At 41.3% G+C, this 72,089-nt stretch overlaps 1 protein-coding gene across 1 annotated transcript; it reads left to right on the forward strand.

Moving 5' to 3' along the window:
- Positions 1-8,539: 8,539 nt before the first annotated feature.
- On the forward strand, positions 8,540-41,720 carry npffr2a (neuropeptide FF receptor 2a; the record flags this gene model as incomplete). Its single annotated transcript, XM_079251122.1, has 3 exons — positions 8,540-8,867; positions 37,316-37,415; positions 40,868-41,720. The coding sequence occupies 3 exons, from the start codon at positions 8,540-8,542 to the stop codon at positions 41,718-41,720; spliced, it is 1,281 nt and encodes a 426-aa protein (XP_079107248.1).
- Positions 41,721-72,089: the final 30,369 nt, after the last annotated feature.

Raw genomic sequence — 72,089 nt, forward strand, 5'->3', positions numbered from 1 at the left:
TCAGGTCCTGCCTGAAGTGGAGGAGTTTAAATATCTTGGGGTCTTGTTCACGAGTGAGGGAAGGATGGAGTGCGAGATCGACAGACGGATCGGTGCGGCGTCTGCAGTAATGCGGACTCTGCGCCGGTCTGTCGTGGTGAAGAAGGAGCTGAGCCAGAAGGCGAAGCTCTCGATTTACCAGTCGATCTACGTTCCTACGCTCACCTATGATCATGAGGTGAGGGGTCGTGACCGAAAGAACGAGAAGATACAGGTGGCTGAAATGAGTTTCCTCCGCAGGGTGGCCGGGCTCTCCCTTAGAGATAGGGTGAGGAGCTCGGTCATCCGGGAGGAGATCAGAGTAGAGCCGCTGCTCCTCCGCATCGAGAGGAACCAGTTGAGGTGGCTCGGGCATCTGGTCAGGATGCCTCCTGGACCTCCCTGGTGAGGTGTTCCAGGCACGTTCCTCTGGGAGGAGACCCCGGGGGAGACCCAGGACACGCTGGATGGATCATATCTCTTGTATCTATTATACCGACCCCGGATAAGCGGTAGAAGATGGATGGATGGATGAAGAAAGACGTTTTGGTTTATAAAGATGGCAAAAAATTTCATAATCTTCTCATGGGCACTTTAAATGTTACACCTTAATGTTATGGAAATGTTTGGTGTTTTTTTTTCTGTCTCACTGGTCATATAATACAATTCTCTGTAAGAAAGTCTATTCTCACAAATGTTCACCGAAAACAAAACTGATTTTAGAGGTTATGTTTAGAGTTGAGGTGGCTCGGGCATCTGGTCAGGATGCCTCCTGCAAACTTCCTTGGCATGGTGTTCCTGGCACGTCCCTGTGGGAGGAGACCCTCTGGAAGACCCAGGACACGCTGGAGGGATTATATTTCTTGGCTGGCCTGGGATCCTCCCCCCCTGCAGAGCTGGCAAGTGTGGCAAATAGTGGAAGTCTGGGCTTCCCTTCTTCGTCTGTCGCCTGATCCTGGATAAACAGCAGAAAATGGATGGCTGGATGAACAAAGAGTTAAAATCCTTAAATTGCTTTAAATTTTTGGTAGTTTTGAGAAGGATCGAAGGTTTACAATTAATTTCTGGCAATGAAAAGCTTGAGAAAACATTGATCTGTAAAATTTGATGGTGAAAATCTTAACCTGATGACAAAGATGGCAGTAAATGAAATCTAAACACATCTGGCCTGGGAAATATGGCAAACTTCTTCTTTGGTGGTGGCAAAGATGGTGTGTTGTCAGGTTGCCCGAATGGCCAGCAGCAGCCAGGCTCAAATTAAAACCAGTATATCCCATTAAGGGAACCATTACAACGAAACCTGTCATTACAGACATGAAAATTTAAAAAAAAAAAGCCTTTTAAATGGATCTAAGTGCGCATGCTCTGAGCTCATCTGTAGCCTCCCCTCTCACTTTCAGCTTTGACTTTTAATAGCAGACTCTTGACATTTCAGAGGTAGCAGCTGGAGGAGATCAACTGGGAATGTCATTCAACCATTAGCTCTGCCAGCTCTAATCCCACCCCTTCCGCAACGTCACGCGCGTCAAGTACGGATGGATCCGAGAGGAAATCCTTCACTTGCGCTCTGAGCTGCAGGCTGCGCGCATCGCGTGCCACATGAGGCGCTTCGCCGCGACGCAAGTGAAGCTGGACTGATACTGAACGGAGCACGCCGACCACTTCCCCCCCACTGGTGTCTTTTTTCCTCATGTTGGTTTATGTCTAATCCAAAGGAAAGTGGAGCACACCGCCTGTTGTCGTTTGACACCAACCAGGTAAGAACTTTCAGTAAATCATAAAACAAGAAAAACTCTTAAAATGGGTTAAAAAAAAAAAAAAATTCACATTTAAAATGAATAACTGAAATGAGAGCTTAGTCCCTGCAGTGAGGAGGGCTTTCGGGTCAGTCATTAGATGAAGTGGGTGTCCATCTTGTTCTCCGTCCAAGCCGCCGTGGCGCGCACATCTCCTCTTGGTCACAGACGCGTCTTTGTCCACGGGGATGCTCAGCCATGCGTGTTCTCGCGCGGGCAGCCCCCTGAAAGTCTGCAGCCAGTTGGAAAAGCAAAGTTTCCAGCAGGTCAAACCAATCCAAAGCGCGTAAGCAAAAGCGTGTGTGCGCGGCGACTGTTGCGCGTGCCTGCGGGTGGAAGGTCCGCTGTTCTTAAAACGAGTCAAAACACGCAAAATCAATCCTTACTGTCAGGTTGGAAACATCTCTGTGGTTTGCCTGATATTTGCATCATCATGCTGAAACGCATCCTCTCTCCCACCTGGAACATGAGGCACCAGGTCTAACCACCGCGCGCGCACAGAGAGGCTTGGCTCGTGGCCACACTCATGCTGTCGGTTGTGATGAAATTTTACACAAGTATTCAGGACACATATAGAGCTGGTTTTAGAGTCAGCTAATTAGACTGAAGTAGTGTAATTAATGAGAGGCGTGCTGATGATGGGGGTCTCTGCTGCGCTCAGATGATCATTATTTGCATAAATCAGAGGGGGCGCCGCTCGGGTCAGTGGTCCTTCCCTGAGTTGGAGTTTAATGACTGCTAATGATGTGAGGTGTTTGACTGTGTTGCAGTCAGTTCAGCCTTCAGGCAGGCTGTGTGTTTAACTGGAGCTCATTTTGTTCCCGATGGAGCAGCTTGCATGTTGCTCCATCCCTCCAGCTGCTGAAGACGCTGCTGATATGTGGATCTGAACAACTGATGCTATCAGCAGAGAGGGCTGAACGTGTAAACAGGCTGCTGCTAGATGATATTTGTGTGACATTTCCACAGCTTTGAGTTTAATGAGCAGGGTCAGGCATAAGAGCTGCTTTGCCTTTCTTTCCTTTTTTCTTAAAAAAAAAATCTTTTCCTTTTACATCAGAAAGCCTCTGAAACGCATTTAGACCTCTGCTCAGCACTGAAGATGGAAACTTGGTGGAGACTGCGTGAGATGTAATGAGAAGCACATAAAGGTGACTCGTGTCTGGTGAGGGAGATGCCATGAAAAATCCCCAGCACCCTGGGCTGTTGAGGGGAAAAATATCACCTGTTTTCAGTATTTTTCATTTATTTTTACATAATAGGTGTATCGTTCTGTCAGAGCTGAGAAAAACTGCAGATGTAAGAGCAGATGATTTGATGCACTTAAACCATGAGAAGCTGGAAAATAATGACCTTTTTAATTGAAAGTTGAGCGAGACCATCTCTGAGTCTGACATCTAATGCCACGGCGTGTCAGAAGGAGTGAATCAGACAAACGCTGCAGCTCTGCTGTGTCCTTTCAGCACACTAATCACTGAAAATTCGGTTTTAAACTGGCACCACCCTTCAGTTTACTGTCTGCTATGATGACTGCATGAGCTTTTGTTCTATTCTCTTTGAGTAAAGCCATGATTGGATTTGATATTTGACCTGTTTTATAGATTTGCTACTCCTGTTTGTGAAACACTGGTGTTAAATCAACATGCTGCAAACATGAAATACATGTTTTATAACATAGCTTGTGTCTTATTTATAGGGCTCATTAATATTTAGTTTAGATCCATTTCCAGTAATCAGATTTAAAGGTCATCTAACCACGAGATTCATCACCGAAGTGCTGAAACTGATGCTGACCTGGAGGGATTTGTGCTGGCAGCAAAACCAAGCGGCAACCTCTAAAGGTTAAAAGCAAAGCCGACGCAGAAGTGCATAAAACTGTAGTTCCCCATTCATCCACTAGGGGCTGCAAGACAGAGCAAATCCCCATACACTCCCATGTTAAAAAGACCAACTTCACAGCAGAAATAAACATGTTTACAGCTTGGTACAAAAATCAATTTTAGGTTTAATAGGTCAGGTTTACCTTCATGACAACTGTGGAGGGAGTGAATTTTTTGTAACTCGCCCGTTTAAAAATAATTTAATCTCGAAATTCGGCTGTCCTTTTGATTGACAGGTATCCGATATCCCGCTTCAAGTAAGAAGAACGTGGAACAACCACAGTTTTTAGCCAGTTAACAACATGACTTAGCTTTAGCCCGATTACCTCCGTTAGCTGGTTAGCTCCTGTTATCTTCGAGTTAGCTCGGTTAGCTCTTAGCTACAGAAAGCTCGGAGTTCGCTCGATGTCAATCATCCACCATGACGCTCTTCACGTAGGTCTAGAACGTCAGAAAAACGTCAGAATCTTCATAAATACCGAGGATAAAGTGGATTTCTGTGGATTTGGTTGACTAAATCAGCTTAAAATTAGCTTTTCTTGCAGAGATTGTCTTTTTAATGTGGAATGAATAATAATTTTGCCGTTTATTCATAGAAAAGCTGCAGTAAAACTTCCAAATTCATTGATAAATGTGTTTATTTATTAATGATCTGATGACCCTTTGGAATAATCTTGGGACAGGCTTTAGTCACTCAGCCCGCATGGCCTCCACGCAGGTCCTGCCGAACCACTTTGGGTGGCTGTTGGCTGTTCAGGGAGATCAGTGGCGGGGTGCACCGATGTGAACCTCCTGATGCAGCAGCAGTTACTCCAAAAATCCAAACACCATTAATATTCTGACTCAGATTCTCAGAATGAGAATCTACAGCGTCTTCCAGATCCCGAAAAACTGACAAATATTAAAGTTAGTGTCTGCTCGTGGATCGTTTTTCTAATTTAACATTTTCTAGTCTTACAGCCAGGTTTGTGTGTTTATTTTCTGATTATTTGTACTTTGATTTAATGGTTTTGAATTGTATGTGAAAAAGAACTAATGTGACTGAATTAAATAAATGTAATGTCTTAAACAGAAGGAGATCAGAAAGTTTCAGACAAATGAAGGTGAGAAAGGACACCCAGGACAACAGATGGATGTTTATCAGCTTAAACAAGTCAAGTCAGTTTCTTTTAGCCTCACAAGCAATGAGGAAGAGGAGGATTCTCAACAAACCACAATCTGGGAATCACAGGATTCTTGTTAAGCCTGGAAATCCAAACTCACCAAAAGAGAAAGCGCCTTGAAATTCTCTTGAAAGGATTATCCTCCTACTGACTCTGCAAACACATTAAGTATAAAGATTGGTCTATTTGGATTTTCACAGGAACTCACAACGCAAAGCGTGGCACAAGAAAATCCTACAAGTTCTCCAGACGGAGGTCAGAAGGATTCTCTGTTCTCTGGATCCAGATTCAGTTTTATCCGTTGTTTCAGAAGCTGGATGAAGACAAAGTTGGCAGGAAGGGTTAATCTGTCTCATAGAGGAAGCATTGGAATAACGTGAAGAAAGTGTTATCAATAAAAGTAGATTAGCTGGGGGGGGGGCCAGAGTCAAGGAAGCTTCTTGCTAGAAAGATAGCATCAGCTTTTGCCAAACACCTGTATAATAACACCTGTATAGATATGCTGTATAATAAAATCCCCCACATGACGTCTTTTCACTGTGTGTCCAAAGATGCTTCATGCATTTTGGACACACTATGCAGGGTGAGACAAATGAGATGTGGAGGCGGGGGAAAATTTTTCTGTTTTAGAGTGGCATATTTTTTCAACCTACATTTTATCTGCTTGAGGCTGAAGAGCAGCTCAGTCTGTGGCCCCTCCAGTACCGACAACTCATTTTATCTCATTATCAGTGGCAGTTCACCCTAAAATGTACATAGAAAACTGTACAGTTATGTCGTGCTTGGTCCATTTCTTTAGCTCAAAAGAAACTTGAGGGTTCGGTAGGCAGATCATCTAAATTGTGCCGGACACACAATTGGTAGGTGAGTAAGTGCCTGCTTAATCTAACACAATCAAGATTATAAGACACTTATAAAAACTTGGAAAGCTAAACAATTTACCAGCAGTTCCCAGACTATTTAACTTTGTATGTCTTTGACAGTTAGTTGTGTATGTTGTCGTTTTTCCTTAAAAGAAAGACGTGAACATTGTTTAAGCCTCTCTAGCAGGGTCATCCCTCTGGGGAGCACGTCAACCGAAGCATCAATTTACAAATTTTCTGTGCATCATGCAGCGTAGTGATCAGTCTTTTTTACCTATAGATTTTCTAAGTGGAGAATGGACTGCGCATGAGCAAACACACATCTTTCGATGATATAAGAGGAAAAGGCAGAGCAGCACTGTGTCTTCAACAGTGTGTGGCATACAGCGCAAAGTGAGTTGCAGCTTCTCTGCTTGGCCAGTAGGAGGTGCTGTGAGTTTACTATGAAATGAAAATCACTAAATGCTTCTAACTAAAGATCAGTTTCAAATCAATAGGTACTACAGTGTGCAGTAAATTATCATCTAAAAGAATATACTAAAAACAATAATGATAAAAAAGTGAACAATATATTAACTAAATAATAAAATGGAATGATTCCATTTATTTATTTTCATTCTTTTGCATCGACTTTAAATGGGTGATCTTTTGCAAAAAACAAACAATAAATAAAAAAATAAAGTTAATCAGTTTAAACATTGATTATCTTGTCTTTGTGGTGTGTTCAATTAAATCCAGATTGAAAAGGATGTGCAAATCACTGTATTCTGTTTTTATTTACACAATGTTCCAAGTTCATTGGAAATGCAGTTGTAATTAGATTCGGTATAGTGGAGGTATCGTCGGTTCTGGTCCTTGAGGGCCGGTATCCTGCAGGTATTGAATGCTTCCCTACTTCAAACACTTGTCAACGCTTGTTGACAAGTTCTGCACAAGTCTGTTAATGATCTGTTCATTTGAATAAGGTGCTGCTGTAGGGATACATCCAATCCCTGCAGGATACCGGCCCTCGAGGACCGGAGTTGGTGATCCCTGTTACAGTGTCTGAAATAGTGGTAGATCAGGGAGTTTCAGCAGGCAGGTTCGGTAAGAAACTGCGGTAGTGAAAGTGAGCAGGAACATGTTATGAGGTTTTCTTGTTTGTGAAGGCATTGGGTACTTAGATTGATGACTGCTGAGAAATAAAAGGACATTGTCAAGTAGAAAGTTGTCTTTGTGTCTGCTCGAAAAGCCGTGTTTGCTGCTAAATGGATGAAATGTTTCATCAGATCCTTGAAATGTAACAAATTTGATCCCTACACTGTGTACATTGTTGAACCCTTTTCAGCCCATTTATGAGCTGACATGCTTTGACTTGCTCATTTTTGTTTCCCTATGATTGTTTTTTGCCCTTTTGCTCTTCAGTAACTTTCCGCTACTGTAGTCTGATACACAGAAGCATGCCCCTTAGTTATTAGTCTTAATATAAGATTCACTGTTTGATTTCAACGTGAAGAAGCCAAGGACTCACAGTTGTAGCTGTGCTTGTCAACATTTTTATATTAACACAAAGGTCCCCTGGCAGCATGTGAAACAGATTTCTGTCAGCACTGTTTACAGGCAAATATTTCCCCAGAAAAGATAAAAGCTGTGGCCACCACTGGACTGTGGTCCACTTTATACAGGCTGCTACTGCGTATTGTACGGTTTGTTTGGAGTAGTGATGTGTCGTTTATGAATGAGGCATTTCTTTATTAAACCAGATGGGGCTTTATTTTGATGGGCACACCATGCAGTCAATAAAAGCAGCAACCTCTGGCGGTAAAAAGTGAAGCCTATGCGGAAGTGCCAAAAACTGCAGTTCCCTCCTCAACCACTAGGGGTTCCAAAACAGAGCAAATCCTCCTAGACTCCCATGTTAAAAAGACCAACTTCACAGCAGAAATAACCATGTTTACAGCCTGGTACAAACAACATTTCAGGTTTAATAGTTCAGGTTTACCTTCATGACAACTCCTCCGTTTAGAAAAAATAGGTGTGTAATTAGGGGCATGTTCTCTTGATTGACAGGTACCCGATATCCCGCTATCCCGCTTCAAGAAGGAGGAACAACCACGGTTTTTTAGGCAGTTAACAGCACGACTTAGCTTTAGCCCGCTTACCTCCATTAGCCTGTTAGCTGCTGTTAGCTCTAGGTTAGCTCTGACAGCTCTTAGATACAGACAGGCTAGATTTTGATAGACATCAATCATCCATCCCAATGCTCAGCCCCCCTTCAGCTCCACCTCTTTGTCCATTTTTTATATTTTCCAGGACGATCATCGCTGCCAAGATGGCGATGTAGGAACTGTCCAATGAGCTTAATTTCAGCTCTTAAGAAACCTACGAATGATGACAGACAGGCTCAGTCAATCTTTCACATACAGTCTAAGGGTCAATTATATCGTAATTATTGATATTCTTATTGAGTTTTATTAATGTTTCATATTTCCCTTTGCAACAGATATATTAATGCACACTAAAAATATCATATCGATTGGAAAAAAGTTGGTATCTCCAATCTCTTATTGAAACCCATATCTGGAGACGGATCTAGGAATGTATTTAGTCAATCTTTGTTTAGAAATGTTTATAATTAACTGAAATTTCCGCCTTGATCATATTTTTCTCAGTTTAAGTGCCAAAAAACATCCTTCTATTGAACCATTGTCTGATTCTTCATCAACTATAAAGCCGATCATATAAAATTGTTGGGATAATAAAAACTCTTCTACCATCACAATGTTCTCACATTATTTTCACATCAAATGATCTGATTTTCTTTATTTTCCAGGTTTAAAATGAACGAAGCCATTGAGAACAACTTGACTCAGCTGTATGACAACTGGACGTTGTACAACGCCTCGGTCGAGTACATCGTACCCAAGCGTAACATCACCTATGTTGGATTTTACCTGCATCAGCCATCCATCGCGGCCATCTTCATCGTGTCCTACCTGCTGATCTTCCTGGTGTGCATGGTGGGAAATGGAGTGGTGTGCTTCATCGTGCTGAGGAGTAAAAACATGTGGACCGTTACAAATTTGTTCATCTTAAACCTGGCCGTCAGTGACCTCCTGGTTGGGATTTTCTGTATGCCCACAACGCTGCTGGACAACATAATTACAGGTGAGTCTGGAGAGCAATCTGAAGCTTGGAAATGTTGGACCAAGCTGGCAGAAAGGTTGTGATGGAAGTACTAAAACACTTTGAACAGACTGAAATATATCAACAACTATGTTTGTTAGTTTAATTATACTAAAGTTTCACATTAAGGAACAAAACGACTTCAAAATGCCAGAAAATTGAGTTGATTTTTTAGATTTTAGGACAATGTAGACCATTTGTTTAATGAAGTGCAACAAACAGGCTCCACAAATACCTCAGAAGAGCAGAATTATGATCCGTTCTAAATATCTTATTAAGGTAAAAAATGAAACGAAGCAGCTAAGCAGGTCCTGGTCCTCGAGGGCTGGTGTCCTGCAGGTTTTCCAGGCTGAAACACACCTAATTCAAATCAATGTGTGTTTAGCAGACATGTGCAGTTAGTTTCGACAAACAACAGTTGTGATTTGTAGATGTTTCCATTAAACCGTGTTTAGCACATAAGCCTCAGTTCTCGTAAAATTTCATTCGATTGATGAGATTTTCTGAGGACTGCAGCTTATACAAAGGGACTACGTAGGGTTATTTTGAGGTTTTGTATTTGCTGCGTAGAATTAAAAAAAAAATTTTTTTTTTTGCTGTTTGTTCAACACCGCGCCATCTTTACCGGAAATTAACTGATCATGGCTCCTCATGTCAAATCTGGTGACACGTAAATGCAAAAAAAGTTTGTCCATGACACTTTTGCTATATATTTTTATATTAAAACATCTGAAAAATCACCTCATGAGAGCCTAAGAACTTTTTAGTGATATTTGAGACTTTTCTGGAAATCTAGCTGTTTCCATGAGCGTTTTTTTTTTTTTTAATTGCGATATTTAGTTTTTGCGTAATTTAGGTGTAATGGCTGTGTTTGAATTTCCTCAATGTTCCCTAACCCCTCAATGACTAGATACAGTACACTAAAAAAGGATTCGGACATGAACCTGTCTATTTTCTCGTCGCAGATCACATGACTACCAACTGTCACCACGACAACCACCACGCATCTTTCCAAATCCAATCCAAATCCAAACTCATGTGAAAAAAATATTATTTTCTTATATTGTATTATTTTTTGCATATTTATTCAACAAATGAGGATATAGATAAAAAAATCTATATTTTTCTGTCTCAACCTGCTTTGACGTTTGTGTCAGTCGCGCCACTTTGAGCTCCTGCCTGCATTGCATTGTGGTCTATATTGACCCGTCAAGTGACCATTGATGGTCATTATTTTTCAGTGATGAATTGTGGGTAATTTTGAGTTCACTACTTTTTTCTCCCTGGACATTCAAAAACCACTTGAAAATGACACTATGTAGGGAACAGGGTGGGCCTTCGGACACAGCCTGAGTCAGGTGTGTTGCAGCAGGGACACTTGGAAAACCTCCAGGACTCGGACCCTCTAGGACCGGGACTGAGGATCCCTGAGTGACGGTTTGTCAGGTAGAGACCTTCTCCTGATTATCAGCAGACCTGCTGGTTGGTACCTCCTTTCTAATCTGAGCTGCTCTTGGTAAACCTCTCTGATGGTGACTTATAGCGCTGACTGCGCTTGCATTTGCAGATCACTGCTGCATCGTGGCACAACTGACCTCCTGCATGACTGATGCTTTCTGGACTGCAACCTCATGTATAAATCTGGCCTCAGCAGCACCATTTTAGCCATGAAAATGTCCCCATATTATCATTACGAGTGGATGTTTAACATACATGCTCGTTTTTTCACTCGGAAGTCTGACAGTGAAATAATTCTGATAAATGATTGCAATGATTGCACCGATCCACCTAACCCAATCTAACCTAATTACACTCATCCTAATGGAAAATATTGATCCAGCATTGTTACAGAAATCATTTTGAGGCATTTTCATTTTCATAAAGAAATAGGTGGGACTTTTTCTGTTTTTGGTTCTGTCAACCAAAATCTAATCTGATGAGGAAAGTGATACAGTCAGAGGCTACATTGCTTGTTCCAAATATTTGTATTTAGACTCTAAATAGAAACAATGTTTACCATTTTGCCTAATTTAAAGTCTACAATAGAAACATATTCCTTCTGTTTCTTATTTCTGTAACGGGAACGTTTTGTAGCTGTATATACAGAAAGTTTTACTCTGTTTTTATGAAAATAGCAGATTGTTTTTCATTTAAATCTCAGGAATATATTATTTTATTTGCTTTTAGCTTCAGTGTTACCTGCACTTCCACTGTATTGGTCTTATTTTAGCTTTTCCTGTTTTTTGTACACTCCTTTGTCAATGCCAGATAAAAAAAACAGACAAGATTTCGCCTTTACATAAGGAACACCATTACTCCCAGTAAGAGCTGGGTGTGAGCCTCCTTCTGGCTTGGACTATTTGCCTGTCATGCCTGTTAGCAAGCAGCACCTTTGGATGTCGCTGAACTGTGTTCTTGGGAAAGCGCTGTAAAAAAAAACCCAAACTGATCTGATTTATTCATCATCCACCAAACTGACCTGTAAGTTTCTATTAAACCTGGCAAATTGCATTTTAACCCACACCGGTCTGGTTGGAGAGTCTTAATTTCGAGCCTGCTAGAAATCATACAGCAGATATAAAATGGACACGGCTTTGGATAGACCTCTGTGTTTACCTTGTTAAACAGTTCATGTTAAAGAGTTCAAGCTTTTTTCCAGCACAGCCTCCTGCAGGGAGAGTTTAGGCTTATGACTGGCGTTGTGTCCTTTGGTTTGCAGTCATTTACCATGAGCTGGGCTATTTATTCCCAATGGGTTTTTCATGTCTTTACTTCTATCTTTGCTTCAACATGAAGAATTTTAAATTCAATTCCCTAAATGCAGCTTAACAGGACAAGCTGAGGCTTTTCCAGTGGAAAGAAACACTCGCAGGATCCGAACATGCAACTTGTCGTGGATGAAATGGTGTCCTCTGCAAACACCAGGGATGTTTACACTTGCTGCTAATTTAACCCGACAGTCGGGTCTTGATGACACAAATCTCACATGATATCTAAAGGCTGGTTGAGTGGTTCAGATTCTTCATATTGGCTGAACATGCCTGAGCGAAGCTGCTGGGCAACTTTTACAGTTTTCACTTTGAAAACGAGGAGAAACGCTTGGTCAGATATTGTAATAATTTACAGATGACTCAGTTTATTCGAGTCTCTCAAACAGACAAAAGCTTTTATATCTAGGAAAATGCTTTGATTTTCTCTCAAGATTTTTGCTGTGACATTTATTTGGATCTAAATCATGGCAAAGAGAAGTTAAAGAAAACAAATAATTAAAAACCCCTGAAAGCATCGGGAACAAACCAAACCTGACAGAAATGCCAAAAGACGAGTCAGAACTGTCATACAGTGACTGTGGAATAAATAAACTGGCTCATTTATATTCTGTGGTTCATTTCAAAGGGAGTGCAGACACTAAATTTACCCACCGGTGTCAATAAATGTGTCCAAAAAGAACAATCCACCTAAAGTGTCTGAACAACAGCATGTATGCGGCATCAGAAACATACGAGTCGTTGGCGCCCGGATTGGGATTGGGTCTAATGCTGACATAGTTTAAGGGAATCCAGCTGGCTGGAGTGTTTTGTGTGTTTAAATCCCTGCTGTCATGATATAATCCTGAAATATGCAGGACAGCTTGCAGCTACCAGAAGTAAACAGAACAACATCTGATTAGCTTTGCAGCAGATTCTGGCGTTTTAAGGGAATTCTGCAGATTGTCACCGGAGCACAATCTGCTGCATTGAGAGGCAAATTTAAAGGGGTCCTATTGTGGTATTTGGAGTTTTCTGAGCTTTCTACAGTGTTACAGTGTTAAATCCTCATCAGACATGTGAATGACACTGTTTTAGTGTGTGTAGTGCAGTGGCGGGATGTGGGGCTTAATGCGGAAGAGTCTCAATCCACTCGTTTTGCCAACAGGCTGATCTGACAGCCTACAGAGAGGGTCGGTCTGAAGTAAATAAAGCCATTTGTGACAATAACTCGATTAATCCCAGCCCTTCTGGGCTGAGAAATAAAAGTAAATCAGCCTGAAATGCACATAATAGTTCCACTTTAAGCATTTAAATTGAAAAGGACAAAGTGAAAAATTTGCTTGTACCAAACTTGTAACAATTAAACCCCCCCCCCCCCCACCCCCTTTACGTACAAACTACTGTTTGTACGTAAAGTACAAACAGTAGTTCTTTTGCAGAATAAGAAGTAGGGAAAATGAAATCATTGTGCAGTGGGGGTGCATTTGCAGATTTTTTTATGTGTCACGGGAGTGGATCCAAATGCAAGACAGAAGCGACGGTCTCTGAGGCTGTTAATTAATCAAAGTCAGGCGTGAATGAAGGAAAACAACAGAGAATCTGGTGGGAAAAATACCCAACATGATATAATCCACCTGAAAACCTGGGACTTGCTTAGCAACAGATTTGTGCTTCTTTATTGTGTTTCTAAGTCTCTACTTACCGTTAGGACTGAATACGGACAGAATTTAGTATCTCAGCAGGCACAACATACTCGTCTTCTTTATCTCCTTATTAATGGAATATACTTTATTTATCTTAGAGGGAAACTTAAAGGGGTTTCACAATTTCTAGTTTTCTGAGCTTTCTACAGTGTTATAGTGTTGAAAACTCATCAGACATAGGAGCTGCGCTGTTTTTTTTTTTTTTTTTAATCATCTAGATAAATCACCGTAGATTTCTCAAGAACTCATTTGAAGCTTGGTGGGCGGTTCCTACCATCGCCATCTTGGCAGGGGCATGCGTGTCGTTTCGCCCGGAAAATACAAATATGGGCAAAGAGGTGGAGCTGAGAGGGGGGTTATGAGCGTCATGGCTGAGGATTGACATCGAGCGAACTCTGAGCTGCCTGTAGCTAAGAGCTAGCTGAGCTAACTTGGCGATAACAGGAGCTAACCAGCTAACGGAGGTAAGCGGGCTAAAGCTAAGTCACAGTGTTAACCAGATAAAAACCACAGTTGTTCTACGTTCTTCTGACTTGAAGCGGAGATCGAGTACCTGTCAATCAAAAGGACACGCCCCTAAATATGCCAAATTTCGAGATTAAATTATTTTTTAATGGGCGAGTTAAAAAAATTCACTCCCCCCACAGCTGTCATGAAGGTAAACCTGACCTATTAAACCTAAAATGGATTTTTGTACCAAGCTGTAAACATGTTTGTTCCTGCTGTAAACATTTTTATTTCTGCTGTAAAGTTGGTCTTTTTAACATGGGAGTCTATGGGGACTCACTCTGTTTTGCGACCCCTAGTGGATGAAGGGGGAACTGCAGTGTTATACACTTCTGAATAGGCTTCACTTTTAACTACTGGAAGCTCTGTCCATCTTTCATATAGTCTATAACCTAAACACATGTTTGAGTTTTCCAGCACTTTCTGCATTCGGTTTCCATGGAGACAGAAACAATTGGTTTTGTAGAGTTTCTACTTCGGAATTTAAGAGACATCCCGAGGGAAGGACAGAGTGATTGGTCATCTTCTCCAGGTTGTGCACGTTCACCAGAAGAAAGCCACGCCCACCTTCACTGCTCAGTATAACTACTCCTAGCAGTTGACCAATCAGACACAGCCTGCTGGCAGGACAGAGGGCGGAGCTTCCTCTGTTGGCTTGTTTCTGTCAGAGGCTGATCTGAGAGGATCAATACAACATTAATGAAGGGTTTGTGAAAAATGCTTGATTATTTCTTGCCCTTCTGGACTTGCATATTAAAATAAATTAGACTAAAAAGTGCATCATAGAGACCCTTGAAATGTTGAGCTATTGTTTAAAAACTACTGCTCTTTCTCAAATAAGGTACAGTTTTATAGAAGCGTGAATTTTTTTTCTTGTACTGTATATGTGATTGAGATAAATAAAAAAAAAAAAAAATAAAAAGCAATATGATAAGAAGATGGTGCTTGTTCCAGAGGGGGATGGCTGGAATCCTCTTCACCACCTTTCTGTCTTGCAGTGGAGTTATAGAAGCCTCTCACTGAACACACTGTTGTTTCTTCACTGTGTTCTGTAGAAGATGAGACGAATCCTTCACTATTTTCAGCAGCCAGTGCAGCATCCTCAGTTATCCCCAAACGTCATGCTCTCTGGGTGGTTTGTTACTTTGTCTTTAGTTTTGGTTTCCTGTTTTATTTTTTAGTCTCCTCTACTGAGTGTTCTGCTTTTCGTTTCCGTGCACCTGGTTTCACTCAGCTAATTCACTCCAACTGTGCCCTCAGTCTCATTGCCTTCGATTTTAGTTCCTGTTGCTAATTCATTAAGTTAAATCCTTGATATTGCAGAGGATACATGGGAGGTCTGGTACGTAAATATGTCAAAAGTAAACCAGAAGATGGAATAGAAATGGAGAAAATATAATGAGAACTTGCAGCATATTTGCTTTTGCAGTGATGAAGGCAAATGCGGTGAATGGCCCATCCTTGCAGTTTGGAGAGTTCGTGTGTCATCACAAAATCAGACAGTAGACAGACGAAGTCGGTCCGAACAGACCTCTCGTTTTTCCGCAGGTCTTCCTGAATAAGTGCAGTTGTACATGTTGTTCTGTCTTTCCTGTCCTCTCCACCCCAACCAGTCGAGGCAGATGGCTGCCCTCCCTGAGCCGGGTTCTGCTGGAGGTTTTCTTCCTGTTAAAGGGAAGTTTTTTCCTTCCCACTGTCGCCGTGTGCAGCTCAGGATGGGGGATTGGATCCAAGTCATGACTCGATGCAATCAGTTGGTTTCTATTATAGGATATGTATGAACTGGCTTGAAATGATGTGTGTGTAAAGTGCCCTGTGACAACATTGTTGTGAAGTGGCGCTGTACAAATAAAGCTGAAGAGAATTGTCCTGTTTCCTGGTCTGTTCTGGGTCAGCTTATGTTTTGTCTTGTGTTTGTCTGCAGTCCATCTGCCTCCTGAGTCTGCATTTGCACCTCGGCTGCACCAGATTACATACATTTATTTAAAAATAGAGGCATTTTTTCATCACTTTGCTTCATTTGTGCTCAGCATGAGTTCATCTGGGTGGGTTAGAGAACAGCTCCTGTCAGATTTGGGATCTGTGTGGCAGAGTTAGACCAGCAGTATAAAAGCTACTCTGATGCATGCCCATGTGGGGCTTTTTTTTGTCGCTGATGTGAAGCAGGAGACAAATTGGCCATTTCACAGCCGTGTCTGAGCAGGACTACAGCGACTGTGTTGGACGCTCACCTCTCTGGCTACAAAATGTATTCCGTTCCCTGACAGACCAACTCCAAGCTGATCTCTAATGAGAAAGAGTTGCATCTGCTGCAGTGCTGGCAACTTGTGCCCAAAGGTGGAAGTTCTGATTTCTTTTCCTCCAGTCGAAATAAACCTCGTTTTTTTTTTTTTTTTTAATTCCATCCTGTGTTGTATCCCTAATCATTGACTTCCGTCGTTCCCCTTTGGCTTTTAGTCATATTTACGTCTTTCATTAACATGTTTTTTTTTTTTTTTTTAACGTATTCTGGTTTTGTGTGAAACATGTTATGTTGCCTCATGCATGAAATGCACCATATAAATAGAAAACATGACTGGAATGGCTGAACTAACTAATGTTTGGTCGGCTTCAGCCTCAGCAGCTAAATTCCCTCTTCTTTTTGTCCCTCCTCTCTATTGTAGTCCGTCTGGTTTGTAAAGGGGGGGGGGGGGGGATGTTGTTGCTCTGCGTGGTGAACTGATAGCATCACTGAATGGAAATTACCATGAACGAGTGGAAGCATGAGGGGTTGGGACTTATCAAACGTTCATATTTATGATCGTGTGTTTGACCGGCCAATGCAAAGCTTCAGATAAAAGCAGCTGTTTATGCTTCATTAGTGTTTTAGATGCGATAACGGTGTGATTGTTGACCATGTAGAGCAGGTCTCTGCCTTTTGAGTGTTTAACATTTGGAAAATTAGGAACATCTTGTGCCGTAGTGGTGCTGACACTGATTCATGCTCGCATGTAAGATGGAGAACTGCGGCGGCGTCTTGGCTTGGAGTTCTTTAGTTCCCAAAAGATGTGAAAACAGAGAATGTGGAACCGGAGTACTGATCGCTTCTGTTGAGAGAGACCACATTCCTCCAGGTTTGGCCTCTAAACACTGGGTGTGTGAGGGTTGGAGTAGATTTTAAAACTCTTCTTATCACACACAAACAATAAATCATTTTTATTATTATTTATTAGAATCTGACTTCTTGCTTTACTGACATTTGTCTTTGATTCACAAGCTTTTTCTTGCTTAATGGATTATTTTTAAGAACACCTTTAAATTTCTTCCTTTTAAATGTTCATTTTTGTGTTTACCTCGCAGCGCTTGTCCTCATTTTAAGCTCCCTTGTCTCTGAAAGATGCTATTTACGGTAAATTGAACACCTTTGATATAAAACAGTGTAGGAGTGAAAAATCAGGCCAAAAAAAATCCTAGTAATTTAAGATATACCCATAAAGAATATAGCAGTAACATCATAAGGGTTGTTGGATTGAAGTGTTTCCATTACCCCAAGAATTCCACAAAATCTAAATATCACAAAAAAAGGTCATGGAAACCCCTTAAAAAGGAGTTCATAAATATCTAACTGTTTCTATTCATTGATTAAAAGTGACAATGAGCAGTAATTAAAATGATTAATGATGCAACACACCGCGATGCGTTGTGGAATCTGATCGGGCCGTGACACCAGTCAAGATGCGCAGCCCTACACACCATTTTGCTAAAGATAAAAAAGGGGACATTAGTGTGAATCCATCTGCTTGCTGCAGATAAAAGCTGCTGGAGTGCCTGAAATGAGTTCATGGTTTCTGTGTCAGGTCGGATCCAAGTAGCTCTGCTTTACAACGGTCCCTGAAATGCACTCTCTCCTTTCTTTCTGTTCCATCTTTCGTTCATGTGACCTGCGAGACTCCTCTGACAAGCCAAACACATGACGGTGTGCAACATTAAAACACCACTTACTAACACGGAGAAGGATTTATACTGCAGGAAACGAAGGAACTTCTGCCATTCAGTCGTTTTATGCACAAAACTGAGCAAGATTTGGATGAAATGCTTCTTTAGAATAAATGTCTGGACTGTGGTTCAGGTGACCAGGAGGGGGGCGACGAGCACACGAGGACCAACTTTCTGGGGATCATGAATTATTTACGGTATCTTATCAGGAAAGTCCAGAAAACACACTTTACATCTCCCTGATAATGATGACATGATGTGTCCCGTCAGTGACCATGACTGGCAAGGTTGGAAAAAAACAAACAAAAAAAAGAAAAAAATAGACTTGCAGCATATTTTGTCAAAACTCCAGTAAAACCCAAAGAAATGAACGTAATAATTCCCTGAAATAAAGACAGAAAAAATAAAGATTAATGCGTGTAATTATTATATGTTGATATTGTTTGGGATGACTGAGGTGGAAGGAGAAACAGAGCATGAAGACGTGTAAACATGCAGAGCGTATTTTACCCCGCAGGCTGATCGGGGGGGTCTCATAGAAAAATTGAATATCAGGATTTTTTGCTTCACAATTTAAACTTTTTTGTTTAAAAAATTGATTTTTTTAAAAAATAAATAAAAATATATCCAAAGTTTTTGTAATTTTTAAATGTTTTTATTGATCTTTTTACCCCTCATGTTGGGCGTTATAGCAGCAGAATGATGGTCTGGCTACTGGGTTGTTTTTTTCTTAACTCAAATCAAGAAAAATGACGAGCAAAAAAGTTTTGTACATTTTCTTTGTTTTTAATCTACAAAAATCAGCAATATTGAAGAACTGTGAGAATCACAATTTAAATCGAATCAGGACCCAAAAAATCAGAATCGAATCGGGACAAAAGCGTATCGCCACAGCCCTCCTGATCCACATCCAGTCGAATGACACGTTGGTCTCGTTAGTGGGTTTAAAACACACACATACTGGGAATCTCCAACATGTGACTTTCCCCCGCTGTTTTTGCAGCAGTTGTACAAAGATGAAGGATTTCTTAAAGCTGTCAGTCGGCGCATGTAAAATAAAATAAATAAATAAATAACCTGTCTTTGTGATGTTTATCTTCTTCATCTGTTGTGTTTTATTCCTTTTTGACTGTCGTTCTTCCTGTAAATGCTGTTTTATTCATGCAGCCTCACAGAAAAAAACATGAATATTTACATAAATGCTTAGAATATACAGAGAATACAGACATAGAGATAAAATCACTGTTGATGCTTTCTGGGCTCCAGCTGCTTGTTTCTTCTGCTTTTCCACTCTGATACTCTGGAAAACATGGAAAAAAAACCCACTGATTGCAGTTATTTTACACACAAATTTCACTTAAATTACAATAAGGAGCAAAATACTGAGAATAATTTGGCGACAGGGTCCTAGTTACATCGAAGCCTCCTAAAAATGCCTGTATGACATGAACCTGTTTTAAAACCCGGGGAGACCGACCATTTAGAGCCGTCGCTCCCCGTCTCTGGAATGAGCTTCCCCAGGATCTGCACTCTCTGGATTCAGGAGATGCTTTTAGAAACCTCTTAAAAACATATTTGTTCAGGCATTTTCGCTCCAAATGGACTCAGCGGTGCTGTTGGATATTTATACGGTTGTGTTTTTCTACACATCGTATGTTTTATTTTGAAGCATTTTGCGACCTTGTGTCTATGGTAAGCGCTCCATAAATAAAGTTTATCTTTATCTAAGTAGGAGAAAAAAAAGAAGCATGACATGTCATTTTCATCATTCATGCATGAGCGAGAGCCTGGATGACTTTTTGAGGAAAAAAAAAGTGTGTGAATCACCAAATATTTGCTCATCTTCATATCAGAGGAGTTAGGACCACAGTGGGGAAGTCCTTGATGTTTTCTTCTCTTAGTGTGTTGTTGCAGTGACCTCCAGGGGTCACAGCCGGGAGCCGGAGACTGTCTGCTGTTCTGGCCACATCTTTCAACCTGCTAGTATGAAGCCTGATTAACACAGAGGTGTGTAATGTGTTTAAACAAACACAAGCAGCCTCCTTTCATGTTGTTCCTCTAAAAGTCTTACAAGGACAAATCCTCTGACGGGAGGGCAGCGTGGAAATGGAAAGACCCCACATGGTTAATGGAGCGTGGATATGTATGCTGATTCATCTCCACCTGGGATGAACCCAGCAGGTTCATCCCAGGTGGACTGTACACTCATCAGGCGATGAGTGTACAGTCATGAATAAGGAAATGTGAGGGCCATGTTTGAGATGCTCCTAGTGATTTATCAAAAAGATCTTGATCCAGGTCCCAGTTACAGCTTCAGCACTCAGAGCAGATGATAGCAAAATACTTGACAGGCAGTTGTAATTATTTTTATGCCTCCATTTTCCCTCAGTTTCAGTTGGCCCACTGACATCTGGTAAGCTACCCATCCACCTTTTAGCTACAGTCTCATTCGGAGTCGTGTTTACAAAGTAAAGCCTGCTGACTGGCAGATAACACCTCTGAGATCTGGTATTGTAATTTCCCTTTCACATATTAGCACCATCTGTTCTGTTATACTTAGGTTTTAAAGAGCATGTTGCAGGTTAGAACCTCCCTTAGATCAGTATGTAGAAAAATATTGTCTGAGCCAATGTTCAATAAGAACACACTTATAAATACACTATATTTGGTTTATTGAGTAGTTTCTGTTTGAATTTTAATACTACATCTAAAACAGCGAGGTAGAAATGACGTAGAAAAAGGGAGATGGTGTTGTGCCAAAGAAACACTCCTGCCATTAAAGGCACCCAATCACAAGAAGCGCAGTAACAGCATGTCACCAGCAGATGGCGTGTGTTCATTGTTACCCTTAAAAATATTACAAACAAATTAATTTAGTTTTACTCAGAGCTTCTATTTTAGTCTATTCTAACATTTATAAGTCATTTTCTGTTAGAACGAAATTTAGATTTTTTTTTTTTTTATCATAAGAACCTTATTTTTTTCTTGTTTTTCACAAGAATAATATTTTAATTAAACATCACAAGGACAGCTGAACGCTGAACCACATAGAGTAAATAAAGGCTTCACATTATGACACTTTAAAAGAGCTCATTTCTCCATCTTTTCCAGACTTGAACTTTAAATCTTGCTTCCAGCTATCTGTGTGTACCTGGTTCTGTACTGCTACACTGTCTTCCACCCCGTCTTTCTTCATATGTAAGAGACTACATGCTGTTCCCACTCAAGTAAAGCAGATTCAGCTGTCTTAGGAATTGGTTGTTTGAGCCGGCTCTTGCATGAACAACACATCATACCGCAAACTTCAATGAACTAAAGCAAGATTTTTCATAAAAGTAATGCAATATTTCCATCCAGAGATGTGAGAGACTGATAACATCATACACAGTGACTACTGTTATGGCTGTCGAATTTGGATCTACAAAGCACTGAATCATGCCTTTTAGCATCGTTTTAATCAACAATGAGAAACCCGATCAGGTCATTTGCTGTTCAGCTGATGTTGTTGTCACTTAATTTCAAGGTCCAGGTGGTTTAATTATGTCCTGCTACATGAAACATTAGAATAGTTCACTCTGCAAGTGAAAAGGTAGCATTTTCTCTGCAGCAGAATAGCAATGTTGTAGTCTTTTAGGACATACAAGGAAACAATAATCCCCCACTTTGCATTGTCTTTTGAGGGAAAACATTTCTGTGCAGCATCATAAATGGAAAAAATACAGTGGAAATGTAGTGAAATAAACAATCCAAGAAACCCTGATAAACGCTGATAAAGGTGCACTTTCAAGTCTGATTACATTTAGCTATCACGTGGTGCACTTAGACTTTCTTCATGGAGAAGAAAAAAAACAAACATGGTGAAACAAAGAGAAAAAAAGCGCTACATGAAAGCCGGACAGGGGAATCTAGCTGGAAGCTCAACATTCAGCGTGGCACCTCTTAAATCTGAGCAAAGTGGAAGTAAACAGGTCTAACTGCAGTTTGCAAAGAGGCACATTAAAGATTTAGAGACCAGAAAGCAACAGACTTGTTGGAGTCGCAGAGATCAAAATTGAGCTCACTCAGCTGGAGCACAACGGACTGTCAATCACCAAACGGGACGAAGTCATCAGCCGCCTCGCAGCGAGCCATCAGGAAGCTTTGGGATGACAGCCGCATGTTATGTGCTGCTCTTCAGTGGCAGGGCGACATAGAGAGACGTTCAGTGACATTCGAGTGACCGACAGCACACGCTCTAATCCTGCATCCATAAAGCATTTCAGACACTTTTTTTTCCAGTTGCCTGTCAGAGCAGAAACTCGTCCATCATAATCCATCCAGCTGTCTGCACACACGACGCAACGGCTTGGGTTTAACTCACCTGTACACAACATAAAGTGTGACTGGATCATGTATGAGGAGTATTTCCATACCTCAGGTCTTTGTGATGCAATATAAATGCACCTCCAACAATCTGAGGCCTAAAAAAAATCATGTTTTGATCGAATCCAGATGATAAATTAATAAAAAAAAAAAAAGTGCTATTTTCTTCCCATTAAAAGGGCAGCCTGCTCTTTTATTGCAGAGGAGACTCTGACATTGCTGACATCTCAAAGGTAGCGTGTGGATGCATTGCAGGGAAGAGTAGCAGCTAGCAGACGTGAGGGATTTTGTTAAATTTGAACTATGAACCATATTTCCATTTTCATTGTGGCAATGTCAGAGTGATGCTGAAATTACCTGGCAGGTGTGAAAAAACACAAACATGAAAGAGGCAGAGCTGAAATGGCCATTTGCATGCAACCTCTGGGAATCCACTGCACTTTTCAACATGTCGTGATGAATAAACTGGACAGTTTTCTACAAAGCTTTACTTGTTTATTAGTTTGATACAAGACAAAGTTAATAATTATAAGCTTATGTACTGGACCAGATCCTTCATTTTATTCCTTAAAGTGCTGCGAGATCGCCGAGCGCTAGCACTTGTGACTGGCTGTGCTGGGAGATCGCACCCCAACCACGCCCTCCATGTGTTTTCCTTCTGTTGTTATTGTCTGATTTTGTGCTTTTACTGTTTTTGAAGGTTTTTTGTTGAATCCCCAGACTCCCCTGTAAGGACGGTACAGAGAAACTTCCTTTTTTTCTCCTCCAACCCATGTTTACCTCATGTTGTTTATTTCCTCTCTGCTGAAAGGCGGCACCGGATAAAGCTGGCTGCGAGGCCTAAGTACTGCCCAGACCTGTGTTCTGTGTAACGGTTCTACGTTTGTCTGTAAAATCTTAGACGGGTTGAATTTGAACCTTGAATTCCCCCTCGGTGATGAATAAAGTATTCTTGTATCTTGGATTGGTACTAACTGTTGGGTAAACTGTGATCAATAGCGTAACTTTCAGGTGATCAACAGAAGTTTTCTACACATTTCTGTCCAAGAAGGAGGTTTACAATCCAGTCACAAAACTTCATGATAACTCTTCAATGAGGATTAGCATGATTAGTCAGTAGATTTCTGTAATAACAGAAAAGGAAAGCGATCACTATTATGTAGCTAAAAGACCTTCATTTTGATGATGAAGTCACTTCCTGTCAGTCTGTTGACCAATCAGAGAACTTAATGTCTGACTGCAGCCAGAAAAAAGATCAACAACTGAGGAGAAAGTTGTGTTTGTGTCTGCAAAGAATTAAAATAATGTTCCTTTATGGCTGGAAAACAAAAACAAGACGTTGACACACTGTGGCACCAAAAACCCGCTGTTTGAGTTGAAGTTGGAGACAGTAGGTAAATGGTAGCGTAATGACAGAAAAACACCAGGAGGAAAATGTACAGAAATGGATGTAGTTCCTGTTTTCTCCTGAAGTTGTGAGAGAATGAAGCGCAGATGGGGAAAAATATAAATATGCTGGGAAAGATGCTCCGTGGATTCTCCTTTTATACCCAATCCTGACACCCAACTGACTGCGCAAACTCTTGTTTTTATATATCCATCAGCTTTTGTCTTTTTTTAAATTTTTTTTTATTGGTTTCTTCAAACTTTGTGATGTATCGCTGCATCAATAGTGTCAACACATCCTAATATTTCATTGGAACACTTTTAACGTTGTTTCCACGCATTTACTGTGGCATTGTTTAGTTTAGTTTAGTAAGATTCTGCGAGGTCACATTTATGTCATTCCAGAGTTGCGAGGGGAAAAAAATCCCCTGATGGACGAACCTGCTCATTCAGTCGGTCGCCTCATAATCTGACAACTGAGGCTGTCCTGAGAAACATTATCTTGTCAGGTTCCAGGGTTAATGGAGCTTTGTAAGTGTTAGGAAGCTGCGCTTGCCTGGTGTTGCAATTCTTCACGAGGAATTTGCCACTGAAGGAAACGTTCCGACAGTCTGCAGTCATGTGACCCTCCTCTTCATGATGCTCTGTAAAGAAGAGACAGATCTGGACTGCAGGCAGTCTTCAGTTGAAGCACACATAGCATGTGTCTGTGAAGTTGTGCTGTTAGAAGTCATGCAGGCTGAGATCTGACGTCGTTCTGCCGAAACAATTACAGACTTCATGGGAAAAGGTGTCCCTTTCCTGGCAGCATGTGTCTTTGTAATGAATGAATTTGGAACTGATGCGTCTGAATCAGGTGTATGGACATATATGCAGGTTCCTCAGTGTTTCTCAGTTCCAGTCCTCAGGCCATCTTGCCCTGAATGTTTTAGACACGTTCCTCCTCCAAAGCACCTGATTCAGGTTATTGAACTTCATCATCAAGTTCTTCGCAGTCTGTTAACAAGCCTTTATTTCATCCAGGTGTGTTAAAGTAGGGTTGCCTATAAAACATGCAGGGCGGGGGGGCTGAGGACCGGGATTGAGAAACACTGCTGTAAACCCACGTGGATGTATGGATCACGGTGGCCTGACGATTCGCCATGCAGTGGCTAACCTTCACATGTAGGTTAGTCGATGTGGAGTGAGTGAACGATGGATGAAATAATGGATTCAAAATATTGTTTAGGACTGAATGTCTGCTCTTGGTGTGTATGTGTGTGTATGTTGGAGGAGGGGGGGGGGGTTGTTTGCTTGTTTGCGTACTGTGCTAATATCATGTTTTATAATCACATTAATAATCTTTACTCAATTTAATTAACTTTAATTAATCTCAATTGTAAGATTCTGACTCTGTATTTAGACCGTCTATGTACTGGAGAGAGCAGTGGGATTCCAGGTTTTGGCACCTGAGGAGCAGTTTGTTAGGCGTTAAGAGCCTGTAATGTGTCCATATGTGGAGATGGCTATAGATCCTGACCCTGCCAGCATGTCTGTGTGGGTACTGAGTGGGCATGGGCTTCAACTGGACACATTTTACAGGTCTTGTGGTTTCAGTAACATGGGCCCCATATGTGAAGCCCATTTGGGTTGTATGAGCTCCGGACTGGATGTAGGTGGGCTAAGTGGGCATGGGGGGGCCATGTGGGCTGAATAAATGTCTTGGGTACCAGCTGAAGCCCAGTCAGAACTAACCGGAAACCTAAATGAGCAAACACAGGTGAGGTCGCCATGGAAACGGCAGACAAACCCTTATCTGCAGCTCAAATTTAACCCTTACTGGCCCCACATGGACATGCTGGTTGGGGACTCGGTCTGTTCGACAGCTTCCCTCCACAAACTGAGACACAAAAACCTTAATAAAGTCAACGCAAAGATGTCCGTCTCCAATCACAACCGGATTCAGGATGTTTTCTGCAAGTAACACAGAAATCACAAAGTAAAATAATCCTGTAGTGCTCAGAGGCGGTCCTTGATGGCCGCTGTCCTGCAGGTTTTCCATGTATCCCAGTTTTTTCCCTCCAAACCCATGAAGAACCGCTTTAATATTTTTATTCCTTGATGACCACATCAAACCCAACTGAGTGAAAGCATTCATGAAACAAAACCATCCGCCAAGTCATCCTCCTTCTATCATAAATAAAATGGTGGAACCAAGTCGTGGAGTCCTTCGTCTAAATGTGCGCACCGTTTAAGATGTTTAATGAACCAGACCTGCTCACAAGTTCAGTAGGTTTTTCACACCTGGTTTCCATTAAATGGATCCAACAACCAATGAAGTTCTGCACAATGACCAGTTAGTTTGAGTCAGGTGTGTTGGAGCAGAAATGCATGGAAAACCTGCAGGATTGTGGCCCTCGAGGACCGAAGCTGAGCCCGCCTGGCTTGACAAAGAAAATAATATTTTAAACAACAAAACACTGGTCTTCCAGGAGACTCTGCTGGACTCTCACGTCTACGCCGTTGAGCTCAGGTTTGTTGTCGGTGCGCTGTGATTGGTGAGGTTACGTAGGAAAACTGCTCCGTTGTCCCAGAGTGGTGGACTGGATTGGTCCACCTTTAGTCCAGACTGGTTACAAACACAAAACATTTTAATTTTGTTTCTTTTTTTTGGTCCTTTTAGCCTTTATTAACTCTATCTTGATTTATTGGCTGAAACTGATATCTGATTTTAATGTCATTATGGCGACACATGATGTTTATCAATTTTAAAATATTTTTTTTCCCAATAATTAAGTCAATCAAATTCTGTTCTGTATTGCATACTGCTTTTCCTCTTTTGGCTCCATGAAAAAATAAGCACAGTGCCGATATCTTTAAGTTAAACACCCCACAATGCTGCATAGTTATCACATCACATGTCCAGATATCGATTTTAACATCCAGTGCAGCCTCAATGCACACAGTAGGAATGTGTGGCAGCTATGTACGTCACCTGCTTGTGTGCGATAAGACAAGGGGTGGGAAAATTATACTGAAAAATCAAAAATCTGGATTTCTTTTGCTTCACAATTTTAAAATGGATTTTTCTGTTAAAAAAAAAAATCTATTTTTTCCCCGACTAAATAAAAATGTTTATAATGGATTATTTTTGTCATTTTTATTGTTTTTAATTGATCTTTTTACTTGTCTTCTTGGGCATTATAGCAGCAGAATGATGGTCTGGCTACTGGGTTGTTTTTTTCCTCATTGAAATGAAGAAAAAGGACGAGCAAAAAAAAAAAAGTTTTATTTGATTTTAATCTACAAAAATCAGAAATATCGAAGAATTGTGAGAATCGCAATTTAAATAGAATCGGCACCCAAAAAAATCGGAATCGAATTAAATCGAATCGAGACAAAAGCATATTGTCACAGCCCTAATTACGACGCTGTGTGTGTGTGTGTGTGTCTGGTTAACATAACAGTGGTTATGCAACATGCCCCAGCTGTCTTCAGAGCATTAAAATAAAAATTGTCAGCATGCGCTGCTGGGAGAAAGACGTTGCTCAAATGAAGACACACAAAACGAAGAGTTCTGTGCAAGGTGCAAAAACCTCTCAGCTCAGCATGACGTTCAGCGTAATCAGGTTTTGTAAATGAGGAATGTCTCTGATCTGCTCTACACAGCGGTTCCTCATTAACAGACAGAAACATTCATATGTTTTTACTTTTTACCTTAAAGCTTATAAGCTGTAACACAATAAGGTCCTATTCTTTTTTGCATGGGTGTCAGCAACACACTTCTGCAGTAGAGTAAGGTCAGCAGGTAAGGAGTAAAAGGAAACTTAATATTATAAACACAGCTGGAAACAGGTGGTTTAAACGGTTATGAATGGGCATTGTGTATTTCACGCTGTGTGTTGCATTAAGCAGAAATTCCAAACACGGCTTGTGGTTCATGACTGCATTTGTCAAATGGGAGATAAGAAAAGGAAAAAAGGGGAAAACATGAAGGAAAAGGAGGTGGAATAATGAGCTCTGCTGACTGACTGCTGCTCCAACAGCCCTCAAAAAGTCACATTAGATGTTATTGTAGCTTTGTTTGTTAAAAACACCTCGAAGTAAATTAGTCCCTTTGTGTTCTTTCTCTCTTCGAGACCTCAGAACCGTTTCATATTTACATCTCTGTTGGTCATTGTCACTCCTTCTCGTCTGAGGAGCGTTTCTACAAAGCAGGATTAATGCATTAGAGAGGCACATTCAGCCGATGCCAGAATCTGCGTCGCCATGGTAACTTGTGTTTCGTAAATAACCTCCTCAACATAAAGTTCGGAATCAGCACAAATTTTCAATGTTTTCTTCATCTTCTGAGTGCTACTGGGCATAACAAAGGACTACCATGCTGTGATGGCCTGCCATCTTAGTTTTGTTTGTAGTGACAGGTGATGAGGAGAGAGTGTACTACACCTGCAGAGGTGGGAGGGGCTTAACTTAGAAAGCCTGCTTTTGCCTGACTCACTTCCTGTTTTTCCTCTGGCTGGGCAGTATTTCTCTCCCCATCGCCGTAATTATGATTTGTTAAGTTTTGGGTTGAACTTTTTTGTATAACATTGCACACACGGTCACACAACCATTCACAGCTTTTCACTACTGATATTTAACACACTCAGACCCCATTATGAGTTTATTTTTGGTTAAGTTCGAAAATAAATTGAATAGTTTTAACTCCTCCAATATTTGACTCCCTCTTTTGCTACCACTGTGAGCCAAGTTGGTAACACGCATATGTGTGTGAGTTAGGGCACATTCTGAGTCCAGACGAATTCTGATTCGGACCAAAGAAGCGAACTCTGGTCACCTACAAACGCAGGTCTCGGTCTGTTTCAAGCAGACCAAATACAGGAAGCAGACTACAAAAAAGTCAATTCCTGCATTTGGCGTAGCATTGCATTGTGGGTAAATACATAGCGATGGTGTTCTGCATCCTCTGCCTCGTCTGGTGTTCATACTGCGTCCACTGTTGCAGTGTATTTCTGCAGTATACTTGCATAAGACACAATAAAAACCCAAAACAACCATAGTTTTGTCTCCATGTTGAGTTTTCTTCTTCACGCGGGTCTTGTCTTCTTTTACAAAATACAAGTGCAGCGCCACCTCTGGTGGGAATGGGAATATGTTATTCTAATGGGTTTTTTTTGGGTCCTTTTCTTTTTCTTTTTGTTTTTTTGTCTTGTCCAGCATTTAGGCAAGCAGAATGATGGTCTGGATGCTGTGTTCTGCTGAGCAAATTTTCTCTGCCAAGAGAAGCTTTATAGATATAATGATCCCCTTGACTTTCTGAATTTTTATTTTATTTCTATATTTACTTTGTATTGTTGTTTGAATTGTAGAGTTTGTACTGCTGGATCAGAGAGGACAGACGAAAGACAGAAAGAGAAAGGAGAAAAAACACCTCATAAGAAAAGTGAAAGAGATAAAGGGAGAGAAAAAAAACCAACTAAAAAATAACCCAAAAACAAAAAGAAAAAAACAACCTACAGATGTATACATACACACATACAGGCACACACATACATATACACACATGTATACACACACATACATACACACACATACATATACACACACATATACACACATACATACACACACATACATACACACACACACATACATACACACACATACATACACACACATACATATACACACATACATACACACACACATATACACACATACATACACACACATACATACACACACATACATATACACACATACATACACACACACACATATACACACATACATACACACACATACATACACACACATACATACACACACACACATATACACATACATACACACACATACATACACACACGTACATACACACACACATACATATACACATACATACACATACATATACACATATATATACATATACATACACACACATATATATATATATATATATATATATACACACATATACATATACACGCACACACACCTCCATGCACACACATACACACACATACATACGTACAAACATATACGCACTTGCCAGTATTAACACATATACATACACATACAAGCCAACTTTGGATCATAGTAACTAAACTATGAATCTAAAAAGTTAAATATAAATGAGAAACAAACAGAAATGAGAAAACTAGCTGCTGTTAGTGAATAAAACTGCGTGACGACTCGGTGACTGTGTCACATGCAGAACATGCAGAGTGGAACGTGTTCCGGAAAAGGTGATCATGCCAGTGTGACCCTTCCCACACAAAGGCAAGAGGCACGCCAGGAGTACCCCCGAGACCCGGGCCATCGGCAGCCACCCCCAGGCGCAGACCCCAACCGCCCCACCCCGGAGCCAGCCATGCACTGACCCAGGAGGCGGCAGAGGAGGGGGGTCCCAGCCAGAGTCCCCCGCAGTCAGGGGGAACAGGCCCCAGCAGGCCCGGACCAGCGAGGACCGGCCCCGCTGGGCACCGGCCACCCAGGGCAGACAGAGCGCGGGCCCCACGGCCCCAAGAGCCCAGAAGCAACCCCCCAATGGTTTGACTTGTTTGAGGCGATCTCGGTCCACATGGATACACCCCAATACGACCGAGCCGAGTCCCCAATCGGGTCGAGTCTAGCGGCCTATTCTGGTGTGAATGCGTGCTTAGAAACACCCCCAAACAAACATACAAAAATGTATTGACTTTAATTAGATGTGTTCTTTGTGTGTCTCCACAGTAACACAAACTGTTTACCACTCGGCTTTATAATCGAAAAAAATGCATTGAGTCTCGATGTTTTCATGCTTCATCCTGATTTTCTGTCAAGTGCTTCTTTTTACCTGATGTTACACTTCATAGAAAACAGGTTTGAATTGAACTAATGTACATCACAGAGAATATTCAATCAATAAAATTAATTTCACCATTTTATTTCAAGATGACCAGAAGCGAAGGCAATTTTGCACACATGCATCATTTGATTAAACCTCTTCTGAAACAAGTTTAAATGTTTTTAAACAAGGAATGTTGTAAAATAAAAAGGAAGAAACTCTGAAAACCAAGAACGTTGTGGCTCTCAGTGACTTTCTGTGCCTGCTTAGCAGCAGTACAATGCGCCTTTTATCCGGGAAAACCGGGACAACATGTCTGATGTTTTTGTTTGAAGAAAGCTTTCTTCTTATCAACTATCTGGATGTTTTGTGCACATAAAGCTTCTGTTGGAGATAACAGAGGCATTGACCTCTTCAGTCATGCTTATTGGTCCCTTGTGAACCACATAAAAAGAAGCAACAAAAGCAAAAGGAATAAAGTGTCAGCGCCCGGCAAGCTGTTCTTTTTTTTCTATCTCAAGAACAAATAAAAAAGCTGATAATAGTTTTCCATCATTAAATAGATGTGTTAACAACACAAAGCAAGACGCTGTGTGTAATGAGACGATGTGAAACTATGTGTAACCTCAGCAGACTAGTTCATGCAATAATTCTGCAGGTTTTTGCTCTCAGCAGCAGCTTTAGTCTGAGTCACCCGGTGTGGTCTTCTGCTGCTGTAGATGCTTCAGGGTTGGACGTATTGAGTGCTGTCTGGTGATATCTTGCATAACTAGGGGTGGGAATCTTCAGGCATGCCTTCATTCTTTTTCCCATCACATAATAGCAAAACATGAAGTTGCATGAAAATTCTAGTTGCTTTGGGTTGATGGTTTTTCTATCAAAGCTTTTACCTCGGCCTTGTGATGGACTGGCGACCTGTCCAGGATGTACCCTGCCTCTCGCCCACTTATTGCTGGGAGAGGCGCCAGCTCCCCGGAACCCTTAATCAGAACAAGAAAATGGATAGATGGATGATGGAACTTTGACTTCCTTGTCATTTCATAACACATCACGAGCCGTTTCTTTCATCAGGAGCTGCTGATTGCCATACGTGCATGTACGTTTTGGTTGTGTTTACCCACAGTGCCCTTTTCATGGTGGTACGCTTCCTGTTTGTGGCTCACTTAAAGCAAGCCAGGAGTCCAGTTTGCAGGCAGACCAGAGCTGGCATCCACATCTCCACAGATGAATCCTGAGCAAACAAAGCCGAGTTACTTTCACGCACAGGCTTTTAGCGCAGCGTGCCGGTCGGATTTCACGCTGCCACGTGCACGCCACAGACAGACCTCAACATTTTTCCTCAACATTGTGTTGTTAATAAACATAAATAATACAAAAAAACCCAAAGATTTTTAACATTGTATATCGATTCTACATCATTTACAACCACAGAAAGCAACTTTTTCCTCCTCACTAGCCAGTCTTTATCTGACTTCCTGCTGCTTTTCTATCATCCAGCCCGTCTGCCATTCTCCTCTGACATTAACAAGACATTTTCCTCCAGACAACTGCTGCTCGCTGCATATTTTCTCCTTTTCACACCATTCTCTGTCAACCCTAGGGATCCTCAGACCAACAAGATGCCATGTTCAGAGTAATTTAAATCCCCTTTTGTCCTCATTCTGACATTCAGGTTGAATCTTGACTAAATATATATAGTTGCTGTCTTGTTATTGGCTGATTAGCATTAATTAAAATGTTATCATCATCATCATCATCATCTGGCAAAATATCATAGTTATTTTATCAGTAGATGATTAATAATTCTTCTGATTCTATTTTGTGCACTGTTTAACTGAAAGCCTTAGAATAAAATACAATGTCACCTAACCCTTATAATAATAAACAGCTGTTCATTTAAAATACAGGAACAACATATTTCTTGCATACGCAGAGGAAGCTGCGTCTGGCTCAAACCCTGGAGTATCAAATGGCAAGGGATTAGGTAGCAGAATGAATTATATTGGAAAGCTGCTTCTTAAGCTTTAAATTGCCTTAAAAAAAAACCATAGGCGGAGGTTACTGTGAAAACCATAAATGGCAACCTGGGTGAGCTTTCACACCAGTTACTTTTGCTATCCCATGGTCTGCTACCTTTGTATTCCCAACTTCTTACATACAAAACTAAAAGGTTTTAGAGGGACAAGCAGACTGAGGTACTCACAGGAGTTACATTTACATAATTCATGCTGAGCAATGTGCATTTAAACGCCTTAAATCTGAGTCAGCGCAGAGGTCAATATCAAATATTAAAAACTGCCCTCACAGCCACATCTGGACACAAAAAGCTGTTATGATTTAGTTGAATCTCAGTCAACATATCCTGAATGTTGTTTCTGTTCTGGATGGTAGTATCCGGAACGTTGTTCCTGTTCTGGATGGTAGTATCCTGAATGTTGTTCCTGATCTGGATGGTAGTATCCGGAACGTTGTTCCTGATCTGGATGGTAGTATCCGGAACGTTGTTCCTGTTCTGGATGGTAGTATCCGGAACGTTGTTCCTGTTCTGGATGGTAGTATCCGGAACGTTGTTCCTGTTCTGGATGGTGGTATCCGGAACGTTGTTCCTGTTCTGGATGGTAGTATCCTGAATGTTGTTCCTGATCTGGATGGTAGTATCCGGAACGTTGTTCCTGATCTGGATGGTAGTATCCGGAACGTTGTTCCTGATCTGGATGGTAGTATCCGGAACGTTGTTCCTGTTCTGGATGGTAGTATCCGGAACGTTGTTCCTGTTCTGGATGGTAGTATCCGGAACGTTGTTCCTGATCTGGATGGTAGTATCCGGAACGTTGTTCCTGTTCTGGATGGTAGTATCCGGAACGTTGTTCCTGATCTGGATGGTAGTATCCGGAACGTTGTTCCTGTTCTGGATGGTAGTATCCGGAACGTTGTTCCTGTTCTGGATGGTAGTATCCGGAACGTTGTTCCTGATCTGGATGGTAGTATCCGGAACGTTGTTCCTGTTCTGGATGGTAGTATCCGGAACGTTGTTCCTGATCTGAATGGTAGTATCCGGAACGTTGTTCCTGTTCTGGATGGTAGTATCCGGAACGTTGTTCCTGATCTGGATGGTAGTATCCGGAACGTTGTTCCTGTTCTGGATGGTAGTATCCGGAACGTTGTTCCTGATCTGGATGGTAGTATCCGGAACGTTGTTCCTGTTCTGGATGGTAGTATCCGGAACGTTGTTCCTGATCTGGATGGTAGTATCCGGAACGTTGTTCCTGTTCTGGATGGTAGTATCCGGAACGTTGTTCCTGTTCTGGATGGTAGTATCCGGAACGTTGTTCCTGTTCTGGATGGTAGTATCCGGAACGTTGTTCCTGTTCTGGATGGTAGTATCCGGAACGTTGTTCCTGATCTGGATGGTAGTATCCGGAACGTTGTTCCTGATCTGGATGGTAGTATCCGGAACGTTGTTCCTGTTCTGGATGGTAGTATCCGGAACGTTGTTCCTGTTCTGGATGGTAGTATCCGGAACGTTGTTCCTGTTCTGGATGGTAGTATCCGGAACGTTGTTCCTGATCTGGATGGTAGTATCCGGAACGTTGTTCCTGTTCTGGATGGTAGTATCCGGAACGTTGTTCCTGTTCTGGATGGTAGTATCCGGAACGTTGTTCCTGATCTGGATGGTAGTATCCGGAACGTTGTTCCTGTTCTGGATGGTAGTATCCGGAACGTTGTTCCTGATCTGGATGGTAGTATCCGGAACGTTGTTCCTGATCTGGATGGTAGTATCCGGAACGTTGTTCCTGTTCTGGATGGTAGTATCCGGAACGTTGTTCCTGTTCTGGATGGTAGTATCCGGAACGTTGTTCCTGATCTGGATGGTAGTATCCGGAACGTTGTTCCTGTTCTGGATGGTAGTATCCGGAACGTTGTTCCTGATCCGGATGGTAGTATCCGGAACGTTGTTCCTGTTCTGGATGGTAGTATCCGGAACGTTGTTCCTGTTCTGGATGGTAGTATCCGGAACGTTGTTCCTGATCTGGATGGTAGTATCCGGAACGTTGTTCCTGTTCTGGATGGTAGTATCCGGAACGTTGTTCCTGATCTGGATGGTAGTATCCGGAACGTTGTTCCTGTTCTGGATGGTAGTATCCGGAACGTTGTTCCTGATCTGGATGGTAGTATCCGGAACGTTGTTCCTGTTCTGGATGGTAGTATCCGGAACGTTGTTCCTGTTCTGGATGGTAGTATCCGGAACGTTGTTCCTGATCTGGATGGTAGTATCCGGAACGTTGTTCCTGTTCTGGATGGTAGTATCCGGAACGTTGTTCCTGATCTGGATGGTAGTATCCGGAACGTTGTTCCTGTTCTGGATGGTAGTATCCGGAACGTTGTTCCTGATCTGGATGGTAGTATCGAGAACCGTTCCTGATCTGGATGGTAGTATCGAGAACCGTTCCTGATCTGGATGGTAGTATCCAGAATGTTGTTCCTGTTGTGGATGGTAGTATCCAGAATGTTGTTCCTGTTGTGGATGGTAGTATCCAGAATGTTGTTCCTGTTGTGGATGGTAGTATCCATAATGTTGTTCCTGTTCTGGATGGTAGTATCCGGAACGTTGTTCCTGTTCTGGATGGTAGTATCCAGAAAGGTGCCAGGATCTACATCCATCTTTGATGTCTTGTAAAACCTGTTGGGAACGTCTCACCTGTTGGGATTTTCTCGCCAGTTATTGTGGAGTTATGTCCAGATATACTGAAAATGGTCCTATCTCACAATGAGGAAGAATCCTTCACGACATTCATGGATGGATCCAAGATGGTGATTCAGATCTCTCATGAAATTTTATGGATCCAAGTTAGACCTAAACCCATTTTCAGAGAAAAAAAACTCCAGTAGTTTCTGTGTAAAATTTGCTAACAAACAGACAGATAAATACCAGTAATAACATAACCTTCTTGGCAGAAGTAATGAAGTAAAAGCAACGGTCCCTTGTCAACAAACATCATTAGTGTTTGACAAGTAACCGGTATAAGCTACTTCAGTGTTTGTAGGCGTCATCTCCTCAAAGCCGTCACATTTCATGTGTGCAGAGGTGTTTTATGGCGACTGTGGTCCTGGCCGGCCTGATTTCTGCTTCATGTGATCACATCCAGATCATTCTTTCATTTTTATTTAGTTTTTTTTATTTACACAGTTCGTGGAATCAAATGTAAAACCAACATAGGTTAAAGAGGAAAATAAAAGGCCTTACATGAGTAAGACCGATAAATCCAGGACATAACAGTATTATTATTGTGAGAGGAGCGTCACAGTCGAGGAAATAAAGAACAGTCCGTCTTTCTCCAGCTTTACCAAACTGTATAAAAACACAATATAGCCGTAATATGAAAATTACTAATAAATTACTGGGGGTTATATTGGGGCTTGTTTGTCAAATTTTCGCTGCTCTTTGTGTTTCCTCTCGGTGACATAAGCACTGTTCAAACTTGGACGTTCTGGATGATTTTTGGGATTTTTACAAACACAGGCTGCTTTTTCATGGTGGCGTAGTGGTTATCATCGCAGCCTCACAGCAAGAAGGTTGCTGGTTTAAGTTTCAGGCCATGTCCACCACCCTAACCCCCCCACCAGTCAAATGAGTCCACACCACCTCCTTTTTCAAAACCAAATCCATCTACATCTATACACATAACACTGTTAATCACATTCTTAAGCATATCGAACCTTTAGACGGCAGTAGCGCATCTAATTCTATCCAATCAGAATAACCTTCCGTCTCACTTCAACGACACTTCAAAAAAACACAAAACACACCTCAGATGTGATATGGTTCAGTGGCGGAAAATAACTGTACTTAATCTCGCTCTTCGCCTTCGGTTATTGATGTAGAGCGGTACTGATGGCAGTGTAAAAACACACACAAAGCGCCTGGACATGAATAACGCCAACACAGTTCTGAGGACGTCCATGCTGTTGTAAACAAAGGTCACACATGTGACATATTTTTTGTCTCAGACAGTGACATTTCAAAACCCAAAACTCTGGTTATATATGTCCTCTAGCAGACGTGCAAACGGATTATTTACACATTTTTACTTTGGTTGGAGGGTTTTAAAAGAATAGTTTTCGATTGCATAAATATGTAGTTTTCATGTAGATGGCAGGCCAAATCGGTGAAGAATGTCTTTGTTGTGTGAGATACCCTGCTACTTATGGACAAGGCCTCAGTTGAGGGGGGTTGAATGGTGGCTTTTCTGAGTGAAGTTTGCATGTTGTCCTAATGAATGTGTGGGTTTTCCCCGGGTCCTCCAGCTTCCTCTCACCATCCAAAGACATGATGGTCAACTGATCACTCTAAATTCTGAGGAAGGAATGTGAGCGTAAATGGTTGTTGGTGTTGGCCCTGTGATAGATCGGCGACGTGTCCAGGGTGGACCCTGTCTCTCACCCGATGATTGCTGGGATGGACTCCAGCTTCCCCTCAACCCATAAATGGATTAAGCAGTTAAGAAAATAGCTTGTTTTTTTCCCTTTTTTGGTTGGATATCTATCTACTCCCATTCTGTGATACTTGGAGTAAAACATAGCAATGTTTGTCTTTTATTCACTTGCTCGAATAAAATATTAAAAGATTTAAACAGATCGGAAAACTGGTTAATTACAGGACTCATCGGGGTGTTAAAAAAAAAAAAAAAAAAAAAAAAAAAAAAAAAAAAAAGCTGGAACATGTGTCCCAACCTCTCTTTGAGCTATTTCAAAAAGCAGCGGATTGTCATTGTTGGTTTTTTGGGAACGGATGGTTTCCCAGTTGTAGTAAGCTGACATCTGTCCCGACCCCATGAGCATAACTAACGATATGAAGTTGGAGTTATCAGCCTATCTGTTAGAGCTTGTTATCTCAGAAACAAATAAATAATCTACCTTTTCTCCTGTCAACAGGATGGCCTTTCGGAAGCCTGGTCTGCAAGATGAGCGGCATGGTTCAAGGCATTTCTGTTTCAGCGTCTGTCTTCACTCTGGTTGCCATTGCTGTCGACAGGTACTGTAACTGCATTTCATTTTAATGCTGCAGAAGAGAACAGATTTACATCAGTATGTAAACCTTTGGAGATAAAATGATAAGTCAGTAGCTTAAGATTTAAATTATTTATGAGTAACCTAATTTGTTCATATCCAATGATGCGCCCATAGTTATATTCTTAAAAGATCATTTCAGCTTCTCCATCCTCAGGCTCCGTTACAATCTTTAACAAAATAAAAGTGAAGTTTTGGCAAACATTGATGAGAGTGCATAAGCCTCAATTCTCGTAAAATCTCGTCAACTGGACTGGCTTTTACAAGAATTATGGGTTATGCAAGGTAGCCACGTAGCGTTATTTTTGGGTTTTCTACCTTCCACGGAGAATTTGCTACCAGTTTTTCATAGCTTTTCTCCCTTATTTGCTTTTCTGAAACTTGGAAATTCACTGGTGTTTGTTCCACACCGCGCCATCTTTAGTGGAAATGAACTGGTCACAATCCCCCATGTCACGTCCAGGGACACGTAAATGGAAACCAAGAAAGTGTTTCCATTACACTAGTATAGTTGTACATTGGTATAGAAATGTCTGAAAACCACCTCATGAGAGCGTAAAATCTTTTTAGCGACATTTGAGACTTTTTTCAAAATGTAAACGTTTTAATTAGCATATTTTATTTCAATATTTACCTTTTGCACAATTCTTTGTGTATGCAGCTTTGGCTGATTAAGACATAAAGCTGGAATTTATTTGAATTTAAAGCACACAGAGCAGTATATTATATTATATTATATTATATTATATTATATTATATTATATTATATTATATTTTATTATATTATATACAGTAATTTTTTGCTATGAAGCTAAAAATCCAGCATTTGTTACATAATCCAATGCAGTAAAACCCGATTGTATCTTGCTGTGTTTTCACAATTAACATGACAGATTAAAATGTTTTGCCCTATAAATTCAGTACGCTTACAAAAACAAAGGTTCCTGAAAGATTAAATAACTTAGTTTTTTAAAAAAAAATTTTTATTTATTTATTTATTTATTTTTTTAGCAAAAATCAGCTTCGTAAATCCACGCAAGATTAGTTGTTTGATAATGTATTTAATTAGCTTTTACTAGAACAGAATAAGGATAGATTTGAGTATAAAAGCCTTTTTATGCTTGATGCAGAAGACGGATATGCGGACAGTTTTGTCTGTCTTATACTTCAGTTACACGAGTAGTTTGATCCGTTTTTAAACAGCTTAGCTATCGGCCACTTGATCCAGATAACTAGGAATCATCTGGGCAGTAACGAACCAGAGAGGAAAAGGAACATAACGAAGACTGACAATCCTCCAAAAAATACCTGAAGAAGACACAGAGGAAGTTGATTACAGCAAAGAACCTCATAGTTTTATTCTTTAACTTTTCAACCGTAGTAAAGAGCTTTACAGCCGTACCGACCAGTGTCAAAATGTGGAAGTAAACTCCAGAGTCAGCACTGCCGACTAGTGGATGAACTGACTCTGGCAACGTAAAAAATGCATGGAAGTATGAGGGCAGCAATGTATGACAATTTTTTAAATGGACGTACGTAGAGGAGCATTAGACTGACTTAATGCGTCCAAAAGCAACACAACGGTGTATTTTTCTCCAGGGTTTGTCCGACCCAATTCAGCTAATTAAAACAATCTAAATCTGTCATCTCCGACCTTTGTGTTCATTATGATTGAAAAATCCATGACAAGAGGTTAATGAAACACAAACAGACCAGACAAATATAACTTCCAGGTTTGTCTGTTTTATCCGTCTTTATAATTAGAACATGTCTATGAAAACGCAAAGAGAACTTTGATGGAAGTTGGAAGTAAGTCGCCCGAAACCCAGAGTGGAAAGAAAAATAGTTGCATCTGACATTTTTACAGGCTTCCACTAGATTTAGCTGTTTCACCATTGTAGGAAGATGCAGGAAATTCTGGTATGTTTTTCTATTATATTCCAGTTTATAGTAATTTAGCAGATGCTTTTATCCAAAAACGACTTACATATGAGAGTGAGAACAACACAAGTAAGAAACCAAACCGCAGAGGACATCATAGGTAGTCTGAAAGTCTGGTTTGACGTAGGTGTTGACATGTTTGACAGGCCGACATCTTTTCCATTTTCTTTTCCAGTGCTTAGTGAGTGGAAACCAGACTGTTTTCTAGTTATTGTTTATTGTAGATAAGCAGCAATCAATAGCCATGACAGCTTAAACTGAAAAGTTTGTGGCTTTTAAACGTCCAACATCAAGTAGTTTTTATGGCCTGTTTTGTTGTTGTTTTTTATATCCAACTAAACGGTTGTTTAGCTGTTTTGCTAGAGACACAAAAGTCATGTTGGACGGCTGTATTATTGTTTTCAGTCACACATCCTTGTTCAGTGCGCTGAATTGTGCTCCACTGCTTCTTACAAAGACGTCAACATAACCTTCATACATGCATTAGAAGCCTCAGGACAAGGCTCCAGCTTCCCACAGTGGGGAACGGTCTAATGCCAACACAACTGCCCAATAAGCACACACACATCTGCACACCCAGTTGAGTTGGCAGGTTTAATAGAGGACAAGAGGGTGGCAAGAACTCTTCAAGCCTTGGAAATGACAGCTGCTGTCCTCTGACACTAGACGTGCAGCCATGTCAATCAGTCATTATTTAAAGTCCCTAGAGGTGGTCTGAAGCTGTGGAAAGGTCTCAAAAGCTCTGATGCACAAGATTCAAAGTCACCTTATCAGACACGGGAGTTTTGTCATGTCTGAGTGGTGAACAAGACAAGACACCTGCCTGGTAAGGATTTGGGTCAGGTGTGAAACAGCAGGGAAACCCGAAAATCTGCAGGATGGTCGTCCACGAGGACCGGAGTTGGAGACCCCTGTTTTACACAGTAATTTAAATGGAGAAACAAATGTAAAATATAGAGTATAAAAGGATTTATTATCCAGAAAGTGTTTTGTTTTACTAAGAAAGGAGATGCTTCTTGAAACCTTTTCCTTTTCTAACCGATTCTGTCGCCGAACTTGTTCTATGTCTGCATCCTGCAGCTTTACTTGGGTTTCTTTTACAACGTCCAAATGAGATGAATTCAGTTTACTTAGTTTATTCTGATCAAAGCACATCTTTATTTTTGACTTTTCAGAAGAGACTGCATTTCAACAAATTGCATGTTTATTGGAAGCTTTTATAACTATAATTATCCAGAAAGCAGTGATTTGCATGTATCTGTTGACTTCTCTTAGACTAACAATCACATTCTTCCACTTTGTCTCTGAGGTTATTTCTGTTTGGTTTCTTTTTATTTAGTCATAAAATGAGGGATATTTTCATCCCCGACTGCTTCCAGTAGAAAAATGTTTTCTCTAAACACAAGGATGTAAAAAAAGATGCTATTCAAATGTGTGCATCCATCTTAACGTCTTTATTTTTTGTTTCGCCTCCAGGTTCAGATGTATTGTCTACCCATTCAAGCAAAAGCTGACCATATCCACAGCCACTTTGATCATAGTCATTATCTGGGTTCTGGCTATATCCATCATGTGTCCTTCTGGGGTTATGCTGCAAGTGACAAAGGAGCAAACCATCCGCGTGCTGCTGGGCTACGACAACAAAACAAGCCCCTTTTACTGGTGCAGAGAGAACTGGCCGAACCAAGAGATGAGGAAGATTTACACCACCGTGCTGTTTGCAAACATCTACCTTGCACCTCTTTCCCTCATTGTGATCATGTACGCCCGGATCGGAATCACTCTCTTCAAAACAGCCGTTCCAACAGGCGGAAAGCCGGGCAATGAAAACCGCCACAGCGTGTCCAAGAAGAAGCAAAGGGTGATAAAGATGCTCCTGATAGTTGCTTTGCTCTTCGTCCTCTCCTGGTTACCTCTGTGGACTCTCATGATGTTGAGTGACTACGCCAGCCTGACTGAGCAGCAGTACAGAATTATTAACATTTACATTTACCCCTTTGCCCACTGGCTAGCCTTCTTCAACAGCAGCGTCAACCCCATCATTTATGGTTTCTTCAATGAGAACTTTCGACGAGGTTTCCAAGCTGTGTTTAAGTTCAGCCTGTGCACGGCGGACGGACAGCGGAGGAAAAACTACACCCGCAGGTTGCAGGGGAACTCTGTACTTCCAGCTAACAATGTGCAAACTACCTTGGAGCCCATTTCGCTGAACAGCCTGGATAAAAGCACTTGCAGGCGACCTAACCAGGCCGCTGAACAGGACTTGGTCATGGAGGACCTGGAGAAGGGATCGTGCAGCAGTGGGGGGGTGACTGCAGTGTCCATTTGAAGATAGTCTTTAAACTGATGAGCGAAGGTGTTGACTATCACATCCACTGTGCCTAAATCAAGCGAAAGGCTCTTTTGGGCAGAATAAACAAGGTGATGTTGTTGCAGATTATCACAGATAATTTCAGGCAAACAAGACAACAGAGAAATAAATGTGGGAAAAACTTCACTTACTCTTTTGAGCAAGCTGTGTCGCTGTACGCTCCTGAAGTAATTGCATCTTTAAATGACTCATCTGACAATGGGATACTCCTTTTGTTGTTCAAAGCACATCATGGGGTTGGGATTGTAGCTACCAACAAAGAAAAACACCGTCTTAAAACGCTCAACGTCCAGCGTTCATAACGGGCTACTCTTTCGCTCCTTGACATCTGGATATGTACAAATGTATAAAGACACAACAAACATGTCTGAAACATCCCAGCAGAGCAGATTTTAACGGTCTGGTTGGCACTTTTTGTTTGCTGCTACTGTCCTAAGGGTGCATTAACACATTGTAGAGTTGGGGACTGTCCATGTGGGGTTGCGACAGTCATCTGGTCCGTGTTTGCTTTCGCACTGTTGCATAGTCTGCAAGAACAGAAACCTTTTTCTTTTTAAGTTGGAAAGAACAAGGAAAAAGTTTGTCTATTTGTTCATGAGAAGCTTTGTATGTGATAAGGAAGGGATACGTGCTACAGGATGTCCATGGGGATCACGTGGGGGGTATTTAACACTCAAATCAAATCTTATTTCTTCAGCACTTTTCATGCCACGGGCAACACAAAGTGCTTTACAGGATAAAATCAAGTCATAAGGATTAAAACAAACAGTAGATAAAAAGGCATTTAAAAATAATAGACACAAGCTCTTTCCACACACTCACACACACACACACACACACAAGGACATGTTGCACTCATCACCATGTGATCAGTCAAAATTATTATAGCGTAATCTGCTGCTTTCTGTATCTATTAGGAGGCAGGAAACAAGCATCAGATCGTGTTCAACAAAGTTTTGAGCAAAGATCTTTCCATAAAGTGATGCAAACTGTACATGAAATATAATCCGTTTGGCTTTAGAGGGTCAAGGCTATCCATTTGATCACATCAGTGGGAAGTGGAAATTACAGCTTTCCAGTTTCATATGGGTGTCAGAGGTCAAACGACATCATTTTCAGCAGGCTGAGGGTGTCTGGGGCTCTCATTCTAAGTCAGAAAACAATGGATTTCTCACTTTGAGCTGGAAGTTGGGAGAGTTTTTAAGATGTTGGATTTTTGGTGGAAAATGTGTGAAGAGATTGCCTGACAGACTGGCACATCTGGTGTGATGGGGGGGGGGGGGGGGGGGGGACTACTTTAATGTGTAGTCTTGATAGCAACAGAAAGTATACGATTGTGATTATGAGCAACCTCATAATGAGCAATCCTCTGAAGGGTGGCTGGCCTCACCCTGAAGCCTCATTTATGTTCTTTGTTAAAGTCTCCTCTGCACTCTACATGTGTAAATTGGTCTGTATTATTGCACAACTCAGCAACCTGAGCTGTGTGGAGCATAGCATCGCACCCTGCACTGATCCACATCTGGAAACAAGGCTTAACGTACCTACTTAAGCATGTAAAGGGAGCATAAAGGGGTCTTTAGAGACAGGATGAGCATCTAAGAACCTCTTCACGAACAGGAGCCAGCACCTATCTGAGGGATTACAACTCATAAATATATTTTTAAAGCTCATGTTGCACAGAAAATTATGCAAGTCAAGGTGGATAAATTGGTACAAACTCACTTTATAATTTGCTAGAAGCAACTAGGGAGCTGTTCAGTGTGTACGCTACGTCTCGCCTACAAGCTGCTGGGATGGACTTTGGGCCGCCTGCATTGAAATAAGAGATGTAAACAGATGGATGGAGACATGCTACTTTTCAACATCTTAAAACAGTTTGGTTCCAGATATGTTGGTGCTGCATCTGAATCTTACAAGGTGTGAATGGTAGAGTTACAATCACAAATGAAGTTGCATCGGTGTCTTCAGACCCCGTCCAGGGATGCTGAAGGAGAACATAGACTCTGCAGCCATGCATTTCTAAATCGTGGCCATTGATCTCCAATACATGGGAGTAAAAGACTTCCTGGTTAATGTGTTTATAATGTGTGGGAATCATATAAAGTATGTTAATCCATGAGAATAAAGCTTTCAAAACACTTTTTAATTTTTTTTTTTTTTTTTTTTTTACATTTTAAGTCATTATCATGGCAGCGTTACGTCGTTCTAACACTGAAATAAATCACCTTTCTCTGGCCAACAGCAAATTACTGCAATGTCTCGAGAGAAAACATTTTCTCTTCTATGATATGAACATTTCACTGGAAAAAAAACGCGCCATTTTGTCCATCCAGGTCCTGAAATCTGCTCTGTGAACATCTGAAAGACTAAATCCACCGGTAAGACACACTGGTGGATATCTCATGAGCCTGCTCTGAATGTGCCATGTAAATCTGAAACCAAATGTTTTGCTGTGGTTACATTTTTATATCTCTATTATCCGTCTTATGTAGTAAATCTGTACAGTAAATGAGAAAAGAGGAGATTATTGTTTAAAAAAATGTTTTGTCTTGCTGTATATATGTGTTCCTAAGTCTAAAGCTTAAATTATAGTTAATGTTGTAACTCTGTTTGTATAGACTATTGGTTAAAACCTATGAAGGGTGAAGTACTCATTTTATGGCTCCAAGGTGTTTCACATACTTCATTCTCTGTCATCTGTTGTATTTGTAGATTTTTATTTTTAGACCATTTTTTAAAACTCAGAAGCACAGAAACAGAAAGCAGCATTTGCATAATTTACAGTGCTGGCGTGAAATACATAGAACATGACATTATGGAGATATATCAGAGGTTCTTTGGCCATTTGAGCGATGGCCAGATGGCTGGAGAGTCATGGGAAAGATAGCTCCTTGCCTTGAGCTTGAGCATGAATAACAGCAACGCAGATTCCACGTGCAATGGCCTCGTTTCCATGACAGTTTCACTTCCTCTTAAAAGTTAAATCTGCGTTAAACTGGTGAAAAATGACCATGTAAACACCTATTCCCAAATGAAAAAGACTATTTGGAATTAAACTGAATTCCGATGTAAGCGGCTGGTTTATTCGCATTTTAAATGCGAACTTTTTCATTCCTCTGTCATGTAAACCTTCGTTCTGAACGTTCTGGCGTGCTACCTCTTCCCGTCCTCCTCTTCCTTCTCAGCTGCTGAAAAAAGTGAAGTTATGTGGTCGCGTCGAGCTGCTGCTTCAAAATAATGAAAATAACTGCAAACCTGGTACTTGTATAGTTTTTCATCTTATGACTGAAAAGACGAGAAGCATGAAGAAACTTTGTTTATTTCTGGTAGATCACAGCCGCTCCCTGTCCAATCAGAACTCTTCCCAACCCGCTGGTCTAAAGCGGAATAAAGTAAGGACGTGTTTCCATGTAAAGCTCAATTTGGAATTATTATCCCCATATAAACTCATAAGAGAATACTGTTGTTTGGAATTATTTAATTCCTAATTTATAAACATCATATAACTATCGCTGTGGAGCTAACAAGCAGGTTGCATTCGTATCCAGCTGTGACAAAAGCTGCAACCTGTAATTCCTGTAGAGCACATGCTCAGGTAGTATTACTCATCTAAAGTGTGAGATAATGTAGCTTTTAAATCTGCAGTGTTAGAACAGGCCAGAAAGTTCCGTTTATTCCTCTTTTTAGCTTAAATCTGCATATATCACATTAAGGAGAGGTCAGTGGTAAACGAAAGTAAAACTAGCTGCAATCCTTTAAGCCCCTCAGATCCCAGGTCTCTGCCTGAGTCGTGGTCTTTTCTTTAATGCGATGACAGGACTCTGCCAGCTCTAAAACACCCCTGTCACATGCAGAAGCATTTCCTTTTGACAAGTTGTCAGCTGAGATTCTTGATTATGTGACATCCACATGCAGCATGTCCAAATCAAGCCATCTTTACGTCAGACGGCAGAGAGATCCTTCAAGTTCACCCTGGTGAATGTTGTTTCTGCCCCATGCGGTTTAACCAACGGGACGCTTGGCGAGGTCAAACAGTGCCGTGTGGGAGTCATGGAAATGTGATTAAGGTCACCCCACCAAAGACAGAGTTAATCGTGCTTCTGTGGATCTCCATCAGGGAACTTTTACTGTGTCACACCCTTGTTTTTTTTTTTTTTTTTTGCCTGTACGAGTCCTTCTGCCATGCAATGTCACTGTGCACAGCAGACCTAACGGTCTCTGGTGGATAAGGGTTCATGTTCCCGCCTCGGGTACGTTCGTGGGATGCGTTGGCACATGCAGCAAAGCGCCTCTGTGACCTTGATCTGATCCCTTTTTGTGGAGACGGCTCTTGTGTTGTCACTGAAAAGCGCTTCTCACTTCAGTCTGATTTTCTTCCCCCCATGCATTGTGCTGGGATTTTCTGCTTGACTGACAGTCTGAGACCCTGTTTATGCCATTTAACGTGGTAACAAATGGATGTTTTTGGTGTGATCAAAGGGACACGCTGAGTCCATTAAGTTTTAGTGCCGTTTTGCAGGTTTGATGCATTTGAAAGGCTTATAATCTGATATAAAAATGTGTTTTTAAGGACTTATATTTGTTTTTGCTAATTGAAACTTTGAATATGAGTTGCAATGAGAAGCCCATATCCACCGACGGCCTTTTCATTAACAAAAAGACAAAAATTCAAAGCTTAGCATTTCCTATGATCACATTTTATTTAAAAAAAAAAAAAGAAAGAAAAAAGGAGCCTCATGTTGTTGATAATAGTTGTTAGCTTTTTATTGCCATGCCATTTAAAGGTTTACTCATCACACACTAGTAAAACTTAAAAAAAAAAAAATATTAAGTGTGAAGTACTGAATGTAATCAATTTGTACTTTTTGGTGCCTGTGTTGGAACAAAAAGAAAAGACATTTAAACATCCCCTACTTAAATGGATGGGATTACTGTAAGCTTTTTCTTTCTTTTTGGAGTGACTGAGTACTTTTGTACAGTTTGCATGCAAATACTTTATGTGTACGAGCATGAGAGGTTTTCGTGTGTGCACCTACATGTTCTAAATAATGTTAAATAAGATGTATCTGCAAGGACACGAATGTGGAGAGGTTTTACGGAGAGGAGAGGCTTTATTGGAGGTAAGGGAGGAAAACGGTGTCCTATTTATTTGTGAAGGGCTATTCAACATGTTATCTATTACCTCTGTGACTGACAGCACAATATACAGAGTAGCTGTACTGTTTCTTATGAACTATAAACAAGGTTTAGCTTCACTGCTTTCTGGCATCAGTAGTATAAACCATAGACCGTATATGAAAGATGGACGGAGCCTTCGGCGGTTAAAAGTGAAGCCTATGAGGAAGTGCATAAAACTGCAGTTCCCTCTTCATCCACTAGGGGCTGCAAAACAGAGCAAATCCCCATAGACTCCCATGTTAAAAAGACCAACTCCACAGCAGAAATAAACATGTTTAAGGCAGAAATAAACATGTTTACAGCTTGGTACAAAAATCCATTTTAGGTTTAATAGGTCAGGTTTACCTTCATGACAACTGTAGGGGGAGTGAACTTTTTTCTAACCCCTCCCTCTTCCCGGTTAAAAATAATTTAATGTAAAAAATTAGCATATTTATGGTTGTGGCCTTTTCTCCTGCTTCAGGCCAGAAGAACGTAGAACAACCGCGGTTTTTAGCTGGTTAAAAATGTGACTTAGCTTTAGCCCGCTTACCTGTAAACATGTTTACAGCCTGGTACAAAAAACATTTTTGGTTTAATAGATAAGGTTTACCTTCATGACAACTGTGGGGGGAGTGACTTTTTTCTAACTCCCATTTAAAAGTAATTTAATCTCAAAATTCTGCATATTTAGGGGCGTGGCCTTTTGATTGACAGGTACACAATCTCCCGCTTCAGGTTAGAAGAACACAGAACAACCGCGGTTTTTAGCCGGTTAACAACCAGACTTAGCTTTAGCCTGCTTACCTGCATTAGCTGGTTAGCTCTTGTTAGATCCAGGTTAGCTTGGTTAGCTCTTAGCTACAGGCAGCTCGAGTTTGCTCGATGTCAATCATCCACCATGATGCTCTCAGCTCCACCTCTTTGCCCATATTTGTATTTTCTGGACGAGATGACACGCATGCCCCTGCCAAGATGGCGATTGTAGGAACCGCCCACCGAGCTTCAATTCAGGTCTTCAGAAACCTGTCAGAGTGGCTCCATCCATCTCTATATACAGTCTATGGCATAAATGCAATTTTTTCTTTTTTTTTTTTTTTGCATGTCATCAGTTGTAATTTGCGACATGCAGAACAAGGGGATTGATGATTCAAGCAGCTGTGCCTCAGGGAAAACGCTAACTCCCATCATGAAAGTGAACAAAAACACTTTGGAGTCAAACCCAAGTCTGGGGATCTTTATGAATATGGATTGTGTTCTGGATCTTAAGTTTAAAATGTTTTGCAATGTTGGATTTGGAGAGATTACATCCTGTTTCGGTCGGTGCACATGGGAAACAACCTGCTCTATGAATGATTTTCTGCCTTATTGAGGATTAATGAATGACAGGGCAGCGTTTTTGTCCATGCAGTTCTACTGGGCATAACTTCACACTGGTTGCTGATGGTTACATGGCAACCCGCAGATATGTGCGCTCAATTTACTTCTTGTTGTCTAAGATATCTGTTGTAAATTATTGTAGTTTTTCTAATAGATGTAGGCTGGGACAGATAGTCTCTGTTTTTGTTGCAACAAAGATGAGGATGGGAATCCATCACAGAACGATGCTTTTGCTTTTTTTGTGTATTTTAATTTCAAGATTGGCAAACCAGTATGGATGTCTTTGTTCCAAGACTGTATTTCTTTCTCTTTTTAAACAAATACAGGGTATTTACTTCTTCTTTTTTTTTTTCCAAATGAGAAGATGCAAACCTGCCAGCACCAGTTCACTGATCTCTATACTCTTCGGTTTTGTCTTGCTCATTTTATTTGACACTGTTGTCATGTTGCATTGTGAGAATATATAGAATATAAAAAGTATACTTTGCAAAAGTGACAAGAATAATGCACATTTCTCATGAATTTACTGGCAAACAGAGCCTTTACTAGAGCATAGTGAAGGATTTTCTTTTCTGTTTGATTTATTTTGATTCCATCTGGCTTCGAGGTGATGCTTGCTTTCTATCTATATTATATATCTACTCTCAGTGACCAGAACCACTCTGGCTGATGACCCTTGGGAGACCTCTGAAGTGCTGTGCCAGAGATGACCTGTGTGTCCTACAGAATTCAACAAAGCAGGCAGGGCTAAAGCTAAAAGCTCCGATACGGAGGGAGTAAAACTGGTATTTTATGAATGTTGTTTGAGCTTTTTCTTTGCATTTAACATGCAGTCTTTTACTGCTCATGTTGAAGTAAACCCTACACCTCTTTAAATGCGTAGAATCGCCAGCAAAGTTTCCAGTCAAAACATTGGTTTTGTGTCATTTAGTAATACTTTAAAGCAGGGATGCTCAACCCTGTCCCTTGGGGAAGACATTTTGTGTTTGAGAAGTTTATCTGCTGCTGACAGAGACTTGTGTAGAAAACCAGTGATTTGAGTTATGTGTGTTGCAGCAGGGAAACTTCTAAAACCCGCAGGAAGCAGATCTAAGACTGAAGATCCCAGCTTTAAAGCCAAACCACAGAACTTTGGCTGATTTTTGTACTTTAACATCCCATAATGAGATATTTCAGAATCCATTTTTCATCCTTGCTCTTCTCTGAGCGCTCTCCAGCCTGTGAAAGTCACTTCAATATTCACTTCTCTTGCTCAGCCACTTTCTCTCTTTTCTTTGTCTTCACTGTGTTTTTGTTCCAAACTTGCAGTGTGTTGGGATCCAGTGGCTTCTGCGTGATGTGGGTCTGTAAAGCAAAATGCAGCTGAAAAAGAAAGATCTGGATGCAAAAAAGTTAAAAACGGCATAAAAATATCTTTTATCGGTAATAATTATGAATAAAAAAAAACTATTGTAAATGGACTTGTACTTCTATAGCGCTTTTCTAGTCATACAGACCACTCAAAGTGCTTTACACTACTTGTCACATTCACCCATTTGCACACACACTCACTCAACACACTCATACCCCGATAGGCACATCGGGGGGCAGTGTCTTGCCCTAGGACACTTTGGCATTTCAGGGGAAGCCTGGAATCGATCCCCCAACTTACCAGTTGAAGGACAGCTGCTCTTCCTCCTGAGCTACAGCTGCCCCATTGTAAATTAGGTGGGACATGATAAACGTTTTACAAAGCTTATAAGGCCATTTTTTAATCCCAAAAGAACACAAACACAAAATAAGCCGTTCTGGATTGTGTTTACATATTGCCCTTGTGTGTGATTGATGTTAAATCAGAATATACAGATTGCATGGTGTCTATAAGTATAACATCCATGCTTCAATGCAAATTATTTCCAGCACAGATTTTTGTACTTAAATGCCCCATACTAAAGTCTAATTCAGCCTCAATCTTGCATCCTTGCTCCTCTCTGAGCCCTCTCGGGTCAGCAAAAGTCACTCTAAAGTTGACTCTGGTCTTATTTTTTTTGGCTGTGTCACTTTCTCTCTTCTTATTCCTCGCTTTGTCCAATAATGTCCTCCCATGTTTCGGATTACGGAACCAGCCACGGTGCATGTTCAGCACACCCAGTGTGTGGGTATACAGTGGCTGCTGTGTGACATGGCGCTCCAGAACATTTGGTTCTAGCAGGACTCAGGAGTCACTAATCCATGAAAGGATTTAATTTAGGCAATAAAAAAAATGATCTAATTAAATATAGGCTTTTTAATTAATTACTCCTGATTAATCACAGTTTAATCGCATGACAATATTTTCTTTTAATCTACATATTTTAATTTATATGGATTTTTTAAGACTGCATAAAATAATAGACACATGTTATCATTGTAAATTTGGCCTCTTTTAATATCTAATATATAATGCATTTAATTTCTATTTAAAACAGTAGAAAAAGATAGATTTCCCAGGCCAAAACTGAACAGACCTAAAATTAAAATGTATTTTAAGTAAGGTGTTTTTGTCCACATTCTTCATTACTAGACGTTATTGTCAGTAGAGCAGACTGTTATGGCTTCAGTCTGGTCATGCAGCAGAGGTGATCTCCTGCTCTGACTGCAGCTGGATGCTGCATGGGGACAAAAGCTTGTGTGATCTTTTGGATGGAGGAGATGGAGGAGCTGCTTACGTAGCAGCCACTGCTGCTAACCAAGAGTAAACAATGTGTGCTTATATCGTACTGTCCAAAACTCCACAACAACACAAGAAAAAGTAACTTTTCCTTTAAATTTATTTACTAGAGGGTCTGAAAAATCACTAGCGGAGGTCTACCATGTTTATCGATCTACCAGGAAATTATGCACTGACAAATATTCCCTCTTAATTTTTTGTAACGCGTTAATTACAATTAATTAAATACAGAAAAATTCACTTATTAAAGTCCCACCCCTAATTTAATTTAATTTAATACATTATGACATCGTGATTTTCTTTTTTAAATGCCTTATTCTTACCAGATAAATTAATTTTATGTTGAAAATATTAACAAAACAATAGTTAAAAGTTACAACAGAAACAGCAACAAAATTCATAAGTCACATTAAAACTTAGGTTACTGGTTGTTTGACTGGTCAGTCATTTGTGTAGCTTTTGCCTTTCAAAGACTTTCTTACTTTTTAAAGTTTGTGGAGTTTATTTTTATTTGCAAAGGTCTTTTATGTGAACACGAAGCTTTTTCTGCAATGCTGTGCTGGTAGGAAACATCCCTACAGGTTCTTATGTTTCAGAAATTTTCCATTTTTTAAGAGCCAGTATACAGTTATATTACCATTACTATTCACAATCTTTTAAATCATAAAGAGCAGCTTTCTGTTTCCCTTTAAGATTGGAGCATAAAAAATAAAACAATCCATTTTTAGCTCACATCATTTTTATTTCCTAGCATCCCAGTGTCAGAATTCTGCATACTGACAGTAATCATTAAGCCTATCCGGGGGTGGGCCGGGGGGGGTTATAGTTCTGGTCACTGAGTGTAGATTTCTATAAAAAACCTTTGTTGTAATGTTGAATCTGTTCGTCCAGAGAAGGAGAAAAGCTGTGGTTGACTGTATGCTTTTAAAACTTGTTAAGCTTATTTCTGTCTTGCCTTTGTATCAAGAGATATTTCGTTGTGCCCACAGTGTGCAAGGGTGCATCCGTGTTTCTGTGGACTGAAAATTGTCTGAAATGTCCTTAATAAAAGTGCTAACATCACTTTGTGTGCAGAGATGATTCATGATGCATAAAAACACATTTATCAATGACTCCCAAGAAGATGATTATTAGAATATCTTCAATGCAAAAGTTTCCAGTGGTCTTTGATATTTATTAGAAATAAATTCAGAGTGGTTTCCCACCACTAATCCTCACTTACCAACATTAAAAAATGTGTGAGAAAAATTTTTGAGAATTTATGACTGCTTTAATGTGAACATGGAATAACTCAAGTGGATTCACCAAAAGGAACATTTGATCAAAATCTGCAGGATTATATGGAACTAAATCTGTTCCACCATGTTAAGAATTTTGTGTGTTTGAATTAAAACCAGCAAAGTTTCATGAAGCCAATTAAAACATATCAATTTTTATGACCTGATTGAACGCTTCAATTTTTAAGTTTTTCATTACTATTTCTTCACTGTTAAAATATTCAAAAGTAAAAAATCAGCCCAAATTTAAAAAGCCAAATTTAGTGGTTTATTTTTTTATTGTTTTCTGTGTTTTACTATTTAAGAGTCAAAAATCGAAGATAAAAAAATCAGACTGCTATACAGTCAAAATATAGTGGTTAAATTTCGCTTTTAACATCGGGGCCGCTGGGATAACTTGTCGATCCAGGATAACATCAAACCAGCATCCAGCCAATCATATCCTGCTACATCGGTCACCTGACATGGACACTTTGGTCAGCTGACGGACTCGGGCAGCAAAAGATGGAGGCACATATATAGGATTCTTCTTCAGTGAGTATTTTTTTATACCTTGCGATGCATCAGGTTCTGTATATTAAAATTCTAGACTACATCCTAAGGATCAAGAGGGGAAGTCAGAGTCTGATAGATGGGTTGTTTTGTCCAGCCAAGTTCACAGAAACTGAACAGTAACAACAACAACAACGACTCAGCAGGGACATCCACTAATTAACAGAGAAATCTGTTTTACATAACGAGATGTGTTTTGGAGCAGAAGAGTAAATAGCAGCAGGGGATTTGAGATTAGAGGTCTAACAAGTCAAAGTTTCTGGTAACTAAAAAAAAAAAAAAAAGAACATGAAACTTATTTTAGTATGTTTGCAGGGATCCATTTGACCTCCAAGCCCTCAGTATGTATGCACCTTTTGTGTCGATTAGTTTAAAATCATCCCTGCACACAACCAAGGAGACTTCAGGAAAGAACACCTCTGTAGGATCGATTGTCAAGTTAAATGTGTTTAAGAAATGTGCATAAAGATACTACAGAAACAAGAAGTCTATTGGAAATCCATGACGGCATGAAAAAGAAATGTCAGAAACGCAAACGACCAGATCACGAGCATTTGAACTATTAGCATCTGCTGACCTCAAAGGAACTCTAAACCAAACAACATGCACACAGTGCTTCAGAGGGACCTGGCCACCTGAGGATTAAACAGCAAACCCCCATATCCCCTGAGGTGGCGGCTTACTGACTGCACCACTGGAGACTCCAAATGTGCAAAACCGGCATATTTCATATTTAAAGACATCAATTTTTTTAGTATTGGAGAATTGGTTGTTGGTTTCCTTATATAGGCTGTTATGAATTGGCCTTCATTATGTTTTCCCCTCTGTCTGTAAAGCGTCTTGAGATGGCATTGCCGTGATTTGACGCTATATAAATAAAGTTGAATTGAATTGAATTGAATTTATGTTAACAAATTCAGAAAAAGAAAAAAAAAAAGTTGATTCTGAAGACATTTGTCCCAAACCTTCACCAGTTTTAACCTGATATTACATGTGAGAACAAATGAAAACAGGAATTTAAAACCCTTTTTTATACATGAAAGTTTATAAATGCAATAAACTGCTGTGTAGCTCTGCAACTTTTTAATAACAATAATTTGTACCTACCTGTAAGGACAAAAAACACCCTGAAGTATTTTTTTAAAAAAAAAGGAAAAACCAACTTAATGCATGAACTTAATGAATGCAGGAGTTAGAGATTAATTTTATGCCAGATATGAAGAGACATCTGTTGTAAAAAAGCTGATCCAATTGTTCTTAAAGATACCATTTTTATGCAAATTCACTTCCTCAAAAATTGACTTCCTCAAGGCTAAACTGGGAAAATTCTGTCACCTCTCTCACTTGCTCCACTTTTTTTTTTTTTTTTTTTTTTTTTAGCAAATGTGTGAGTCTTAGATCTTTCATTTTATGACCTCATCATGGGGAAATAACCACTCCCCCCAGTAATGTTTGCTGCCCTTGACCCACCCACTGACTAGCTGAGCCTGCCCTCTACAGTCACCAGTGAAAACTGCATCTTCTCCCTGAGAGGGGTGTGGATTGGGCATGGACAGGCACCGCTCATTAACATTTAGGGTTCAGTCATAGAAACAGCCTGTTTTCCGTAGAGTTACTAGAGACAATTTTATATGAGCTGAAAATAAGGACCAAGGCTGAATTTGTGGCAGAACACTTTAAAAACATTGTTGTTGGACTTCTTATACCCTGATGAAATTGTTGAAAAAAATGTTGAATATGGGACCTTTAATGTCAAATCTGAAATTATTTCAGTTTCAGGTCCCTGATGGCACTTCTTTAGGATTTCCAACACACAGGAGATCCTGTGGAACCAAGTGGAACAGTGAAGCTAAAGGGAGTAAAAATAAAAATGGTGAATGATTTTAAGTACTTTTAAGTACTCAGCAGTTCAGAGTAGGAAAGAGGTGAAGAAACGAGTCCATGCAGGTTGGAATGGGTGGAGGAAAGTGTCGGGTGTGATGTGCAACGAAAGAGTTTCATCTGGAAGGCAAGGAAAGGTGTACAAGACTGTAGAGAGGCAGCAGCACACAGGTGGAGGTTGCAGAGACTACACTGTTAGGGTTCTCTCGAGGTATAACAATGGATAGAATCAGAAATGAGTGAATGCATATGTTACATGTTTTGGAGACAAAGCCAAAGAGACCAGACAGTATTCGGGTTTCCATGACACCTAGAATTGTGCAAAAAAAATTAAATATCACAATAAAAAAAAAGTGCTAATGGAAAAACCTACATTTTTAAAAAGTCATAAATATCCCCAAAAAGTTTTCACGCTATCATTAGATGGTTTTTCAGATGTTTTGATATAGAAATATATCACAAAAGTGTGATGGAAACACTTTCATCGGACGTACCAGGGAGGCTCGCGACCAGTTAATTAAGATGGCGCAGTGTGGAACAAACAACAGTAAATTTCAGAGACTCATAAAAGAAAATGAGGGAGAAAAGCTACAAAAAGTCGAAGCAAATTCTCCGCAGCAAGTAGAAAACCCCCAAATAATGCTAAGTTGCTACGTTTGATAAGCCGCAATTCTTATAAAATCTCATCAAGCGGACGAGATTTTACCAGAACTGAGGCTAATGTGAAACACTGATGGAAAAACCTCCAAATCGCAATTATTGTTTGTCAAAACTTAATAATATCACTTTTATTTTATGGAAGAGCAGCTTGAGATGGTTTGGTCATGCTCTGAGGAGGCATGGTGAATATATCAGTAGAAGGTTGGAACTACCAGACAGGAAGCCTAGAGCAAGACCAAAGAGATAAAAATGGTGTGAAGGAAGACATGAAGGGAGTTGGAGTGAGAGAAGAGGATGGGCTTAGATGGAAGCAGATGTGTCGACCCATAAAGGAGAGGAGAAGTTCAGGAATATAAAAGTTGTATTGGAACAAAGTAACGTGAAAAGCCTGAGTTTTCCTGCCAGTGTGAAAACTAAAAATGTCTCATTTTAAACTTCGGATGTAGAAAAATCAGAATCAATCTGATTACTGAAACTTCATCTCATTACATTAGAACTACCCGGAACAAAAAGAGAAAAACTCAGTTGCCTCCAGGTGAACTGTCGCTTTCATCACCTTTCTAAAAAATCTCAAAGAGGCTGATTTTACAGCTCTGCAGCTGTCAGAAACCTGCATCTCATCAGACGCCACAGTGACTTTGAAAACTATCTTAGCATTTACATCATTTCAGTTTAATAATATGAAACTATGCTAGCATTAACCTGAAAAATAACAGCTGGGAAAGCTTCTCTATCAACACTTCTCTCTTCAGTGTCTGCTCTGCCTCTAGCCAGCTGATTGCTGGGATAGGCTGCAGCTTACCCAGACCCTGAAATTGAATTAGTGGTATAGAAGGTGGACGGCTGCTTCAATAAGCAATTTAAAAGAAAGATTCTCCTCTATCACAAGGACACAAATTCAATGGATGTTCCTTGTTCATGTGTCTAACAGGTTAAACCCTTGGTACCATTTTTTTGTTTAAAAAAATGTGAATGTAAAAATATCAACTTAGAAAGAAAATACCAAAGAACCTTCACAGACTCAACACATGGCATTCTCAGCATCCTATTTGAGAACAAAACTTCACTTTTTGAGATTATAAAACTAAAGATCTACTTTAAAGCGGGGGTAGGTAATCTTCAGAGACTTTTTTTTTTTTTTTTTTTCCTCTGGGTGAAGTGTTTCCTCGTCCTGATAGTAGTCTATACATTTTGTAATCATGAACAATAAGAAATATAGTCAGACCCCTCAGTTTACTGTAAATCTGTAAAAACTCTGACCAATCCAAACGTTCCGACCCAAATGGAGTTGTTTATTTCTTATATTCTGTAAGCTTCTTCTCCCGGCTCCACTCCTCCCCCTCCATCAGCGCATACCTGATAGCCACACCCTGCATATAAACAGGGTGTTAGGATGAAAATACAAAGTAGAGAAGAAGAAACTCGGAAGGCAAACATGGCTGAGAAATTGCAGGAAGGATTTCCCGCTCGGTTTATTTACCTCCTCGTGCTAAAAAGCTGAGAAATAGAAAATCTTTGGTGGAAAAAGTTGCGAATAAAAAAGCCTCGGATCAGGCAAGGAGCAGAACCAGAGGGGGAGGGGCCAGTGTAGGGGGAGGAGCCAGTGTAGGGGGAGGGGTCAGTGAAGGGGGGAGGAGCCAAGACAAGGTGCCACTTTCACATCTTGCTAGCTCGCCGACATACCTGCCCCGGCTTTAAACCAAGCTGCAGGAGAAACCTTGAAAGTTTCCGTAGTACTTCAGTAATGTTTCCACAATTCTTCAGACTACACTTCTTTGCTACAGTTCTTCCATATGGCCATGTTGGGCTCTCCTGTAGCAAAATTTAATAGTGTGTAGTTTTTTACTTTTCTTGCAGAGAATTTGTTTCCTTTTCTAAACCAAATGGCCGACCCTTTTGTATTTCAGAATGTCTAAAGGCTAGAGGCCTGTACGGCGAAGAATCATTAGCATACCCCGGACATCTGCTGGGTTGACTTACCTAGCCATGCAGGATGTAGACAAGTGGTACGATAAAGATGGTTGTCAACTCAGTGAGTCAGGGTTTGGCATCTTGATCTGTGCGTGACATAAAAGGGACAAAGTTAGCAGCATCAAGCCGAGCCCAGACGTGGAAAAACAGAGAAGCACACCTCACCATGGAGGAGCAGACCGTTTTTATTCTGAAATATGAAGAATGTAAACATCATCCAGGCCTAACGCAACACTGTTACCATAGCAACAACAAGGAAAGAAGGTTGCTGGAATATAGCCGACTCTGCGTATGTTCACTGGTTTATACAATATTAATTCATTGGACAATAACTTACAGTACTCTGATTACTGTGTTACAACCCAGATGTTACGGACAGAGTTTCCTCACTTCCTCTCATAAACTCAGTTATTAATCTCATCATTGCAGGTTCAACCGCAGACAAGCTCAATGAAGTTAGTACCAATTAAAGAACAAGAACATGCTTTAAAGCGGTCAGTGATAAGGCTTTATTTCTTCATCAAAAGGATGCATCTGTCCCTCAAAATCTTTCTGTCCTGCGTTCTCCTGACAGAACCAACGTCCACAGAATGGATGGCCATTTCCAAGAGCTCTGATTGGTCAGGAGGTTGTGCTTTTATGATCTTTGATCTACTTTCCTGGAGAAAGCGAAAATGACACATATGACCGGCTAACGGTTCGTTTTTACACACAGAGGTAACAATGACACACATGAGCTTCACTGGGATAAAGCAGATACCTACTCTCATGGCTGCTTCACAGAATTTCTGTTTTTAGTCTTTAGTCTGTTTCTTGTCGGAGCTTTACTGATCTTCTGTCCAGGATGGATGGATGGAAAGTCCTGAGTCTGTTTTTTATAAAAAAAAAAAAAAAAGAAAAAAGAGTGAAATGAAATAAAAGTGACATAGTGAAATGGTCATCATAGAAAGCTTCAAGGCCGCACCAGCTGCTTCGTTTTCTCCCTTGTCCCTGAAACATCATAACTTCAGCAACCATTACAGTGACAGGAGCTACGATACACAGACAATAGTTTGATGTGATTTTAGGAGATATTTCCAATCAAACAAACAGATGAATGAATGATGCTAAGTGTGCTATTATCAGATCAAACATTAGCAGAGGTATCTAGTTTTGTTTAATCTAATAACAGTCCCGTCCATTCATAACTGTATTTGAAATCATTTCTGTGTCCTTTTTTCCCCAGTAATTCTTACAAACTACACCTTTAAAGATGCATCACGTAACTTTCTGACCATAAAACTTTGCGTCCCGAACTTGTTTAATGACACAGCGACATCTATCATGTGCATTTCTAGAGCTGCTGCTACTGAGCAGCGATCCGAGGCTGAGAAACCGGCAACTTTTACGTCAACGTGATGTTTGGCTTCGCAGTAAAATAAGGAACTGGCTGTTTTAAACGTGTAACGTCTGACTAAGCAAAGAAACACAAAAAGATTAAAAGAGAGAAAGAGACAAAACAAGAGTGGTCGTAAGATGGTCTTCTGCTGGCTGGAGAGTGCTAACAGGTCAGGTAGGATGCAGGGTGGGTTCCATCGATAAGGGGCGCATGATGGGAAAATGCTAAGTTCTGTAGTCTGTTGTTAAGAGCTTTAACAACTAGTAGAATAACTTCAAAATCAATCAGAGGAAGTAAAGATTGGTGTCGTACCATTTAACCTCTCCCACCCCAAAGGTCTTTTTAAGGTTTTGGCTTCAATTGACATACACAAATAAAACTGCATATTTCTCTGAGATTATACACTCTACATAAACTATACTGGTATCAAATTAAAGTTAGCATTTGAGTGAAATCATCTCCACAGATGTTATTTTAAAATAAAAGAAGATTGAACATGAAAAAAATTCATATATATTATCTTCCTTATATATTTTTTGCATTTCAAAGTATATAAGAGCTTTAAAAATTGCTACTGTAGGCAAAAAAACCAGAAAGCCATGAGTCAACATGTGGACTGTACCTGTGAAAGTTTCATGGAGCTGAAGCAAAGCACAACAAAACACACAGGGATTTTAGGACAGAGGTGGCCAGATGTTTTTCAGTTCAGCACAGTTTAGCACCATGTGAGAAAATTCTCCTTGATCTTACTTTTTTCTCTTCACTCTCCTTTTATCTTCTGTTTACCAGCCCCTTTTACCCAGCATTAACATTGAAATAGTAGAGGTAGGAAAATCAAATTAAAAAAATTGAATATCTGGATTTTTTTATTCGCAATTTAAAAAAAATTTTTTTGTTAAAAAATTGATTATTTTTCAAATAAATAAAAACAATCCATTATAAAATTTTAGTCTTTTTTTTTTTTTTTTTTATAGTTTTCATTGATCTTTTTACTTATATTCTTCGGCATTATAGCAGCAGAATGATGCTCTGGCTACTGTGTTTTTTTCCTAATTGAAATTAAGAAAAATGAGCAAAAAAAAAAAAGGTTTTATACATTTTTTTTGTTTTTAAACAACAAAAATCAGCCATATCCAGAATTGTGAAAATCGGAATTTAAATCGAATCGGCACCCAAAAAGTCGGCACATAAATAGATATGCTCTTATAAAAACAGCAACAGACTCATTTAAAAGTAAAGAACATTGCCTTAGAATGAAGTGAAGCCTTCTAACAGCAGTCAGACCACCATTCAGCTGATCTTCAGACAAAAAGTTTTTTTTTTCCTCAGCTACTGTCAGAGTCCTTTAATTCCCTCTGTTGCTTTGTTTGTGATTTGTTGTTTATTAATATCATTTTAAATGTCCTGATTTTCTATGAATGGGTAATGGGCTTGGGAACGAGAGGAAATCCAATTTGTTCTGATGTTGAAACACTTACAGACCCACTTTAAGCTTCTCGTTCCATAAAATTCAAGCCAAATGATGAAATATGTATGAAGGGGATGAAGCTGTCATGTATTCTTACAGCAGTGATGGATGACATCCCAAAGTCCAAAGATAACCTCAGCTTTTGCAACTGCTGTCAAAGCTTAACCTCAGCTTTTGCAACTGCTGTCAAAGCTTAACCTCAGCTTTTGCAACTGCTGTCAAAGCTTAACCTCAGCTTTTGCAACTGCTGTCAAAGCTTAACCTCAGCTTTTGCAACTGCTGTCAAAGCTTAACCTCAGCTTTTGCAACTGCTGTCAAAGCTTAACCTCAGCTTTTGCAACTGCTGTCAAAGCTTAACCTCAGCTTTTGCAACTGCTGTCAAAGCTTAACCTCAGCTTTTGCAACTGCTGTCAAAGCTTAACCTCAGCTTTTGCAACTGCTGTCAAAGCTCAACCTCAGCTTTTGCAACTGCTGTCAAAGCTCACACACACATATATATAATATTATATATTTCTTTTCTTTAAACTGCCTAGTCCTGTTGTAGGTGAGGGGCTAGTAGGATCCAAAGAGCGGACACTTTGAGTACAGAGAGGTTTATTGATTTCCCACAGATTCCTGTGAATTCTTCCAGCGGAACTTTCAGAGACTGGCAGACTGGCGAGCATCAGGAGGCAGGCAGGCAGGGGAGCAAACGAACGAGCAGGCAGGCTGGCTTTCTCTGGCAGGGGGAAGACAGGACAGGTTACAAATCAGGGTCAAGCACAAGCAAGGTAAGCTGAGGCCGAGAGCTGGTTTACCGCAGGGCAATCAACAATCTGGCGCTGGATAGCAGGCAGAGCTGGTCTTAAATAGGTGGTGCGTTGATTGCTGAAATGTGGATCAGCTGTGCCTCCAGTTCCCAGCTGACCACGCCCACCAGGGAACAGGAATCACCACAGTAACCCCCCCCCCCCCCCCCTCAACGGGAGCCACCTGGCGACCGGAACTTCTCGGGATGGGCCCGACGGAAATCCCTGACCAGGGAAGGATCAAGGATGAAAGAGCGGGGGACCCAGGCCCGCTCCTCAGGGCCATAACCCTCCCAGTCAACCAGAAACTGGAAGCCCCGGCCACGACGGCGCACATCCAGGAGACGGCGGACGGTGTATGCCGGGCGACCAGCCACAAGCCGGGCGGGAGGAGGGGGCCTGGAAGGAGGGACCAGAGGACTGGAAGACACAGGCTTTAACTGGGAGACATGGAAGGAGGGATGAATCCGCATAGATCGGGGGAGCTGCAGGCGAACCACCGTGGGATTGATGACCCGCTGGATCTCAAAAGGTCCCAGGTAGCGGGGAGCCAACTTCTTGGCGTCAGTTCGCAAGGGAATGTTCTTGGAAGACAACCAGACCTTCTGACCAGGAGCGTATTTGGGCCCAGCTGTGCGATGGCAATCGGCCTGGTGTCGACTCCGTTCCCCAGCCCGAAGCAGAGCAGTCCGAGTCGTCCTCCAGGCCCGACGACAACGGCGGATGTGGTGTTGAACTGATGGCACAGCTACTTCAACCTCTTGGACAGGGAACAGGGGCGGCTGGTACCCAAGAGAGCCTTCAAAAGGAGATAAACCAGAAGCTGAGGATGTGAGGGAGTTGTGTGAGTACTCAACCCAGTCCAGATGGTCGCTCCACGATGACGGGTTGGATTCAGCCACACAACGAAGGACGGTCTCCAGGTCCTGGTTGGCTCTCTCGGCTTGACCGTTAGTCTGGGGGTGGAAACCGGAGGACAAACTGACCGTGGCACCGATGGATAGACAAAAGGCTTTCCACACCTGCGAAGTGAACTGGGGTCCTCGGTCAGAGACTGTCAGTGGGTAATCCATGGAGTCGGAAGACATGGTGCACCAACAGGTCGGCAGTTTCCTTGGCTGAGGGGAGCTTGGGAAGAGCGACGAAATGCACAGCCTTGGAAAAACGGTCCACAATAGTCAGGATGGTGTCTTTACCTTTGGAAACAGGTAGGCCGGTAACAAAATCCACTGCAATGTGCGACCAGGGTCTGCTAGGGACAGGCAGAGGACGTAGAAGTCCAGCCGGGGGTCGATGCAATGCCTTACTCCTAGCACAGGTGGTGCAGGCAGCCACGAACTGTTGCGCATCCCTCTCCATGGTAGGCCACCAAAACCTGCGTCTGATAAGGGAGAGAGTGCGTGAGGAACCAGGATGACAAGCCAAACGGGAGGAGTGACCCCACTGGAGGACCAGGGATCGGGCGGTGTCGGGGACAAACAGTCGATCCGGGGGACCAGTACCCGGATCAGGCTGATGTTGCTGATCTGCTATGACTTGGTTTTCGACCTCCCATGAGACCGCAGCCACGATGCAGGAGGCTGGCAGGACGGTTTCCACCACGGAAGTGGTGGCTTCAGGGGCAAACTGACGGGACAGTGAGTCGGGTTTCTGGTTCTTGGAGCCTGGTCTGTATGACAGTGTGAAATGGAACCGGTTGAAAAATAGAGACCAACGGGCTTGGCGGGGATTCAATTGTTTAGCCGACTGCAAATACTCCAGGTTTCTGATCTGTCCAAATGAGGAATGGAACTCTGGATCCTTCCAGCCAGTGCCGCCAGTGCTCTAGAGCCAGCTTGATGGCAAGGAGTTCTCGGTCCCCAACATAATAATTGTGTTCCGCAGGGGTAAGACGTCGGGAAAAGTAGGCACAGGGGTGTAATTTCTGGGTCTCAGGAGATCTCTGGGACAACACGGCTCCTACCCCGGTGTCCGAGGCATCCACCTCCACTACAAATTGGCGGTTCAGGTCCGGATGGAGAAGAACGGGAGCTGAGGTGAACAGTTCCTTAAGTTTGTTGAAAGCTCGGGCTGCTGCGTCCGACCAGAAAAAGGGAACTGATGGGGAAGTGAGACGTGTTAGGGGGAGAGATGTACGGCTGAAGTTGCGGATAAAGCGTCGATAAAAGTTTGCAAAACCCAGAAAGCGCTGCAGTTGTTTTACAGAGGTAGGCGTCAGCCACTCCACAACAGCCTTGATCTTCTCAGGGTCAGCTCTGACCTGTCCACGCTCAAAGATATAGCCCAGAAATGAGATGGTATCTTTATGAAAGTCACTTTTCTGCCTTTACAAATAAGCGGTTTTCCAACAGTCTCTGAAGTACCTGTTTGACATGTTGCTCATGTTCCGAGTGAGTCCGGGAGAAAATGAGGATGTCATCCAAATAAACAAACACAAAACGGTTAATAAGGTCTCTCAGCACATCGTTAACCATGGTCTGAAATACTGCAGGAGCGTTACACAACCCAAAAGGCATGACCAGATATTCGAAGTGGCCGAGAGGGGTTCTGAAAGCAGTCTTCCATTCATCCCCTTCCTTTATTCTCACCAAATGATATGCGTTGCGGAGGTCCAATTTAGTGAAGATTGTGGCGCCATGAAGGGAGTTGAATACAGAGTCAAGCAGAGGTAAAGGGTACTTATTCTTCACAGTGATAGCGTTTAAGCCACGATAATCTATACAAGGCCTGAGTGAACCATCCTTCTTCGAGACGAAGAAAAATCCAGCCCCTACGGGTGACGAAGAGGGCCTGATTAGTCCTGCAGCGAGAGAATCTGAGATATATGTCTCCATAGCCTCAGTCTCTGGTCGGGAGATGTTATATAGACGGCAGGTGGGTAATGGCAGATCAATGGAACAGTCATAAGGTCTATGTGGGGGAAGAGCTGAGGCGTTGTCCTTGCTAAAGACCTCCCTTAAGTCATGATAGACTGGGGGAACGGAGGACAGGTCAAGGGGAACAGGTTGGCGGCTGGAAACAAGGGTAGCAGGAACAGCTGAAAGAAGGCAGGTGGCATGACAGAAGGAACTCCAGTTAATAATCCTCCCACTTTGCCAGTCCAGGTGGGGGTTGTGCTGAGCCAGCCAAGGGTGGCCTAAAACCAGAGGGGATTTAGGTGAGTCAACAATGTAAAACGAGATAAGTTCTTGATGGTTACCTGAAACAATCATCTTTATAGGAAGGGATTGCAGTGTGATAGTGTAAAGAAGACTGCCATCCAGGGCCTGCGCAGATATGGGGGATGAGAGGGTCTCCAAGCCAATATGTAGCGAGCTAGCTAAGGATCTATCCAAAAAATTGGCCTCTGCACCAGAGTCAACCAAGGCATCAACAGAATGGGGAACATTGTCGCTGAACAGGACTGCTGGGATGAGAGTTTTAGTGTGGGGAAGTACCTCAGAGGATGTGGTCGTCAGTACCCCCACTGCTGCTGACGACCCTGGTCTTTTGATCGGTTGGGACAGAAAGAAATACGATGTCCAGGTAGTCCACAGTAGTAACAGTCACCCAAGGTCCTTCTCCTCTGCCGCTCCTCCAGGGAAACGTGCGCTCTTCCCAGCTGCATAGGCTCCTCTGTGGGAGTGGCTGTGTGAGGGAAGGATGATATGGCTCTAGAGGAATACTCCTGCTTGTCACAAGATTGGGATCTCCGTTCCCGGTCCCTCTCCCGCAGTCGGTTGTCCACCCGGATGGCGAGGGAAATTAGTCCCTCCAGGGACTCAGGCACGTCACGGGTTGCTAGTTCATCCTTCAACCGGCTGCTCAGACCGTTAGCAAAAACGTCACGGAGAGCGTCATCATTCCACCCAGAATCTGCGGCGGCTGTCCTGAAATCAATAGCAAAGTTAGCCACACTCGTACCTCCTTGACGGAGGCTGAGGAGACATGTAGCAGACTCTCTGCCTCTTACAGGATGATCAAAAACCTTCATCTCATGGACAAACGCTGAAAATGACTGCTGCCTGAAACCCTGTTGTTCGTAGGCTGCTTCAGCCCAATCCAGAGCTCTCTCTTCAAGGAGTTCGATCACAAAAGAAATTTTAGATCGATCCGTGGCGTAGGTGAATGGTTTCTGATCGAATACCAGTGAACATTGAAGCAAGAATCCTCTACATTTGCCTAAATCACCAGCATACGGCTTGGGATCTGGAATATGCGTCTCTCTTACGGGGTGTGCTGAGTCAGGTTGGTGAGCGGGCGGATCAGGAGCAGGCGGCTGAATCGGTGCAGGACGGCCCAAGCCGGCGACGTGTGTAGTAAGCTGGGTTAGCTGAGAGAGGATCTCATGATAATTCTGATCCAGGGTTAGCATCATTTGCTCATGTCGAGCGAGACGTGCATTCTGACCTGAAATGGTGTGCTGAAGGCTGTCAGCGGTGGCTTCAGGGTTCGCGTCCGTCAGATCCATTCAGTGGCCAGATTGTTCTGTTGTAGGTGAGGGGCTAGTAGGATCCAAAGAGCGGACACTTTGAGTACAGAGAGAGATTTATTGATTTCCCACAGATTCCTGTGAATTCTTCCAGCGGAACTTTCAGAGACTGGCAGACTGGCGAGCATCAGGAGGCAGGCAGGCAGGGGAGCAAACGAATGAGCAGGCAGGCAGGCTTTCTCTGGCAGGGGGAAGACAGGACAGGTTACAAATCAGGGTCAAGCACAAGCAAGGTAAGCTGAGGCCGAGAGCTGGTTTACCGCAGGGCAATCAACAATCTGGCGCTGGATAGCAGGCAGAGCTGGTCTTAAATAGGTGGTGCGTTGATTGCTGAAATGTGGATCAGCTGTGCCTCCAGTTCCCAGCTGACCACGCCCACCAGGGAACAGGAATCACCACAAGTCCGATGAAGGGTCACAAGGAAGCTGGAGCCTATCCCAGCAGTCTTTGGGCAAAAGGCAGGGTACACCCTGGACAGCTCGCCAGTCCATCGCAGGGTCACACAGAGACAAACAACCACTCACGCTCACTCCTAGGGGCAATTTAGAGTAACCAGTTAACCTAACATGCATGTCTTTGGACGGTGGGAGGAAGTGGAGAGAACCTGGAGAGAACCCACACATACACGGGGAGAACATGCAAACTCCACTCGGAAAGGCCACTGTCCGAGCCTCGACCCAGCCACTACGCCACCATGCAGCCCTAAATGTAATACATAAATCATGAAAATAACATAAAATTAAACTAAATTACACCAAAAACCAAAATAAAACAGCTTGAAGTGACACTACTTTGACAATATCTGCACATACCTATCATACGAGAGGACAGAATGTTTCAGGAGAAAAATAAAAATGACTCACTCAAAAGTCAACAAATGTTAATTAAATCCACAATTTGTTTAATTTTAAACAGAAAACTTTAATTGCTTGTATGCTGTAACCTGATTAGTTGCAAGATGTTGACGTGTTTGGTTATTAAAACATATTTTGAACGAGACCATTTCATATAAAGCTTGTAATCAAAGTAAATTCTTTCTCTCTGACAATAAACCTTTCCAGTGTTTGTTAACATGAAAGACAAAAAGTTGTAAGTAAATACAAATATGACAAAGTCCCTTTATTTGTTTATTTTTTTTACAGCTCATTAAAACTGAAACAATTAAAACAGAGCAGGAAAAAAGGCTTTTATGCTTTCTTTAGTGATTTGGGCAAAGTTCATGACCTTCATGAAGGTCATGAACTTTGTCAACTTCATGGCTCATTGGTCACAGAATGCTGGATATATTGTGAACTCCTGTTATTGATAAATAAATATGAACTCACTATACTCTATGGTGCAGAGTGTTTTGTCCTTGCAATAATTCATATCTTTGATATTTAATATATAACTATATATTTATTAAAAGTTTAAATAAATGTGTATGTTACCTTTTAAATGTGTTCATTTACTGTTGTTTCTCTGTTGGGATTAGACAGTTAGAAAGGCTTCTTACTTAAATATCAAACCTTTCCTTCTCTAAAGAGGGTCCTGCATTAAAGCTACAGATTACATCTATTTAACTGGAGTCTTTATGGGGCCCTACACAAAATTTGACTCAGTTTGGGACCCCAGACCACCACAGAAATTACATAAATGTAAATAAAATACACTTGTTAAGTTGCTCATTTTTTAGTTGGTGTACAACACAAAGTCCCTAACTCCAGTTTCTAACATTACTGGGTTGTGAAATGCAAGTGCAGCATTGAACTTAAAATGACATCAAAGATTAGCTAACAAAATCCATTTAGAGTAAATGAATCAGTTTAAATTGATCAAAACATGTAATGCCCACTACAAAGTAGCTTCTGCCAATGTGAGAAGCATTCAAAGCAAGCTGAACTTCGCATCACATGCTGTGGTCCAGCACAGCACATTTCGTCTGATATTGCAGATTAAAGCAAAGCTGCATGCTGCAGGGCAGCGTGAGGCGCTGAATTAACAAACTTGGTTGACATCAGCTCATGGCTGCTCAACTCTGGAGTATAACCATGCAAATGAAATTCACAATACAACTGATTTTCCAGTGTAGTCTCTGTCACTCATACCAGAAGGCATTAACATCCAATGAGCCGCTGATCTGCTTCAAAATATCCCAATATAAACTGGTAATTGCTTAAAGAAATAATGGTACTCATTGTCCGTTCCATGCTACCAATTAGTAGATTAAAAGTTTAAAATGTCTTATTCTATGATAAATAGTTTTCTGAAAGTCTGAATTGTTTTAGTTGTAAATTTTTTGTATTTATCCTCAAAATACACTCACAACCACTTTAGTATGTCCAACCGTAAATTGTATATAAAAGATAGATGGACCCTCTGTGACATCACCTGTAGGTTTCTGAAGAGCTGAATCTTAGTTCATTGGGTGGTTCCTACCATCACCATCTTGGTAATGTCACGTGTGTCGTCTCTACCGGAAAATACGAAAATGAGCAAAGAGGCAGAGCTGACAGGGGGGCTGTGAGCATCATGGTGGATGATTGACATCAAGCAAACGTCGACCTGCCTGTAGCTAAGAGCTAATTGAGATAACAGGGGCTAACCAGCTAACGGAGGTAAGCGAACTAGAGCTAAGTCACGTTGTTAACCAGTTAAAAACTGTTGTTCTACATTCTTGAAGCAGAATATCGGGTATCTGTCAATCAAAAGGACACGCCCTTAATTATGCTGAATTTTGAGATTAAATGGACGAGTGAGTAAAATATCACACCCCCCCACAGTTGTCACGAAGGTAAACCTGACCTGTTAAACCGAAAATGGCTTTTTGTACCAGGCTGTAAACACGTTTATTTCTGCTGTAAACATGTTTATTTCTGCTGTAAACACGTTTATTCCTGCTGTAAACACGTTTATTTCTGCTGTAAACATGTTTATTTCTGCTGTGAAGTTGTGAAGTTGCTCTATGGGGATTTGCTCTGTTTTGCAGCCCCTAGAGGATGAGGGGTGAACTGCAGTTTTTGGCACTTCCGCATAGGCTTCACTTTTAACCACCGGAGGTTGCCGCTCGGGTCCAACTTGTTAAAAGCAGTGTCAGATTTAATAAGTTATTGGAAACACTCAGATGTAGCTGCATATTGACATTATAGTGTCCCACATTTGAGGTTCGGAACATGGTGCGTCATGAAGTGGGTAACGCACTGTGGGGTCTCCAACTGTGGTCCTCGCAAACAACCATCCTGCTGGTTTTAGTGTTTCCCTGCTGTGACACACCTAACCCAAATCGATGGCTCATTAATAGGCAGCTGCAGAAGATGACAACTTGTTGCACCAGGGAAAGACTAAAACCTGAAGGATGGTGGCTCACGAGGAATGGAGTTGGAGACACTCGTCACAAAGGAATGGATGTCATGGTTTGTTTAAACGTCATAACATACACACTTGGAGCGGATGCTGACAAACATTAGTGAAAATAGCTAACATTCACAAACGTTACTGATTAGCGCAGGAGTGCCCAAGTACGGTCCTTAAGATCTATCACCCTGCAACTATTTCCTGCAAATAGCTGAATTCTCTCTTCTGCATGCCATCCAGCTCTGTTTCAGCCTAGAAATGAGCCTTTCATTTGATTCAGGTTTGTTGGAACAGGGATGCATCTAAAAGTTTCAGGATGCTAGATCTCGAGGACAGAACTTGGGCACCCCTGGATTAGTGGTTAGTTATAAGTTAGTAGTATTCACAACAGCTCCACAATGGAAGGTGCTGTTAAGAAATGACCACAAGATAGAAACTTTTAAAGACTTTACTGGAGCTGAACATACGTTTGTGGATGTCCTGCCTTCATTGGTCTCCATATTTGCCGATGCATCCAGTGTATGTTGGGAAAGTATTTCATACCATGCGAAGGCTGTCTTTGTTTGCAGGGTTAGTGGTCCTCATCCTTGGCCATAGCCCTCAACCAAAAGAGAATCGAGACACCTCATACCCCAGCAGGACCAGAGGGGGAAAGCTAAAGCTTGTTCTATTCTCTATGAGAGGCAAGAACATTTTTTTCTTGTTCTCGAGGCCCCAAGTATAAAATGACGTCATTTTGTTCACGTGGACACGTTTGAAGACAGTTCTCGACACATCAGGCTGGCAGAAATTTTTTCTTGTGGGGCGCTGAGAATTATTGTGTGATTTATCGGACATTTGAAGTGGGCTTCATTAACACAGACAAGCATGAGGCGGACAGCTGCCACTTCCGCGGTTTTGCTGTTTCAGGTAAAACGGATTGTTTTGATAAAACAGCTGATCGAGGTGGTGAGAAAGTAGGAACATTTTTACAACATGTGGCATTAAAACACTCGGACCCAGCATGACTCGCCCTGCCGCAGACAAAGTTGCTCATAAAATATAAAACTAGAAAATCACTCAGAGCGGAAACCTCCACCAAGGCCTTTACAAATTCCTGGATCCAAATGTTGATCCGCATCACCACCAAAATGTATTCAGTTCTTTCTTATTACATTTCCTACAACTGCTGAAAATGTCATGAATATCCGACAATAACTTTTTGAGTTATCTTGAACACAAACAGACTAAGGCTGCTCTATTATGACAAAAATTAGAATCACGGTTATTTTGACTGAAATTGAGATCTTGATTATTTAACACGATTATTCAGTATTTTTAAACAACGCTGTACGTCGTGTCGTGCATTATAACCGTCTAATGCACGGTTCCAAGTTGTTTAATCCGCTTTTACCGCTTATATAGGAACTATTTTACGTTGGCCTGGATGTACGTTTTATACCAAACAACCGCTGTCAGGCTGCAGCGCGTTTCTCTCATTCACCTGTTAAAAGACGGCTGATCTGAACCAGCTGGTTAACGTGTTGCTATGGTAACGCCCCGTAACGGAGGGATATTACAGTGTTTAACTCGTCGAACTATGTTTAGGAAAATAATGCAGCCTGTTGTCACTGACAATGGTATAAACTATGTTTAGGTGAACTTCCACAACCTACTGCAGTTATTCTACATTGACCTGCAGCCGGAGCCGACTGAGACTGGCCGCCTGGGAGTGCTTTAGGACGGGAGAGGCTCCCGCTGCTCCTTCCTTACAGTAACTGCAGAACAATATGTGCCTTCAAGTCAGTCGCCAAAACACCAGGAAAGTCTCTAATAACTCCAGTAAAAGCTGCTAGATTTGTCGCTTTTAACAAAAAAAGTCTCCAGATTTAGCGAGAAAGTCTCCAAGTTGGCAACAGTGTCTGAATGAAAGCAAAGCGGCTGTGGGAGGAGTTTACAGCACAGCGCTGCAACGCCAGAGACGCTCGATTAGCAGCTGAAGACAGCAGGAGAGGAAACTGCAGAGAGAAAAATAATCACACCCTTTTATTTTTATCATCGTTGAAAACCCAGATCGTACTGAGATTAAAATCCGATTAATCGCCCTGCTCTAAAACAGACGAACATATCAACATAACCTCCTTGGTGGAGGTAACAACCGGGTTCATTGCACATTAAAGGAGACATCGCCACCCGCAGTGACTCCTCCCCGCTGCAGACATGGAGTATGAATCGACCTGAAAAAAAGAATATTTTTCTTGTTCTTGCAGCTTCGAGAGCAAGAACGCAGCTCTTGCTTGTCGTTGAGTATGTAACAAGCTTAAGGGGTAGAAATGGGATTCAGCCTGAAAGATTTCTCTGACTGCATCAGCTCTCACTGAATGAAATAATAACTTCTCTGTTAAAGTATTTATGAATGAAGGTATGAACAATGGAGTGTCTGTGGTTGCAGCTTTTCAGTTGAGTTAGCTGTTCGCTATGTTGTGAAGATGATTATGTTCTCCAACACCTACTGAATCTAAAACAAAAGCCTTGTTGTGCCGGACACATTACCAATTAACACCACAACAACGGGAGTTCTTGGAGCACAAGGGGCCCGAGTGAAGTGGAGCAGCCTAAGAACAGCTTCATCTCATGACGTTAGCATTTTAACACTACTGTTTCAAAGAGGATTTGGGTCATTGAGAAGGTAAACACATCAACTATTATTCTGAATATTGTTGCCAATGCAAATGTTTCCTGCTGGAGGTGTTTTCTCTCCCTCTCTTTGAAGCTCAACATTAGTAGCTTTTATTCAAAATGGGAAACCGTTAAATTAAAGTGGCATCCATCTTTTAACTAAACACCTCCGCTTTGAATAAATTATGGCCTGAGGGATAATGGCTCATCATCCCAATCAATTGAAAACCCATTGGGTTTTCAATTGATTGTAATATCAATTGAAGTAATGAGTAATATCACATCTCATTACTTCAAACCATAACAGATTTAAGTATCAGGGAGTAAAGCGTGCAGCTATGCTTCAAAAGAGAGATGCGCGGCAGCGTTCAGCAACAGTAACACATTTTATAGCGTCAAATCAGTCAGAGTTGACCCTAAGGATGATAACACAATCATCATACAGCATCTGGTCCTTATGGACCTTTCGCTCTCTTTGATTTGAAGTCTTATATGGATTGTTGGCCATAATGGCTGTCCAGATTCATGACATCCAGACATTACAGCAATCAATAACTTATTTTAGTTGTTTCATGAAAATGATTGATCACATCTGTAACCTTTTATATTAGATAAGACATCGATTTGGATGATGACAATATGAGCTTCAATCTAAAAGCCT

The sequence above is a fragment of the Telmatherina bonti genome (assembly GCF_933228915.1).
Source record: "Telmatherina bonti genome assembly, chromosome: 13".
Taxonomy (NCBI): domain Eukaryota; kingdom Metazoa; phylum Chordata; class Actinopteri; order Atheriniformes; family Telmatherinidae; genus Telmatherina; species Telmatherina bonti.